We start from the raw sequence: 72,089 nt of genomic DNA on the forward strand, positions 1-72,089 counted from the left end.
AATATTCAACCTGAGACAAACGGTACAGACTTAATACGTATTTGCATATAAAATATTGAATAAATTTCGACATATTCGTCTTTTCTCGCACATTTTAAAAATCATCTCACGCCAAAGTAACAAAAATCCCGAACACCTTTTTGTCTAAATGACACAACACATGCGTCATTTCATATTTGATCGAGTGGTCTGGCAGAAGACAGATATTCAATTTTTTTTCCACATTTTGGGAGTTTCGTATCTCTAACAATAGTCAATCACTTCGCTAAAACCGAATCATAACAATATCCTTGATATGCTTGATGGATTGGCTTATTCGGACAATATAAATTTAATTTAATTCGTTTTATCGTTACTTCGTTCTTCCTGAGTTTTTAGGAATCGAAATTGGCTGTTAAAAAAAATCGGACACGCTAACCAATAATCATTAAAGCTATTACAGTTTTTTTTATTAATACCGCATCAACCACTGATGGTTATTAGCGGAAGGACAAAATACAATAATTAATTACAATTACAAAGTAAATGACAATTTCAGCTAGTATTTTAAATAAAAATTAAAGTTATATATTAAGTTCTATAAAACATTTATAATTTTTTAATTTTTTAGAATATATGGGACACATAATGAGGGGACAGCGATATTAAATGCTAAGACTGATAATAGATGGAAATGTAAGAGGCAGAAGGAGTATAAGAAGAAGGAGAGTATCATAGTTGAAGAATTAAGGGGCTAGTTTGAATGCAGTTACATAGAACTCTTCATATCAGCGGTAGATAGAGTAAAGATAGTGATGATGATATCCAACCTCCTATTGGGAGACAACACTTAAAGAAGAAGACAAATTCTTAAAGATATTAATTAATGTTCTGCTCAATTCCCGGCGGTTCCAATTTCTCTGACCAATGGAACAGAGTCTTGAGTCTTGAGCCCTGATCTGGTGGCCAGAACAAAGTTTGAGCAGAGGGTGAGAATCAACGGAAGAGATCAGGCCACCATAACAAACAACAAATGCATATAATTTGTGCTTAAAACATACAGCCTTTATCAACAACAACATCAATGATAGAACTGAAAGAACAACTAAAACAGATAAAATGGGATATAGTCCATAAAACAGATAAGTGAAGTTAGACGTCGAGGAAAAGACCAAATTAATAATATTTAAGTTTGGAAATATGTTCCATTTCAGAAGAGTCATCTGTCGGAGGAGTTGGTTTTATAATCCATAAAAAATGAGTACCAAACATAGTTACAATAAAAAGTGTATATACCAGAATCATTTATCTTATTCAATTAAATCCAATATACAAATTTAAAATTATAGAGACTCGCACCAACTACGAGCCACTCAGATGAGAAAGTTGATATATTTTACGAAGATATTAGAGTAGCTATACCAACATCAAAAACCTATTATACAATGATAATTAAAGATTTTAACGCCAAATTGGGATTCAAACAAAATGAGGCAAAAATTCGCTATGGGCAACTTTGGATTTGGTGAAAAAATGTGGGAGGTAACAAGCTTCTTAATTTCTTACATCAGGAGAATTTCATTGTGATAACTTATTCTTCAGAAAGAAATCCCAACGTAAGTGGACACGGAAGAGTCCGAACCAAAGAACAAAAAATTAATTTGATTTCAAAATTTCGGGAAGTAACAGTATTGAATATATTTTCGACAGGGAGTGACCATAGATTAATTAGAGTAAGAGCCACCTTTAATACTGAATTTGAAAGAACAAAAATGATCCTCAAAAAGGAGTGAAATATTGATGTTCCCAGAGGATGTAACACTTTATAAAGAAAACATTAATAGACCAGGGCGCATCTGTAAAAATATTAGTACATTTGGACGTTGAGAGGTGACTCAAATTTTTTTGCAGAAATTGCTTGAAAATGTCTCAAACAATAATATTTGAGTTACCCTCCCTCTCAAAAAGGTCCGGAACATTGTTTAAATAATCAAAATGTCAAAAAATGAAAGAACAATTCGATTTTTTTCTTCGTTTTTTGATTATACCTTTAAAAGTATTCATTTCCGAGAAAAGTTGTACTGACATAAAACTTGCGTAATTAAATTTTCTACAATATAGAATTGGTTAATAATTTAAAAAATAGTCACCCTTGTTGCAAAATAGCAATAATTGCGAGAAAACCATACAAAAACAAGTATTCGTATTTTACGTTTTTCAACCATTTATGCTACACCTACGACCTTCGTATTTCATTCAGAAAACATTATGATACAATAAAACAATGCTGTAAATTTCATTAAGATCGGTTTAACAGATTTTGCAAAATAAATTTTGCAATCCAGCTTTCGCAAAAAAAATTAATTTTTTCAAAATATTACAGGACTGAAAATAAAGCAGATAGCAAGTTAAATTCTTGTTTTGCTTATAGACGTATACTGTACCTTTCATTTGCAATTTGCAAAACTAAAATCGATTAACTACCACGGTGTCAGGAATTTTTTTAAATAAACATTAATTATTGGTACTACGCGCAGGACAGCGGATAGTTTGCTCTGATTGGGCATTCCAATGACCTTTGATAGTGATTGATACATTTTAATTTTTATTACATTTCGATATAAATAAATAAATTTGTTTATTGCAAAATAAAAACACATACTCTATCCTTTGAAATAACACTTTTTTTAGCAAAAACTTTCTTTGTTCATATATTTTAACTTAGAGAATAAAAGTTTATTATTTTTAAACATATGCAATTGTTTAAACAATATTTCACAAAAAATAATAAAATTAGTTCGATTTTTGTGGAATTAAAATATTAAAATACAACAAAATATAGAGTAAGAAAATAATATATTAGATAAAGATTGGAAGAAATTTTGGTGGAAATCAACTTGTGTGAATCGAACACCGCCGTCCTGCGCGTAGCACCAAAAATTAATGTTTATTTAAAAAATTTCTTGACACCGTGGTAATTAATCGATTTTAATTTTGCAAATTGAAAATGAAAGGTACAGTAAACTTCTATAAGCAAAAAAAATTGAGTTTGCTATCTGCTTTATTTTCAGTCATTCAGTTCTGCAACATTTTAAAAAAATGAATTTTTTTTGCGAAAGCTGGATTGCAAAATTTATTTTGCAAAATTTATTAAGCCCATCTTAATGAAATTTACAACGTTGTTTTACTATATCATAAAGTTTTTCTGGGTAAAATATGAAGGTCCTAAGTGTATCACAAATGGTTGAAAAACGTAAAAGGCAAATACTTGTTTTTGTATGGATTTTTTCGGAATTATTGCTATGTTGCGACAAGGGCGACTATTTTTTAATTTTTAACCAAGTCTATATTGTAGGAAATTTAATTACGCAACTTTTATATCAGTACAACTTTTCTCAGAAATGAATAGTTTTAAAGTTATAATCAAAAAACCAATAAAAAATCGAATTTTTCTTTCATATTTTGACATTTTGATTATTTAAACAATGTTCCGGACCATTTTGAGTGAGAGGATAACTCAAATATTATTATTTGAGTTATTTTCAAGCAATTTCTGCAAAAAAATTTTGAGTCACCTTTCAACGTCCATCTCAAAACAGATGCGCCCTGGACTATAAGACTACATATGACTTAAAGAATATCAGCATCAATGAAATGAATAATGATCAATAATATTATTCAAACATTGAAACAGTCTGAAAGGAAATAATGTCGTCGTGCTGAAAGCACAAACAAAAAAATTAAGCCACAGTACAAAACATCTTCTAGATAGGAAAGAAGAACACTTAGAGAAAATCTGGATCACAACAAAAATGAACTAAGAATTTTGAATAAGAAAATTAAAAATGAGGTTAGAAAATCTAAGACTATACAATACGATGGAAATAACTGGAGTAATAGAAGAAGTAATAGAAGAAAAAAAAAAGCTTGAAAGTACTCAGAACTTGTCCATTGGAGGAAAAAATGTCTACAAATTAAGAAATGAACAGGGGAAATCATTGAATACCGAGGTAAAATATGAATACCATAGGCATAGATAGTTTTCATAGACAGCTATACAAAGACTAGTAGATATTGTATCTGAATTGAAGATGATTAATCAAAAATCTGAAATTTTACCGGACATAACACGCAATGAAGTTCGAAGGTCAGTGCAAGAAATGAAAAACAATATCAGTCCCCGGAGGGGATGAAATCGTGGTAGATCCCTTGAAAGTGGCTGGAAACATATTAGGGCAGGTCCTTGTCAAACTATGAACTAAATAAATCAAAACGGGAACTGGTGTATGTTTTCAAAGACTGATAGTGTGTAAATAAATAAACCAGTTCCCGTTTTGATTTATATAGAAGTGTGTATAAGTCAAACAGTCTTTTTCTATTTATGAACTAAATGTCTGAAAGAAGCAGTAACACCAATGCAGTGGTATAACGCCGAAATTATACTTCTTCATAAAAAAGGCGATACTACCGACCTCAGAAGTCCGTAAGTAAACACAGAAGACATTCTTCGCGTGTCTTTTGTATTTTTAGCCTTTCTTTTATCATCATCATCAGTAGCTCGACAACCCTTTTTGGGCCCTGGCTTGTTCTAGGATTTTCCGCCATTCTGTTCTGTTCCTTGTTTTGTTCTTCCAGTGGGTAATCTCAAGTGTTTTCAGATCTTGTTCCACTTGTTCCATGTATCTAAGTTTGGGTCTTCCCTTTGACCTTCTCCCTACTGGGGTTTGCTTCATTATATGTGTTTCGGTCTCCAACATTCGTTCAACATGGCCCATCCAGCGCAGACGTCCGATCTTTAAGGCGCGTTTACATGTATCCAGTAACTGGCGCCAGTCGCACTGGAACGACAGTGCTGGCATCATGTAAACGCTTTTTTGTTCCAGTCCAGCGCTGTCTGCCAGCGCTGTCTCGAATAGAAGGCTGGTCTATTTTTCGTGCCAGTGGCACTCGTCCGCGTCCCCTCGAACCCCGTGCCAGTGGTTGTAGACACGTGTAAACACAGCGTTCCAGTCGCTGGCGCTGTCGTACCTGTGGTTTCAGTGGCCGTATTAGGATTTTAAAGAAGCGCTAAATCAAATCAAATAAATAAGACTATCACAAAGTCAATAAGAAAAGACATAAGAAACTACAATGTAGAAAAAACAAAACAAGCAATAGAGCAAAATAAGAACATGAAAGTTTTGAAGAACGTAAGCGTACAAAAAGGAAAAATAGAAATCAACAAACTAAGAAACAGAACTGGAAAAGAAACTACAAACAGAGATGAAATATTAACAATAGTCGAAGAGTTCTACACAGAGTTATACAAATCAAGAAAAAAAGATGACAATGCGCAACCTCCAATTACAGTAAAAACTGGAGTATTAAATCAAGGATCGGATTTAATGCCCGATATAACAAAATCAGAAATCAAAGAGGCTCTGAAGAAAATGAAAAATAATCGAACCCCAGGTGAAGATGGAATAGTATCAGAAGCACTAAAAATTGGAGGAAATATACTACTTGAAAAAATTAAACAACTTTTCAATATCTGCCTTCACAACGCCAATATTCCAACAGACTGGAACAACGCTACTATGATTCTATTACACAAAGCAGGAGACAAAGCCAATTTAGAGAATTACAGACCGATTAGCCTCCTCAGCCATTTATATAAGTTATTTACGCGAATAATAGTTAAGAGAATGGAAAGAAAGTTAGAGACTTATCAACCAAGAGAACAGGCAGGATTCCGAAAAAATTACGGAACAAATGACCATCTACAAAGTATAAAAACCCTGATAGAGAAAGTAGTGGAATACAATAAACCCCTAGTTCTAGTTTTTATCGATTTTCATAAAGCCTTTGATACAGTTGAACTTAGCAAAATATTACAGGCGCTTAAAGAATGCAGGCTAGATTATAGGTATACAAAATTATTACACAAAATATACTTACAGGCAACAACCACTGTCAAATTACATACTAACAGTAATCGCATAAAAATAGAACGGGGGGTTAGACAAGGAGACCCAATGTCACCTAAACTTTTTAATACGGTCTTAGAACATGCTTTCAAGAGTTTGGATTGGATGACAAAGGGAATAAAAATAGATGGAGAATACCTAAACAACTTACGTTTCGCCGATGATATAGTCATAGTAGCTGAGGATCTAGGTATGGCAAGAGAGATGGTACAAGAACTCGTTGTAGCTACAGAAAATGTTGGTTTAAATATAAACATCTCAAAAACAAAAATAATGACAAATTTGGTACCCAACCAGAACATCAGTATTGGTGGGAAGGAAATAGAACTCGTAGATAGATATAAATACCTGGGACATGAAATTACGATTGGCAGGGATAACCAGACTCATGAGCTGAAGAGAAGAATCGGTCTTGGGTGGGCAGCATTTGGAAAACTGAGAGAAACTTTTAAAAGTGAGTTACCCACATGTCTAAAGAGAAAGGTATTCGATCAGTGCGTCCTCCCAGTCTTGACGTACGGATCAGAAACACTTACCTTAACTAAAGCCTCGGCTACCAAACTAAGAGTCACGCAGAGAAGAATGGAGCGGTCAATGTTAGGAATAACTCTGCGAGACAAAATCAGAAACGAAGAAATCAGGAGAAGAACAAAGGTGACTGACGTCATCGAGAGGATAGCCAGGTTGAAGTGGAGATGGGCAGGACACGTAGCCAGAATGACAGATGGGCGATGGACGAAGAGGTTATTGGAATGGAGGCCAAGAGAAGACAAGAGAAGCGTCGGTCGACCGCCTACAAGATGGACTGACGACTTAAGAAAGGTAAATAAAAACTGGATGAGGGCGGCGCAGGATAGATGGGGTTGGAAACGAGGGGAGGAGGCCTATGTTCAGCAGTGGACTTTTGAGGCTGGATGATGATGATTAGGATTTTTAATAAGAGTGCCAGTGAGATTGGCGCCAGTTACTGGATACGTGTAAACGAACCTATCCAGCGCTGTCTTAGTCAAGCACTCGCATTCCAGTGAGACTGGCGCCAGTTACTGGATACGTGTAAACGTTACTTTATGGATGTAATGACGTCGGGTTCGTTGTATGCTGTGTATAGTTAAAAATTATATCTTCTGCGCCATACGTCATTTTCTTTCACCCCCTTATATATGTGTCTAAGGATTTTTTTAGCCTTTCTTTGTTCTGCAATATAAAATTGATCAGTAATTTAGTGATACGAAAATATCATAGCTGTTGTTTTTTATGTTTTAAAAAGTGTTGTAGGTATAATACTGTTATTTGAATAACTTCTTAAATATTATCATTTACTTTGCTCCCTCATATTTTATGTCTAATGTACCTAAACATACCGACAGATATAGTATACATGTCATACTAATCATTGACAAATTTTGATTGATATGGCAGTCGATGCACTCTTTCTTTATAAAAGTAAAGGTTTACCTTCATAGATCTACTAGATTTTTACCCTATCGATCACATTTAGTATCTATTTGTCAGTGTAAAAATGAACCTTTTAATCTTTTTTAATATACCGCACAGGCTATGAGAATTCAATGGTGATACATACAGCGCAAGAATATTCGATAAAAGAATTTAAAAAAGTACATATCTATACAGGGTGTCCCAAAAATATTGGTTACATGTTAGCTGTATTTTGGAAATATGGAAACTAAGACCCGCGACCAGGCGCAGAACTTAAATAAACGTGTGTTTGGATAAAAATCTTCGAAATACAAATCATTTTCCATTAAAAAGCTTTGCAGCACAGCTTTCTTTAAAAATATGTTTGGTATCTTAGTGAACTGTCGGAAATGATCAGAAGCGTTGTTAAGCATTTGCATCTTCTTACGATTTATTTTAATATTACGTTGATAGCGGATCCCTTCGTTTTAAACTTCTATTGACTGTGAACTGCCTTGAAAAGCTTTTTTCCAATAGGTTTGTTCCAACACGACTAATCGTCATGTAACGATCACTTTACTATATAATTAACCTTCTATGGGTTCCATGGTAACCAAATAATGCGTTCCATGTTACTGCGCAGGACGGTTATCGTTACATGGACGGTTTCTTGTTGTGTTGGAACAAACCTATTGTTACGCTATTTCTCGTATTTCTAAGCGCCAGGCTCACTAGCATTACATTGCTATGGTATTCTCCGATAACTTTGTTTTCATATTTAATTAAGTAATCTTTTCCAAATAATTTTTCCAGTATATTATAGACTATTTCTAATAGTGCTATAGCTCTATAGTTTTCGCACTGTTTTGTCGCCTTTTTGCAGATCGGACAAATAAGAGCATTATTCCATTGTTTCGTCATTTCTTCCTTTTGCCAAATACTAATGTCAAGCGGAATATTCTTTCCTTTAGTCTTTCTCCGCTTTCCTTAAACATCTCAGCTGGGTACCACTGTTTCCTGTGATTTGTTTATTTTTTTAGGCCTCTTATCATTTCTTTTACTTCATTCAGAGTTGGTTTATAGCACGTCCCCTCTTCATCTTCTGGCTAATTCTCTTCCCTCTAGTTCCTGTTGTTGGTCTGTATTTAACAGACCTTCAAAGCATTCCGCCCATCTGTTTAATTTGGCCTAGTTTTTCCTAGAAGTAAACTTTCTTTGTTTCTGCAATACTTTATATTATTCTTATACCTTTTTTAAATTTTTTTCGATAGAGAGGCAAAAGAAAATTTTTACCTCTTCCTTTACCTTCTTTAAGGTTTTTTATGTTTTTCAATTGCTTGTCTTGCTATTCTCTTTTCTTATTTCTGTAAATTCTTTTAACTTAGCCATAAATGTCGCTCCAAAATATCTCTTGAGTTATTTCTTAATTTCACACTGGTATTTTCTTTTAATTGCTGTTTTTCTTCATTTCATATTCATTTCTTCCCATTCGCAATCAACTTCTTATAGCCTTTGTCTATTTTCCTGTACTTTTTTCTGCTTTTGTTATTTTAACCATTTATTACTGTATTTCCTTTACTCTTTTATGTCAGATCATTGTATATGTAGATGCGATCTTTATGTTGCTTCAACTTAGATTTCTTTTAATAGGTATCTTAAGTTTGTCCGTTAACGTGAAGGATTCTGTTTCTATGGCGTAGATTGTTCCTCCTACATATTGTTGTTGCGTTCATCAATTTTATTTGCTCCTGCAGTTATTGCAGTATAAATGCTTTTATGCTTTATTTTAGTTTCTTATCATAATTTGTATCTATTTTTAACGATAATAAAATCATTTTTTTGGTAAAATTGTGGCTTATTTCCCATTGAAAATACAGTAATGTCTCGTTTTGTGCGGTGGATACGTTCTACAGAAAAGCGCATATAAAAAATCACATTAAAAAAAGACTTTACTTGCATTGAAAAAGTACGGATACGTTCCGTAGTTTTCTAAAATCACATAAAATGGTGGACGTTTGTCCACCAAAAATTGATTGTCTTTGATGTTTTTTTTCTCCATTGGGCCAAATAAAATCTTAACAGGTTGACGGACAGTGCGTCAAATTTTTGTATTTTGTAAAGTAGATTAGAGAAATTGCTGAATTTCTTTTAGCGCTTATAATTTATGAAAAAAATGAGTCTTTTTAGAAATTTTGTAAACATGTGGACGACGACCATGGACATCATGTCACATTTAATATGTATCTGTAGATGTAATGTGACATTTTTTGTCACAACTTGTTATTTTAAAAATGTCGATATTTAAACACTTTAACATTTTAATTTTATCTCAAAACAATTATAGGTTATACCTTTCAACGCAAAACTCAGATTGATGTAATAGCTACATGCTACATCATGTAACAAGGGGAATCTCCGATTTGCAAACCCTCAGGTTACTGACCTCTGGAGGTAAATAGTTAATATTAATTGTAACTAGTTAATAATTATTTGTAAATGGTTGTTAATAATAGAAATCTTTGGATGAAATACAAACCGCACAACTTCAAAATCGCATTAAAATAATCCGCATAAAAAGAGACCTTACTGTAGTTGACTATAAAAATGTCAGAAGGAAATAGCTTCAGAACAACATTCTTATAGAGTCTTATACAACGAACTTTATTACTAGATATTGTTGTTAGTTTGGTACTACTATACTATGCGGTCTACTTCAAAGATAAGCCAACTTTTTGGCTTATTTCCAACTAAAATAGTAAATTGATGTGACAAAGTATTAATTTGTAATTTTCTTTATTTAGCTTAATGTCTCGACAATTAAAGTCTATTGGCATGGTACAGTTGATTTTGCAATCAGATACCTAGTGTAGTGTGTAGTTTGTCTGCTGAGTAAATGTCTTGTTACACCGCAAAGTTGACTTTAATGTCTTTACAAAGAGACGCTAATGAAGTCGACTTTACTCAGCACGAAATTCAAATAATAATTCTTCTGGTTTATGCGTTTTATTCAATTTGTAAAATTTTTTTTAACAGTTAGTTTATTTTAAAATAATATAGAAGTTTATTTTAAAATTTTGAAGTATGGTGGTTATTCAAGCAAATAAAACAATAAGGAAAAGGGAAAACCCTATACAGATCTTCCCAAACAAATCACTCTGCATGATTGCGGCCACAGAACATGATATCGCTCAAATTCAATTTTCTTTCATCGCCACATACATCAACTTAACAACCCCACGTGCAGGGGCGAGTTTTATGCAAAGGAGGGCTGTTGTATCGAAAGTCAGGGCCAGCACTAAACCAATTATGATCCCTCCTTTGGACGCCCCAGATGCACCCTTGAATCATGGGAACATCGTACCATTTCCCCGCCTTTATATACCCATGTGTCACCCCAGACAACTATCAGTAGCCCTAGCCTCAAAAACAATCATATTACCAGGACTGTATTTAGCCAATAATTGTAAAATATACAAAATTATACAAATAAATATGTATAGATCTATCATCTTTTTATTTCAATCAAAAAATTTGAGTCTGAAAAAAATATTACTAGCACAACATTTCAGCGAACATCTAAATATAAACGATATTGACGGAGGTTACAACATAGGAAATCAACAAAATCTACATCATCAACTACACATTGAAGACCCAACAAGGCAACAAGAGAAGAAGTGTCAAATGCCATCCTAAAATTCAGAGACAATAAAGCCCCAGGAATCGACAAAATCTGTTCGGAAATGTTTAAAAAAGTGGTGATCAACTTTTTGCAGCAATCCATAAACTGATAGTTCTTATATGGCAGAATGAGTTGGTACCAGAAGAGTGGCTAAAGGGAGTAATATGTCCGTTGCATAAAAAAGGTGATCAACTGGATTGTAAGAACTATAGAGGCATTATTTTATTAGCGTCTGCATATAAAATCTTCGGCAATGTATTTTTTGAAAGACTTAAACATTTTACAAAGGATATTGTAGGTCAATACCAATGCGGATTTACTGATGGAACGTCAACTATACATAAAATTCAAGCACATAGGCAGATTCTAGAAAAGTCACTAGAATATAACATAGATACCCACCATCTCTTCGTTGACTTGAAAGCAGCCTATGACAGTGTTAAAAGAAGCGCATTATGTAATGCAATGCAACGATAGACTTTGGGATCCCACCTAAGTTAGTTACGTTGACCCAACTAACAATGCAAAACGTAAGCTCGTGCGTTAGAATTCAAGGAGAGAACTCTACGTTCTTTGACGTTAATAATGGCCAAGGACAGGGAGATGCGCTGGCGTGTCTCCTCTTTAATATTGCCTTGGAAGAGGCAGTCAGAAAATTAAATATTAGAATGAATGGAACTATTTTTAATAGATCGACGCAAATTCTCGCATTCGCTGACGATATAGTTATAGTGGGCAGAAGTTTGAGAGACATGGTGCAGTGTTTTACAAGGCTTGTGGACCCGGCAAATGAATTAGGACTTGTGGTAAACGAGGAAAAAAACCAAATATATGTTGGTTTCTAAAAACTCCCGAAATATCCAACAGAGAATTCAAATTAAAAATCACACCTTTGAGCAAGTCAAGGAATTCACATATCTTGGATCGCTAGTAAACTCAATAAACACGACAAGCGATGAAATAAAAAGACGCATAGCAATGTCAAATAGAAGTGTTCACGGTCTCCATAAACATTTAAAAAATAACAATATAAAACGTGCAGTAAAGTTCAATATAATATACAAGACCTTAATAAGACCGGTTTTGATATATGGAGCTGAAACGTGGACCCTATCTCAAAGTGATGAAAGACTTCTTGGTATTTTTTAGAGAATAATTCTTAGAAAGGTTTTTGGGGCAGTAAATGAAAATGGGCTATGGCGTCGAAGATACAACTTTGATCTGTATCAGTTATACACCGATCCAGATATTGTGAAATTCGTTAAAGTGCAGAGACTTAGATGGGCTGGACACATTGCTAGGATGTCAGACCACGAATACACTAAGAGATTAACATTTTCAAAACCAGAGGGCACAAGAAGTAGAGGACGACCAGGAAGAAGATGGATTGATGATGTTGAAGAAGACCTAAAAATCCTAGGGGTCAGAAGATGGAGGGAAGTTGCCAGAAATCGACAGGAGTGGCGACTTCTTTGTGAGCAGGCCAAGATCCACAACAGATTGTCGAGCCACTTATGATAATGAGTACAATAATTAACACACAATCCACAAGGGCAAAATCCACAAGGAAAAAAGAATTTCCTGTAGTCGGCTGTATACCATTAATCACAAAAAATTTTAAAATTCTTTATAAAAGGTATATTTATATTAAAAAAGACCCTTTTCGGCTACATCACAGAATGTTTTCAGAATAAAAATTCCATCATCAGTGCTGTTTAAAGCTAGTCATATATACCAGCCACCAAAATATATGGATGAAAACCCTTTAAGTTTATACAAAGTAGTAATAAATTTACATTATTATATAAAATAATGTCATTTTTAAACTATTCAAAGATTTTACATCTGGCAACCCACACATTGTCGTCCAAGGAAGAAATGGTTCGAATCAGTAAAGCAAGGCTTGTCAGAGATTGGCGTAAGAGATTAGAGAGAAAAGGCAGGCACCGGAAGAGTGGAGAGTGGAAAAGTTTTTGGAAGCCAAATTCTACAAGGCTTACAAGCCCATGAGCCCGATTGAGAGGAGCACTCATCTTCGTCCAGCCTTAAAAACGAGTCTTTTAAAAAACATTTTCCAAATGTGTATTGTTCTTCTTCTTCTTCCTGCTTCCTTAATAGGATCGCGCTTGTTCCATCTTCGGATGCCTCCTGATCGGATATCCAGGTTGTCACTCCATCTCTTCCTTGGCCTTCCTATACTCCTTCGGCCGTTTGGTGATCTATCTCGTGCTATCTTTACTCGTCTTCCTTCTCCCATAGTGTCCATTTACTTATATTCTCTATATTACAGCTTTGCCTGAGGTCTGTGCTACGTTGTCTGTCCCATATTGACTTTTCGGTGATATCTCGGACTATTTTCATTTCACACGTTTCCAACAGTCTTTTTGTCCTTGTGGTGTCAGCTCTTGTTTCCTCAGTGTAAGTCATAATTGGCCTAACTACTGTCCTATAAATCTTGCCTTTTTTCTAGCCGTAGATGTGTGTTGCGCCAGATATTGTGTTTACGACATCCTGCTATTCTGTTGGCTTTGTTTATTTGTTGGGCAACTTCCGCTTCTGTATCTCCATAACTGTGTAAGAACTCCCAGGTAGCTGATACTTCTTTCTTGCTGGATTATTTTGCTGTCCACTTCCAGCTTGCATCTCATTGGATCTTTGGAGATTACCAGACTTTTTGTTTTATTTGGTGATATTATTATGTTGAACTTTCTTACTGTTATATTAAATTGATACAAAAGTCTGTGAAGGTCATCTTCACTCTCTGCAATAAGTATGGCATCATCTGCATAGCATACTATAGAGATAATGTGTATTGTTTATTTACAAATTCCATATCGGAATGGTTAAGTAAACTGGTAAAATGGTAAAATGGTAAAATACAATGGTTTACTATAAGTACAGAAAAGAGAAGGACTTATAGGGTACTGTAAGTAAGCTGTAAGTTGATTGAAAATATGTTGTTCGCTTGGGTGAAAGCCAGGAGCCAGGTATTCATACCACTAGGCCATTATGGATGTAAGACACGGAGATAAATATTTATAAATCTACGACATATAAGTGTAGAGTTTTTCCATCTACTTTCATATTTTATCTTTTCTTTCCTAAAAGCTCCGGTTTTGGGCCAGCTGACACATCATTTGTTAATAAGCTTTGGAACACCCAACTAAATACAAAAAAACAGCCCTGCTAAAATGCTCCGGTCAAATTTGACACTACCTCCCGGGCTAGAAAAATTAAGTAATATTTACGGACTTTTTTTTTAAATATTTTAAGATGATTAGGTGTTCTACTGCTCAATGCATTTTAAAAAATTTTCACATAACTAAAAACTAAATGAAAATATTACAGAATGTTTTGAGAATCACAAACTCTTCAGCGTTTTAATGGAATAAATAACTTCGAATAAATGACATTTAATTTAATAAGAAATAGGGTTATTACAGTCTTTTAACAAAAAATAATAAGATTCAAAATAGTTAAAATTCGTCTCTAAAGATATAATTGACAATTTTAAATTATAGTTTTCCACTAACTGAAATGGGAAAACAGACACTGCATTTTAATATAATAGCCAATTATCTGACAAAGTCTGGTACACGATATACTTCTGTTGCGGATAACACTCTTTGCAGACTTTTATTTTTCCTATCACAGTAAAAATCTCGTTTTCCAGTTGTTAGTTTCAATTAAATATAAATCTCTAAACAAAATTAAAGCATTAGCTTTTACTTTTGAAGTGACTACATACTTCTTATTGCTCGGTATGTCTACAGTGGCGTACCGATCGATCAGCGGACCCTGGTTCCAGTTGAGATGCGGGCCGACCCGCCCAATAAAATCTCACATTTTATAACACGAGTATCGATCATCTAGCCTATTGTATTGGAATTATTTTTATGACCCATCGTATAAAACTTACATTGAATATCTCAGTTTCCGAATTTCTGCAACTTTATAGTTTACCTACAACTTATTCATGGATCGTGCTAATATAAAAAAAATACAAGTGTTTGAGATAGCACGTGTAAGCAGGCACCGGCGGTTAGTCTTTAAACAAGGACTTCGGCAAGCAGGTAAAACGAGCAAGGAATCTTACAAAGTGTTCCCTGTGTTTCTTAATAAATTTTGATTTTAAATTTTTTGATGAATAGTTATTCTTCGTTTTTATTAATAAGTACCTCCACAAAAATGAAAATTTATTAAGCATTTACATTTCGTAGTATCTACTTGTGTAGTTCAAAATGTCCCCATGAAATTAGAAACAAAAGAAGCAAAAAGCGCTTTAGAGGGGGCCCCTGCGGGGCTCGGGCCCTGGTTCCGAGGAACCCGCAGAACCATGCTCAGTACGTCACTGTCTGTATGTTTTTACACTGGCCCGAATCAATCTCACCTATCACGAGACGCTTGCAGTATAATATACATAAAGGACCCCGCAGAAACCTTATGGGAAATGGCTCTCTGTGAAATGCTCTGAAACTTTGGGTTCTGGTAGTCCTTGATGTGTAGAACAAAAGGCTCAATGGGTGCATAGCTCCAAAAATCATGGTTTTTTAGATATACGCCTCTGAAGTTATAGGTACAGTGAGGACGTTTGAGTTGGAATAAATTCATTTTCTCGAGAATGGGCGACTCTGGAGATAAATTACAAATCACGTCGATTTTTATTTTTAAATTATAATTTTTTGGCATATATATCATACTAGTGACGTTATCTATCTGGGCGTGTGATAGCTTTTTTAAACGGTTATACAAGTCTCTATTCAATAATATAAATATTAATTTAATTATTTATACAGGGTGCCCAAAAATTTTTTTTAATTAAATTAATTGAGACAAAAAGAAGAATGTATATAATTTATTTAATTCGAAATACTTTTTACTGTTGTCCAAAAACCAGAAAAAAAATGTCTATTTGATAAATAAATATTATTTTTTGCTTAAATTCAATATTAAAGCTGCCACCCACCTGCCTCTTAGCAGTTTGAACATTTAATTTAAGCGAAAGGGGTCGTGTGATACTTCATTTGAAAAGTCATTTAATTTATATTCACTAATATAAACACTAACATAATTATTTATACAGGGTACCCAAAATTTTTTTGAATTAAATTAATTGAGACAAAAAGAAGAATGTATATAATTTATTTAATTCGAAATACATTTTACTGCTGTTAGAAAACAGAAAAAATGTTAATTTGAAAAATAAACACTAACATAATTATTTATACAGGGTGCCCAAAATTTTTTTGAATTAAATTAATTGAGACAACAAGAAGAATGTATATAATTTATTTAATTCGAAATACATTTTACTGCTGTTAGAAAACAGAAAAAATGTTAATTTGAAAAATAAACACTAACATAATTATTTATACAGGGTGCCCAAAATTTTTTTGAATTAAATTAATTGAGACAACAAGAAGAATGTATATAATTTATTTAATTCGAAATACATTTTACTGCTGTTAGAAAACAGAAAAAATGTTAATTTGAAAAATAAACATTGATTTTCGCTTAAATTAAATGTTCAAACTGCTAAGAGGCAGGTGGGTGGCAGCTTTAATATTGAATTTAAGCGAAAAATAATACCAATTTATTAAATAAACATTTTTTCCTGTTTTCGAACAACAGTAAATGTATTTCGAATTAATAAATTCTATACATTCTTCTTTTTGTCTCAATTAATGTAATTCAAAAAAATTTTTTGGGTACCCTGTATAAATAATTATGTTAATATTTATATTATTGAATAGAAAATTGAATAACCTTTCAAGTGAGCTATCACACGACCCCTATTCTTATTTAAAAAAATCATCGATTGCGCCATCACGCCTAGATGGATGACGTCACTAGTATGATATATATGCCAAAAAACGTGATACGTGATTTGTAATTTATGTCCAGAGTCGGCCATTCTCGAAGAAATGAATTTATTCCAACTCAAACGTCATCACTGTACCTATAGTACTTCAGAGGCTTATATCTTAAAACCATGATTTTTTGGAGCTATGCGCCCATTGAGTCTTTTGTTCTACACATCAAGGACTACCAGAATCCAAAGTTTCAGAGCATTTGACAGAGAGCCATTTCCCATTAGATTTCTGCGGGGTCCTTTGTGTTTTCATTTTTTAGGAGTGTTTTCATTTTAGGAGAAGTGTAGAGATTAGTGTCTGGAGCCTCAGGAAACTAAGACCCCGGAAGCCCTGAAGATGACGTCAGAGAGTACGTCGAAAGCTCGGCCTAAAAATCAACGACGCGGTTTATCCCGGAAGCCTGGTGAGTTTAATTTTATATTAATTCTTTTATTGATATTGATTTTAGCTTCAAGTTACATATTTATACAGGGTGTCCCGAAAAGATTGGTCATAAATTATACCACAGATTCTGGGGTCAAAAATAGGTTGATTGAACCTCACTTACCTATATACAATAGTGCACAAAAAAAAAGTTACAGCCCTTTGAAGTTATAAAATGAAAATCGATTTTTTTTTCATATATCGAAAACTCTTAAAGATTTTTTATTGAAAATGGACATGTGGAATTTTTATGGCAGCAACATCTTAAAAAAAAAATTAAAGTGAAATTTGTGCACCCCATAAAAATTTTATGGGAGTTTTGTTCCCTTAAACCCACCCAAACTTTTGTGTACGTTCGAATTAAATTAAAATTGTACTACCATTAGTTAAAAACAATATTTTTAAAACTTTTTGGCCTCTTAGTACTTTTTCGATAAGCTAGTGTTTATCGAGATATTTTGAATATTTGTCGAATCCACCACATATTTGTATATGGTTAAGTACGATTATAGAGACCTGTTAATAATCTGAAAATTTATTTATAATTTACATTCTTATGCATATTTTGAAAAAGAAGCCACATCTCGATAAAAGGTGACTTATCAAAAAAAGACTAAGAGACAAAAAGGTTTTAAAAACACTGTGTTTAACTAATGGTAGCACAATAACAGTTTAATTGGAACGTACACAAACATTTGGGGTTGTGGGGTTTAGAGGAGCAAAACCCACAGAAAATGTTTATGTAAATGTATTAAAAAAGAAGCCGCATCTCGATAAAAACTGGCTTATCGAAAAAATACTAAGAGACAAAAAAGTTTTAAAAGCGTTGTGTTTAACTAATGGTAGCACAATAATGAATTAATTGGGACGTGCACAAAAGTTTGGGGGGTTTAAGGGAACAAAACCCCCATAAAATTTTTATGGGGTGGACAAATTTCACTATAATTTTGTTTTAAGATGTTTCTGACATAGGAATCATACATGTCTGTTTTCAATAAAAAGTCTCTAATAGTTTTCGATATATTGAAAAAAATCGATTTTCATTTTGTAACTTCAAAGGGCTGTAACTTTTTTTATGAGCACATTTGTACTAAAGTAAGTTAGGTTCAATCGAACTATTTTTGACCCCAGAATTTGCGGTATAATTTATGACCAATCTTTTCGGGACACCCTGAGAAACTCAGAACATTCATAGACTGTACTATTTTTTCTTCGTGTTTTAACTGTAAACTAACAATGAAGTACAAATAACAATGCTATTTAGAATTACTAAGCTTGCAGTCGAGATACTGAAACGTTGTTAAAACTTTTTAATGGGTAAGTTTTTTAGATCTATGAATAAAAACTAGCCATTTTTTATACCGTTCTAGAGTTGTTACTGGTAAATTTAAACTCTTAAATGAAAACTAAAGTCAGTAGATTGTTTTGATAGGATTTGGGATGCATACGGAATTTGTTTAATTTTATTTAATTATACTAATATAAATTTAATTACTTTATAATTGAAGACTTGTCAATGGAAGTTTTAAAACTTTCACAGGTCATTAAATGAACAATAGAGTACTACTTAAGTAATGATACAATATTATTCAACAATTAAATAAAAATAAATTAAAAGAACAATAATTCATCAATTATAATTTATAATAAACAAAAATAAAAAATGCTAAGGTCTACTGCCACCTCATTGAAAACTCAATGATGAAGCTCATAGTGCACAGATCAAATTATCGAACACAAATATTATGTCCAAAATAAAGATTCTCCTTTAACGTTTTGTTTACTGTTTGTTTTTTTTTTGGCTTCAATTTGAAATGTTAGGGTTTGAAGACAGCTAAATAGACGAGTATTATAACATTTTCTTAAAAATTAAAAATATATATTTTTTTAAATTATGCTATACTTTCTGTGATTAGTGTAATTATTAATACAAGGGTAAATAACATAAGTATGACATGTGTTTTTGCGAATATCTACATGATAGCGTGTCACAAGTATAATACATGTCACACGCTTGTAGTTCATTGTTTTATATAAACCGAAACGGAAGGGTATCAAAAAAGGTTGTCGATTCTACCGAAAAGTTTCGACATAATCCCTCCCTGTATGTATTTTTCCTAAACGGATTTAGAAATTAGTATTAAGTAAGCTCATGGTAGCGGAAAGAACGGCTGGCGGCCATTTTGGTATTATTTATTGCGGTTTATGTGATAGGGAAGGGTTCAAAAATAAGGGTGTAGGTCGCCGAACGTTTGGTAAAGAATTGTGCGATAATAAAATGCTGTAATGGTGTCGTTGTATGTTTAGCGCTGGCGTAGCTTGGATGTTGTTTGAAAAGGGATGTTAAGAAATATATTTACAAATATTGAAGATTTGGTATTGAGTTTTGCATGTAACATCGTCGTTCCATATAATCGAGTGTTGTGGTGTTATGGTTTTCCGTTCTTTATTTTATTTATTTATTTGTTAAGGGACCGTTCAAGTATTACGTAACGCAGGTTGGGGGGGGGGGGGTCAAAAATCTTCAAAAATTGCGTTACGCAATAGTTAAACGCTCATTAGAGTGCGTTACGTAATACTTGAACGCTCCCTAAAGTTACCCCCAAGTATCAGTAATACCATTTGTATTCATTTGTTTGTTTTATTGAGTTGTTATTCACCTCTACGTCTTCGGCGGTGTATCCAATGACCATGCATTGAGTTTTATCATAATTCATTTCCAAATCCCAACATCCAAACTATTCTTTCGACTTTCTGATCATGTAGGCGATGTCGCCTTTGCCTTCTGCCAAAATTATTTGATCATCGGCAAACAAAACGCTATATGCTATTTGTAGTTTTTTCGTATTTGGTCTATATAACGCTTAGGGCTTGTTTATATGCAGGCGGTTTTCCAACGTCGACTGCGCGGTTTACCTGTTTTACTTGATCTCACCATAATGCGTCCTTTGAAGTTTCACCCTAATACGAAGTAAAACAGGGGGAAAACAGGTAAACCGTGACGTCGACGTTGGCAAACCGCCTGCATATAAACGAGCTATTTCAATTAAACAAGCTTTCAATTTCGTTGCAAAATGAAAATACAGTCGCACCATATTCTAGTCCAATTAGAGAGTGCAGCAAGCACCTCTATATGAGAGCGGTTTGCCAACGTCGATGTCGCGGTTTACCTGAAAAAAATGTCATTCACACACATCCTCACCCGTCAATATACGTGGGGGACTACAACAGTCACCATGAACAGTGGAAATATAAACAATGCAACAACAATGGGAACGCACTAGTAAAATGGGCGGAGGACGAACATCTCTTACTTAAGTTTGATGCTAAAGACCGACCTACATTTATGTCAGCAGCATGGAAAAAGGGGTACAACCCTGATCTATGTTTTGTCTCTACTAATAGGAGCGGGCAACCTCTATCAGTCTCACGAAAAGTAATGGACGACTTTCCACACAGTCAACACCGCCCAGTAATCATAGAGGCAGGAACCCAAATTCCTATAATCACATCCATCCCTCGCCCACGGTGGAATCTGAAGAAAGCTAAGTGGAGTAGGTTTTCTACAGACCTGGACAAGACTCTAGGATGGATACCCCCTACCGGCAGAAATTACAAAAGATTCGCTGGAGCTGTAATAAGCACGCCAAAAAGCAAATACCAAGAGGCTATCGAAAAGAATACATTCCCGGTTGGTACCATAATAGTGAAGAACTGTACCAAAATTTCCTTGAAAGTGGCGATCAAGAAATAGCAGATGAACTGCTCCATAGCCTAGATGCAGCGAGACAACAAAAATGGACCGAAACTGTAGAAAGTCTTAATTTTCAAACATCAAGCAGGCAAGCATGGACACTATTAAGAAAATTAGGAAGCGGAACTCCTATAACAAGGAACAAAAGAACAGTTAACCCAAATACTATTGCCTCACATCTGGTATCAACATCTAGAGCACCGAAAGACAAGCCACATACAACCAAGGTAAAACGAGAGCTCAAAACTTTAAAATTCCAATCTACAGACACCGAATACTCCCGCCCTTTCACTTTCGAAGAAGTCACTATTGCTCTCAAGGATGTAAAGCCAGGTAAAGCCTCAGGTTTTGACAATATTCATCCCGAATTCTTAATTAACTACGGCAAATATGCGAGAGAATGGATAGCCCACTTTTTCACGGACATTATGAAGACCGGTATCATACCACAGGAACTCAAACGCTCGAAGGTCATTGCCATATTAAAACCAGGGAAACCAAATGATAACAACCCTAAGAATTACAGACCAATAGCCCTACTATTGGTTACGTTTAAGCTTCTAGAGCGCCTTATCTACAATAGAATTAGCACAAAGCTGCTTGAAACAATACCGGTTGATCAGGCAGGTTTCCGACCCAAAAGAATCTGCGCAGATCAGGTTCTTTCACTTACCACATTTATCGAGGCAGGGTTCCAGCGAAAACTTAAAACTGCAGCCGCATTCATATACCTAACAGCGGCCTACGATACAGTCTGGAGAGAAGGCATGATATACAAGCTCCTCCGTACAATCCCCTGTAAATCCACCGCTCGAATAATCAACAGCATGCTAGCCGACAGAACGATTCAAGTGGTCATGGTATCTGACATCAGCACCCCAAGAAAACTGAAAAATGGACTGCCTTAGGGATCTGTCCTGGCTCCTCTTCGCTTTAGCCTATACATCTCTGATATACCAGAAACTAGATCAAGGAAGTTTGGTTACGCCGATGACTGGGTCCTTGCAACAGGGCGTAAGTCATTTGAAGGAACAGAAGAAATCCTCACGGCGGACTTACACATAGTGGGAAAATATTTCCGTAAATGGAGGCTCCAACCAAACGCTACGAAAACACAGGTTTCCAGTTTCCACCTAAATAACAAGCTTGCAGGAAGAATACTCAATATTCAGTTCGAAAACACCACACTCGCCTACAATAAAACACCAAAGTACCTTGGGGTGACTCTTGACAGAACCCTATCATTCAAGGAACATCTGACAAAAACAGCGGAAAAACTTAAATCCAGAAACAACATCATCCAGAAGCTGTGCGGCACAACATGGGGAGCATCGGTTTCCACCTTGCGATCATCTGCCTTGGGCCTAGTCTTCTCAACTGCGGAATACTGCTCTTCAGCATGGCTTAACAGCCCACATATACACAAAGTAGATGTCCAATTGAATAATACAATGAGAATGATTGCTGGAGTTATCAAATCCACCCCTACGCAATGGCTCCCAGTACTGAGCCACATTCCACCACCCAAACTACGACGCATACACGCACTCACTAGTGAGTACAGAAATATAGTAGGTAACGAGTACCTGCCAATCCATCAAGATATAGATGCCGTCAACGGTAACCGTCTACGCTCCAGACGACCACCAATAAAAACAGCAAAGGTTGCTGTGGAGGGTGAGTTCAATTTAACGACAACATGGACTCGAGAATGGATGGAGCAACAAAATAGCAACTTACCCTGCATCACACAAAAACCACCAGGCTTTGACTTTCCACGCAACACATGGTGTATGCTGAACCGAATCAGAACCCAACACGGCAGATGTGGTTACATGATGCACAAAAGGGGTAAACGACCATCCCCATTCTGTGACTGTGGACAACCACAAACCAAAATCTATCACATCACAGAACAGTGTCCCACAAGATTATATCATGGCAGGTCAGAGGATTTCCTGATGGCGACTCCAGAGTCGATAGACTATGTAAATAAGTTAGATGTGCGTTTGTGAACCTATGTATTGTCTTATACAAAATATATGTAAATGTAAATGTGTCAGGTGCCATACGCTAAATAAAATAAAATAACCTGAAAAACCCAACCGCCCCCCTCCCGCAGAATTGGAAATGTGCCCCCTTTAAAAAATATACTAAATGCGACTTGCGTAACAAAAACTTATACCTATGTGTTATAGAGCAGTAAATGAACGTGAAACACGGCGATACCGTGTAACTTTCAGTGTCACCATCGAAGTGGCCAAGTCAATACTTTTCGAGTTATTTGCGAGTGAAAATCTTTATTGCCCAACAAAAAAAAACACGTTTCCAGGCGGTTCTTCGCAAATAACTCAAAAATAACTATTTGATCGAAAAAAATATTCTTAGCAAAAATGTAGCTATAAAAAAATTAAGTCTGTCGACACAGTAAAAGCAAAGTTGTAGCTCATGAAAAATTGTTCTTATTCGTCAAATTCCAAATCAAATATTTCAACGTGAAATAACCAAAATATGAAGCACTCTTCGTGGAAAACTCATTAAAACGAGTTACGCTCAAAATAAAGTTAACCCATTTTTTTAGTAAAAAAAATGTGAAAATCTCCCCCTATTTAGCACCCCAAATGAAACTAATCATTCCGCTTTACAAATTAATTAACTTTGATTTTAAGTGCTCATTTTTGAAAGGATTCTAGTTGAAAGCGCTTGAACGAGTCACTAATCACGAATGTATGCAAATTTTTAACAGCTATATCTTAACCAATTTTTTTCTTACAAAAAAAAAACAAAATAAACCAAAATAAAAGCAAAACCTACATTTCTTTACTCTTTAAGATTTTTCGTATCACTAATACTCTAAGTTATTTTGAAAAAGGACATTTTTTCAAAATAAAAAAGTTTTTTTACTATAAAACCAAATTTTTTCAAAAATAAGAAATTTTAAACCGGTCAAACTTACAGATCATACCTATAAACAATACATATATAAAGTAAATGATAAAGCCGTATAACGATTAATTTTATTTGGTATGCTAAATAGGGGGAGATTTTCACGATTTTTTTTTACCAAAAAAAGTTTTGATGCTAGACACTTTTATGAAAAATAAAAATAAAGCTGTTTTTAAACATTTAAGAAAAGTTTGAATGAGTTTTCTCCGAAAAGTGCTTCATTTTTTGGTTATTTCACGTTTAAATATTCGATTTGGAATTGGAAGAAGAACAAATTTTCAGTAACTTTTACCGTGTTGATAAACTTCATAAATATACCATTTTTCTGTTTTTTTATAAGCTACAGTTCTAAAAATATTTTTTCGATGATTTCTTGATAATATAATTCGATAAAATACTGAGTTATTTTTTGAGTTATTTGGGGAAAAACCGCCTGAAAACGTGTTTTTTTTGTTGTAAACTAAAAAAATTTCACTCGCAAATAACACGAAAAGTATTGACTTAGATAAAGAAACTCTATTGGACAAAAGTTGCTCATAATTGGTCAATTTATTTATTTCCGGACTTATTTTAAACATATGTTTTTCACCCCCAAGTAAAAACAACCATAGGTACAATACAACTTTGAAGTGGAGGGTAAGTAGAACCAAAATCCAAATTGTCAAGCAAATCCCTCGTGACGCTCATAATATCTCTCCAAAACGGTCATTTACTGGGCCTATTAGTGTATTTATGCACTGTTATGGCAACTCACATTTTTCATCTTTATTGTTATAGAATAAAATAGAACAAAAATTAATAAATGATTACATTCATATTTTTACATATATTAGACAAAATGGGGCCCCCGAAGCTTCATGCTGCGGGGGCCTTTGTTACGCACCTGCTGGTAAATCGCGGCGTAACCGCCTGCATTTGTACGAAGCCTAAGTTTACATAAAGATGGTGATAGGCAGCATTCTTGTCGAAGTCCTTTATCGACTTTAACCTTTAAGTAGTCGCGTGGCTACATTTGTCGCCAACATAAATTCAAGTGAGCGTTCTTTTTAACAAAAATTATTTGTATATCCAATGATCCAATTATTATTCCGCTAGTGATCTTTTAGAAATTATTTGCAAGTATCCAAATTTTGTTGTTTTCATATTTATCATTTTAACATGGTAATACTGATATCACGCTGTGAATTCTTTTCATTTTTGGTATTTTTTACTTTTAAATCTGTAATTTAAATAATAAATAATGTATTTTTAATTATTAGATTTAGTTTTTATTGCAGTTTTTTCAATTTTATTAAGTATTTTCATTTTATTTAACCAGTTACATTACTGTATTTATTGAACAATATTATAATAATGTAAAAGAAATAAATAATTACTAAAAATATGTAAACAATACCTTTTTATTACACTGGCGACAAATGTCGCCACGCGACTACTTACATAACATAAGCCACTCGACCACTTAAAGGTCAAAAGATTCTGAATCTGATGTATGACTTTTATTTATATATTCACTGTCTTCGTTAAGTGATGGGACAGTATTGGGATATTAATAATTAGCCTAGTTAATATCACAATGCAAAACATTTTTTCTAAATGACCTGGCTACTTAGATCAGGTCAGCAACAACTACGTTCCATAGTACTTCCCCTTCCCCAAGAAAATTAAGTTAATAATAAAAGTATAGAAGCGAGCTGACTGACTAAATTAAACCTGGTAATGGAATAAGACAGAAGAATTTCCTAAGTCATCTATTGTTCAACCTGATCAAGGATAAAATAAGAAAAAAAAATAAAAATAAAAAGAGGATACCAACTGAGAGAAAAACAACTTAGAATAATCTGCTATGCAGACTATTCACACTATCTAGCTACGGAAAGCTGGAGACCGAAGTGGAAGGTTAAGTGAATAGAGCAAACACAGCCGCAGAAAAAACGAAAGGTAGAATTTTCAAAAGAGTCATACATAGGTACGTGGCAGAAATACGACCAGGCACAGAGAGAACCAATATAATGCTAGAAACAGCCGAGATGAAAACCCTTTGAAAAATCGATGGCAAGATTCTATTAAATAGAGATAGAAGTACATGTATACCAGGGAGATGCGTCGAAGTGGAGAACATCAACGACCGGAACAGAATGAAAAGAGTCGAATGGTACGATCCCAAAAGCCTAATGACAACAAATAGAGTACCTAGTAAAGAAGGCGGCGAGGGACGGTTCTCCAATAGGAAGATGATCAGTGGATTGTAACGTTTCAATTAGAGTTGTAGAAGTTTGACTTGAATGTTTGAACTTGACTTGAGTTTGACTTAATTTTAAGTCAAACTCAAGTCAATCCTTCTGACAAATAATTCAAGTCAAGTCAAACTGGTCAATCGTACAGGTTTGAAAATTCAAACTGTTTGTCAAACTAGTTTGAAAGAGTTTGAAAAATAATTTATTTAGTAGATATACTTTTTTCTCGAGAATGTTAGTTGCCAATTAAGATAAAAAAATTAATAATACAATGAGTGCCATATAGAAGAAACTTGATACAGGGAGCGATTATAATCAAAATAGGGTCCTAAAACTCTTAAAAATGATTCCTGTACGCTTAGAATTGCTTGCAGGCAAGTTTCGTTTTATCGATATCACTTTTTTATATTTTTATTCTGTGTTACTAGATTAAAACAAAGAATTCGTTGGATGGTTTTTTTATCACACCAAGCGTAATCCACTTTAACAAAAATTTATGAAGGAACAACAAAATATTATATTTTTGATAGAGTAGGTTTAATGAATTTTTTGTGACTTTGCAATGTCGTTTTAAAGAATTAATTCACTACATATTTGTAATTTTATAAGGCTGTTCTTTATTTTTAAATAATACAAGTATCTATGCACTTTTAGAGTTGGTCGTATTTGTAATAGGTACATTGTATTTCAAATACTATTTAAAATACACTAATGTATTTTGTATTTGAAACACCAGAGGCGAAAGTATTTTGTATTTCAAATACTCGAAATAGTATTTTGAAAATACTATTTTCACCTTTTGAAGTCTTATAATGCTTATCTGTTAGGATGAATCACCTCTTTGCGGCGGTTATGAAAAAAAAAAATACCTGGAGTTAGAATTAGGGGAGTAGGGCTCATAAACCTGATCCCAGCAATTTACTTTATGGCTGTGTTTGTGGCAATTCAATTTGGATTATTTTATTCTTGTCTCTATAAAATACCAAATGTGTATTTACACCAAAGAATATTTTACACCACAAGTTGCGCATAACTAATTAGTCTAACAATATAGATATTTCATGAAGCAATAAAGCTATCAATCACAGCACGAACTAATAGTCCTATTATTCACTTCTTGCATTTTCTTCGTCAAGAAACATGTGGCTGGCCAGATGATCCGTCCCGCCCGGCACTACGAAAGAAAAAATTACAGTAACCGCAAATTTAAAATGTGGGTTTTTGTCTAAAAAAAACTAGAAAGATTGAAAAATCAATTGAAATTTATATATCGGAATATAATGAATCTAAGATTAAAAAAAAATTTAATAATTTTCGATAAAAAGTCGACGGCGATCAATGTGTTAGAATGTATGTGTAATGTATGTAATTTAAAATAACATTTTATTCAAAAAAATAAGTTTTTTATTTTCTGTTTTCTGTTTTTGAAAAAAAAAATTAGGTTAACCTCCAAAAAGTCTTGATAAAGAACACCAGATTGTAACCTCTTTGCAATAGAGACGGATCTACGGGGAGGGAAAAAGGGGAAATTTCCCCCTAACAAGGTTTAAAAATAAAGAAAAACAATGGTTGAAACATACAAATATATTATCTGACTGAAACTTAAACCACAGACAGACAAAGTCAACTCAATAAACACGCTAAGTTAGAAAAATTGAGGGAACTTAATACATATAAGTTATTATTTATGTCTTTTACGTAGTTTGGGTTTATCTTTCTTATGTCTTTTGGTTGGTGTTTCATTGGAAGTTCCCCACCTAAAGCAAATTTCCTCTCCCAAGGCAAATGTCTAGATCCGCAACTGCTTTGCATACAATACAGGAAGTAGGTATTTGTATTTTGAAAGTACATATTTCCAAAATTTTATTTTGTATTTTGTATTTAAAATACATCGATCGGAGCAAAGTATTTCGTATTTGAAATACAAGCGCAAGAGTATTTTTGTATTTTGTATTTCAAATACTCATATACAGTATTTTGCCCAACTCTGTGCACTTTGCAATTTCCATTGTTTTGAAAACATCTGCCGCAACATCAAATAAATCAGTATATTTATTTTTCTTAATTAATTCTGCTTCGACTAAAGATTTTTTCTTTTAATTTTTGCAGTGGGAATACCTTCAAAATCAGACTCAATTTGTTCTGGTATTTATTCTGTGCGGAAAAATATTCAGGTTGAGATATTATGTTTTCACAAAGCACACACTTCAAAACGAACGTAATAAACAAGCCAAGCATAGACTTCTTAGTATGAACTACAAACTAATTTGCGGAGTAGCAGAGTACAGATTCAGACCTACCCAAATAAGTCTAAACATAAGTCGGTACGCTCTTAATTAGAATTGGAAATATACACGTTGCGCAACATGATATTCAAACTTCAAACTGTTTGAAGAAGTTTGATTTCAAGTCAAACCTAAAGATATCAAATTCAAGTCAAGTCAAACTTTTTTGCGAAAAAAGTTTGGTTTTCAAGTCAAGTCAAGTTTGTTGAGTAAAATCAAACTAGTTTGACTTGATACATCTCTAGTTTCAATCAGCCGACTGAAACCTTGGCTACACCAAGCTCCGCTTGGTATTTGTCCCTCGTACTATATATTTCTACAAGCGACCCTACTATCGTCAAATTAATTTCTTCAATTCTTTTAAGGTATTTAAACAGATACAAATTTCTACCGGCTCATTTTCCATTACTACGTAAATGAGAGACAATATCTGATAAATTATTAGTGTGTTTGTGTGTACGCCGTTAGATAGACGGGTAAGTTTGACTATTTAGTTTTAAGCACAAGTTTTTTACTGATTTCTTTTGCACAGCAGATACCTACCTTCTCCTTGAAATAAAGCTTAAAAACTTTTTTAATTTTATTTCTTTTTCTCTGGTATATAATATATTACTTTATTATAATATTTTATTGATAGAATTCTTTCTGTTTCTTTTTATTTTTAATAATGCCACGCTGTGATCAGAGATTTTGATGAGATCGTGTTTCTTTCGATACTCAGCTTTATTTCTGATCAGGCTTTTCTTTTGGGAGAAAACTGATCTTTGTATGAATTTTTCTAGCTCCTACCTTGGGAATAAAGCTGCAGGCGAACACTACATGGGAAGCAAACTGTAGCTGGAGAAAACGCGACAGCGACATCACGCAACAGCCCACAGTATCCTGGATCCAACTACTGATCTACTAATGCATCAGAAGAACGGCTTCAACAAGATAGTTCTAGAATTCCCACGACTACCGACAGCCAGAAAGTTCTGCAGAGATCGGAGACCTCCCACAAGAACTGTGTGACTCATACAAGAGGACTTAAAGCTGAGTACCTTTTTTTAACTTTATAATTTTTATACCGGTGACCAGCAGGGTCTCGGTCACAGCTTCAGAAAATTAATTTGGTTGCCTGTACATAATAGTATGATTTTTGTTAATTTTTTTTATCTGAATAAATAGTGTATATAAAATGATTTGGTAAACTGTTTATTTCCTGTACCTTTCTGGGATGGGTGTGAAAGAAGAATGAGCAGGATACGAACCCAGGGCTGAGCAGTCGGGCAGAGCACCATTCTGATGGATGGAACGGTGGACTTTTTTCTTTTGAATATCCTAAGGGATGTTCGAAAAATTCCTCCCCTCGTTCCTCCCAGCAGTGTAGTGTTGCTTAATGCCCTGGTCTTGCTACGATCAGGACGTTACAGGATAGACCACCAAAACAATGAAACGGCATGACACTGGAGGCATATCGAAAGCAGACAGAGTCATCAGAATCTGGTTCTGTATCTTTCTGTTAAACTAACTAATTACACCAACGATCATTTTTTACATATCCAAAACGAAAGGTAAAATTTTTTATAAATTCAACTTTGCCTTTATTAAGGACCTCCACTAGTAGAATACGAGTAGTACGGATATGGTCATAAGCAACACGTTGAAAAAATGTTTCATTTTACGATAAATGCTTCGGTCTTAAAACAATTATAAAAGTGCCGAGAATGATGTTTACGATATCATTTCGGGGTTTCATTAGTATTAGACGTATTTAAGAGCCAATTTCTGTCTTGTTTAAGGACCTTTTTACCAAAAAAATGTAATGGAAAGGGTTTATGTGCCGTATAACATTAATCCAATATTTTTTATCATTTTCCAGCTATTATCTCTGTCAAATTTTGTTATAAAAGATTAAGACATGTAGTAAAATATACAATATATCAGGGGTGGCCCAGCTCCTTGATAGTCCGACCTATTTTTCAAAATTTGAAATTTTTCTCGAGCCGCAATTAAATTACGTTCTAAAAAAGTGTGCAAAAAGGTATTGTAAATTTCTTTTTTACATAAATTATATTTATTGAAAACATAAATACAAGTACAAACTATGTATTATCATTCTCTTTGCCTTATCCCTATGCGGAGTCGGCTTCCCTAATTGCATATCTCCATAAGTTTCTGGGTATCTTGTGTCATATTAATATTAATCAAAATGTTCTGCTTAAGCGTCTTCCCAGGTCTTCTTTTGATCTTGGGTGACTAACGTCTCGACATTGAACATGACCAAACCGTATTAACCTATGCTGCCTCATTTTGGCATCAATTGGTGCCAAACCTAGACTTTTCCTAATATACTCATTTTTAATTTTACCCTTTTTTGTCACTTCACTCATCCATGCATTCGTTGTTCTTCTTTTTTTTTTAACTGCCCAACTTTCAGTTCCATACATTATAGTCGGTCTTGTGGCTGTTGTATAGAATTTTGTCTCCAGCTTTATTGGAATTTTTCTGTCACACAACACACTACTCATTTCCATCTACTTCATCCATCCAGCCCTAATTCTACTGCAGGCATCTCCATATATTTCTCCATTACTCTGTAATACTGATCCTAGGTATTTAAAACTATCGCTTTTCACAATAATTATTTCACCATCCACATACCTATATCATTTTATCTGTAGTAACTCCGTCTTTAAATGAACATTCCAAATACCCTGTTTTTGTCCACTAAGTTTTAAACCTTTTTCCTCCAGAGCTTGTCTTCACTGTTCTAGTATTCGCTATTTCCTACTAACACTATATCATCAGCATAAATTAAGCACCATGGAATGTTTCCCTGTAGTTTCGCTGTTATTTGGTCCAAAACTAATGAGAAAAAATAAGGACTAAGCACCGAGCCTTGGTGCAATCACCCAGCTGTTCATTCACCCACCATTCATTTCATATGAAATTTATCAGTCTCTCCCACACCTGTCCTAATACTAGTAGTTACTCCCTCATACAGATTTCTCACAATCTTTACATATTTACCAGGCACTTCTTTCTTATTGAGTGCCCACCATAGAATCTTTCGAGGAACTCTATCATATGCTTTCTCAAGATCAACGAATACCATATGGGTGTTTGTTTCTTTATGCCTGTATGTTTCCATCATTTGCCTTATAATGAAATTTGCATATTCTGTTGATCTGTCCTGCATAAATAGACCAGGGTATTAAGCTAGAAATAGACCATGTTCGGGACACTCAAAGATCCAGGTAGCTGACTACTTTTTTAGTTATTGTATACCTATAGGATGAAAACTTACCTGTTTCCTGCCTAGAGTTCGCGTCCGTTTTTTATTCATTAACAATTTAGTGCAAAAATTGCGATTTTCTCGATTTTTTGCACCTCTTTCAAAAGCTAAATAGTTGACATAAAATTACAAAATTTAATTTTTTAGAACATTAAAAAAACCTTCAAAATGCCAATTTTTGAAAGCTAAAAAGTTAATTTGTTGCTACGCAAACTGCAAAATAAGTGAAAATCGTTATTTGTTAATACCTTTTACTAAAACTACCTTAGAACTTTAGTGTTTCACCCAAAGTTGGGTATTGGGGTAGATACTTAACAAACTCTCAAAATTTGAGACCGATCCATTAATTAGTTTAAGAGTTATTCTAATTGTTTATCCCAGAGACCTTTATTTTGCAATAACATAAGACAGAAAATAATGAAGATAGGGCAATTCTGAGTATGCCAAATGAAAGTAGAAAGTTGATACTATCAAAATGTACTAAAAAAAAGATAAAAAGATTATCTAATATAGCCAAAAATCCTAATTCCAAATTTTTGAAATTTTGTAGTTTAAAAATATTTAGAATAGCTTTAAAAATATTGTCTGTAGAAAAAGTCATTTTACATATTAGAGAAGCTGGTATTTTACACGAATTTTTAAAAATGTAGTTTATTGGTGACTAGTCGTGGTAAGTGAAGGGGGAGCTGGGAGCCGACAAATGCGCGAGTTCAAAAACTAAAAAACATCTTGAAACTATTATCATTTACTATATCTCGGGATCTACTGAATATATTTTAATCGTTCTTTTTTTAATTCGTATGTAATTTTTCTGTACATTACAAATATGTAATTTGTCTAGACATTTATTAATAAACAGTCTAATTTGTTTAAACAATTTTTGAAAAAATATTTTTTTTCCAAAAATCCATGATTTTAATCATACTATCCCTATTAATCATAGAAAAAGTTAAGGTATACTTTAATAAATAAATTATCTTCAATAAATAATTATCTAATAAAAATCATTTATTTATTAAAGTGTACTTTAACTTTTTCTGTGATCATTAATGATACTATGAATAAAAAAATAGATTTTTGTAAAAAAAATATTTTTTCAAGAATTGTTTAAACAAATTAGACTGTTTATTAATTAATAAATTTATAAACAAATTGCATATTTGTAATGTACGTTAAAATTACATACCAATTAAAAAAAGAAAGATTAATATCCATTGAGTTGATCCGGAGATACAGCACATTATATTGGTTTGAAATTGTTTTTTCGGTATTTTAACTCGCTGGATTTGTAGGTTCCCCCTAGTAATCGTTTGCACTACATTTTTGAAAAATCGTAGAGGGTGCTGTGAAGGTATAATGTTTGTGCAAATTAAAAAAAATACAAATCCCCTTCTTTAAAATGGCATTAATGAGATTCCTTAATTATTATAAACAAATTAGCTGTGAATTAAAAAAAACATATGGCTAAGTTTGTCCCAAATGAGCCCAGGCTAAATTTTTTTATTTGAAAATTCGTGTTAAAATACTATCTTTTCGAATATATAAAAATATTGTTTCTACGGATAACATTTTTAAAGTTATTCTAAATGATTATAAACTAAAAAATTTTAAAAATTTGGCATTAGGATTTTTGACTATGTTAATCATTTTTATCTTTTTTTTAATACATTTTGATACTATCACTCTTCTACTTTCATTTGGCATACTCAGATTTGATTAAATCTTTATTATTTTCTGTCTTATCTTATTGCAAAATAAAGGTCTCTGGGATAAACAAATAAAATAGCTCTTAAACTAATTAATGGATCAGTCTCAAATTTTGAGGATTTATTAACTACCCCAATATCCATTTTTAGGTGAAACACTAAAGTTCTAAGGTAGTTTTAGTAAAAGTTATTAACAAATAACGATTTTATCTTATTTTGCAGTTTGCGTAGAAACAAATTAACTTTTTAACTTTCAAAAATTGGCATTTTAAAGGTTTTTCAATGTTCTAAAAAATGAATTTTGTAATTTTATGTCAACTTTTTAGTTTTTGAATAGAGTGCAAAAAATCGAAAAGATCGCGATTTTTGCACTAAATTGTTAATAATTAAAAAACGGACGCGAACTCTAGGCAGGAAACAGGTAGGTTTTCTTCCTATAGGTCTACAATAACTAAAAAAGTAGTCAGCTACCTGGATCTTTGAGTGTCACGAGAAAATCCTTATTAGGTACCCTGGACTAAAAGCCAAATTGATTTTCGGATATTTTGGTTTTTTCACTTATCTCTCTATCAATAATTACTCTCTCCCATATTTCGATGGTGTGACTAATTAGTGTAGCTCTGTAGTTTGTACATTGTTGTATATCTCCATTGTTTTTGTAAACTGGTACAAACTATGTATGTATTAAATTTAAATATAAAAAATTAAAAATATTTATTATCTCTTTTTTTGATAATTCTTTAAAACGTACCTATAGCCTTTTGTACATCGTACTTTTTGGAAGATGATTAGCCTTAAAAATGGTTTTAACTGCTTCAGAGTCCAGGTTGGACGCGTTTCCTCCCGCCCCACGCCTAAACTTGTAGCTCTAGCGCGGTTAGGTTTTGTTCTTGTAAAACTATAAAAATTTTAATTTTAGTCAAAACCTTATACGTTAAAATAAAATAAATTATTTTTGTCGGATAAAAAAGAGGGCGCGATAGTAGAGTCCCACACCCGCAATATGTCACTCTAGTGCGGTAGTTTTGTTATTACAAAACTCTTAATTTCAATTGAAAATACCTATACTTACCCAATTAATAAATATTGTCGATCTCTTGTCCGACAAATGCCTCGTTTCGTTTCAGCCTCGCTTCGTTAGTCCGAAGTCCGACAATGTAACTATGGTAATGATGCGGGACGGGGAAATGCATCCAACATGCACTCTGAAATTTTTCAGAAAGTGGTAGACTCGCTCAAACGAAGCAGTTAAAACCATTTTTAAGACTTTTGTAATCATCTTCCAAAAAGGACTATCAGTGAATAGCACTTCTCAGGAATTCTGTTTCTATTTTTTAGTTTTTAATTTTTATTTATCTTTCATTCACACAGAGCTTCCTTAGCTGAGTCTAAGATGTTTGCTTTAATTTTGGCCCAGCTTTAGAAGCCCAGGATTTAGTTTTGTATACAATACATTTGACATAACCACTTAAGAAATCTAATAATGTCAGATCAGGAGATCATGCTGGTCACGCTATTGATCCTCACTTCACTATAAATATATTGTTTTGAAAATTAAGGGTTGACTTACTGCCATATATTGATTTGATAGTAGGGCGGTTCTTATTAAACCATGTTTTATTAGCTGCAAAATGTGGTTTTGTTAAATAAAAATATAAGTTTTTTTTTCTTCTTTTTTGGCCTTTGAGAACTGCGCCCATTTAGCCAGCAATACTTCTTAAAATCAAATCCAATCGAACAGTGAAGGGTAGGGAAGGGAAAAAAACTTTTCGCACCCATGTCGTTCAGGGTGACTAACCACAGACTAAGTAGGGATACGGGGTATTATTAATTTACACGACTAATTTTATAATCTAAAGTTTCAATTTACACGACTTAACATAATCTGGCAGAATCCTAAAGATTGACGGTTTGTTCAAAGCTAGTAAGTTCATCAGATTATATGGGGGATAAACGTTTTCTTGCAATAGCTGCATATTCAATAGATTTTTTGTGTCACATATTTGTCACATGCAAAAATATATATCCACGTCACTTATTGTATTGCAATTTTCGCACAAATTCGACTGTATTACATTGATTTTATATAGATGTGCGGGATAACTTGAGTACTTGGGACATGTGATGAGAGGGCAAAACTACTCATTATTACAACTTATTATGCAAGGCAAAATCCAAGGAAAGCGAAATGTGGAAAGACGAAGAACATCCTGGCTTAAGAACTTACAGGAATGGTTTTAATGCAGTAGTGCAGAGCTATTTAGAGCGGCGGTCAACAGGGTCCGCATTGTCATGATGATTTCCAACCTTCGATAGAAGATGGAACTTAAAGAAGAAGAAGCGGGATAACAGGCATTGCCAAATTTTAGTCGAGAGATAGTAACATTATCGTGTCTTTTGAAAAATCTAAATTTTTATGCCAATAAACTGTCGGGACTTTCGGATGTAAAAGAGTATTACCTTGTCGGACAATTTATACAGTACTGATTCTATTGTTTCTAAGTTTCCAGTTATCATGTAGTCTGGTTTTACTTATGGTTCTACATTCTTCAAGTCCAATATCATCAATGTTTCCTCGCCACTGAAAATGCTGTCTTTTGCCAATTGATCTACTTTTTCATTATTTTCAAGACCAATATGAGATTTTATCCACGTGAATACTATATTAAACTGCATAGTAGTTATAGTCCTGTCGCCAGGGGGGTACAACGGCCTTCTTAATTCAGATGGACTTACCCAAGTTCTTTTTATGTATTTTGGCCCGTAGAATACGAATTTTTGGGGTAAAAGGTGATCCGGATGTCGATAAGATTGTTATAAACCAAGAAGTTGAGGAATTACATAACAGCGATTTCTCGCAAAGCAAAATATTTTTTTGTATTTTTTGGGTCATTCTAACCAAAAAATGGTCCTACAAGTTTTTTCGTAGGATGCATAGTTTTCGAGATAAACGTGGTTAAACTTTCAAAAAATCGAAAAATTGCAATTTTTGAACCTTAATAACCTTTGAATAAAAAATAAAACAGCAATTCTCCTTACCGCCTTTAAAAAGTTTAAGTCAAATTATATCTGTTTTGAATATTTGCATTGCTAAAAATTTATTTTTTGATTGTTAAAAAAAGCTATAAACACATAGTGTTTCCCGTGCATAATACATGCGTTTTAATGCATGCTACGTAGAAACAGCAACGCTTGCACTTTCACCTTTTCTACCTACTCGTTCGATTTTAAATGAGAAATCATTGAAAACATCACTCAAGCACTAGGTGTTTATAGCGTTTTTTAACAATAAAATAATAAATTTTTAGCAATACAAATAATTAAAACCGATATAATTTGACTTGAACTTTCAAATGCGGTAAGCAGAATTGCTATTTTATTTTTTAATCAAAAGTTATTCGGGTTCAAAAATTGCAATTTTTCGATTTTTTGAAAGTTCAACTGCGTTTATATCGAAAACTATGCATCCTACGGAAAAATTTATAGGAACATTTTTTGGTTAGAATGGCCCAAAAAATACAAAAAAATATTTTGTTTTGCGAGAAATCGCTGATATGTGATTCCTCAACTTCTTGGTTTATAACAATTTTATCGACATCCGGATCAACTGTTACCCAAAAAATTCGTGTTCTACAGGTCAAAATACATAAAAAAAACTTGGCTAAGTCCATCTGAATACAGGAGGCCGTTGTACCCCCCCTGGCGACAGGACTATTAGATTCGGTACTAGTACTTTTAATTCTTTGATGTAGGGATTCACGTTAACAGGATTTTCGTCTAGTTGACTAGAGAAAGTTTTTAAAACTTTGTGTTTATTTGTTTGAGATTTTTATTTTCGACGTATTGGCATGCTTTTATGATAGCTATGGTTTCTGCTGAAAATATTGATGCATTGGAATTAAGTTTAAATTAAATATTGGGATAAGTTTGTTAAAGAATATCCTACATTCCTTTGGATAAGTATCAAATAATTATCTGTTAAGGGGCACATAAGAAAAAATGAACCTATAATAATGATCTCCAACAATTTCTGTCGAAACATTAAACTTATCAACATTTTCAGTGTACTGCGTATGTTCTTCTGTTATCCAATGAGGATTTTCGCTATATATTTTCAATAATATTGAAATAGGCAACAGAAACAAATGATTAAATAATTAATTAATCTCTTTTCATTAGTATTGCTATCATCAAATTTACTGTGAATTCTTGTAACAGGAAGCCAAATTTTCTTTTTCAATTTTAACGTTACAATCACGAAATACCATTTATATTTCGTTTTTATTTGGAATCTATTGTTATTTTGCTCCATTCTTTATTAAAATTATCTTTTTTATCTTTCTCCTTATCTCAAAATAAATAACATAACCAGATTATTACAGCGATGATATAAATAATACCCCTCCGTAAATTCAAACCAATAATCCAAATTCTTTCCCGAAAGAGATACTATTATGCTAATCAGCAAAAACCGTCTCGACAAAAAAACCAGAATATTATACTTTTATTCTTATACTACTGTTATTAGGATTATGTAAATCTCGAAAAAGTTGTCGCTAAAGTGGTTACCCTACCTTGAAAAACTTTTCTCTAAAAATTGACTTAAATTGCTTTTTCTATTCAACGCTTTGCTTCCCACTCGAACGTTTGAATACAATTGTTCTTTAGAACTGTTTTTGAACGTATACGAGAAAAGTAGTCATAAATTATGGTTTTTAGTCAAAGTAACGTGTGATCCAAAATTATTGTCATCATAGGTGGCTCTGAACGACAGAAATAGCTATACAGTGCATGTCTATTATTAATTCAGATATACTTTCCAGTTTACGTCAACTTTGACAGTGACAGATACTTGTTAGTGTACGTACATCAACATTGACTTTTCAAGTTTTAATAAACAAAATTATTATTAATAAATATGGTTTTCACGCATGAACAAAAGCGTGTAACTTTTCAACGTGTTTTCAATCTTTACTATTTGTTTGGAAAGACATCATAACAACACTGAAGATAGCCGCAGTTGGGCGTGACGTCACACTGCGGCGGATTTTCAGATTAAAGTAAGACATACGTAAATTTTTGCACAGATAGCTTTGATCCCAATAATTGTGGATCGCTCGTTATTAGAGATGAATAAAATGTTTTAGTATTAATAGTCCAAGTAATGAAGCTTAAAATAGGAGAAAACCTCGCAATTTTTACAGAATAGATCGATTTGCTTGACAATTTAAGAATAAGTAGTGGATAGTCCAAGGATCAAAATCTATATGAGGCCGAAAGGCGCTTTTACCATGGGGGTGGTTGCCACCCCATCTCGGGGGTGGAAATTTTTTATTTTATTTTGACCGCAAAAGTCGGTAAAAACATTCATTCTAAGCAAAAAACTTTCTATACATTTTTTTGATAAAATTAATGGTTTTCGATTTATTCGCTATCGAAAGTGTTTATATCGAAAAAATCAATGTTTTTAATCAGTTTTTTGCTAATAACACAAAAAGTTTTCGTTTTATGAAAATAACTTCGCTTAACAAAAATGTACCTTCTGAAAAAATAAACAAAACAGCTTTTTTCATTTTCTTTAAGATCAATAGTAATCGAGCTATACTTTATTATATGTTAGCTCTTCTTCGTCAAATGCTAAATATTGTAGTTTCAAACTGAAAAGACGGGAAAACGGTGCATTTTTCGAGGATAACTTGTTCAAACTAATTTAAAGTATTTAAAAATATCTATCCACAGAAATAAAAAAAGTCTCTAGCTCAAAAATTAAGTGAATTATTATGAAAATAATGTCAGTCCCTATTTTTTTTTTCAGCGAAAAAGTGATCGGAAACTTCCCACTAATTACTACTCTGATTAAAATTAGGTTTTGTTGCTTATTTGGTTTTCTATATACAATATATTTTTTATAGCCTTTTTTTTATTCGAAATTTCGAATAAAGGCCTCTCCCATTTCTCGCCATTCATCTCTGTTGTGAGGCGTTTCCACATTGATCCTGCGACTCTTTTGATGTCATCGCTCCAGCGCATTTGAGGTCTTCCTCTTGGTCTCTTCGCTTCGTACGGTCGCCAGTTTCCAACTTCTTTGCTCCATTTAACATTTTCGAGACGTTCGTTGTGTCCAGCCTATTTCCATTTTAATTTCGCCGCTTGTTTCTATATTTATGTATTATTAATAGGTTCTAGAGGTTTGACCGGCTTAGAATGATTAGTTAAAAAAAACGGAGTTAAATGCGAATAACGAATTTTTGTAGTTTGGTAAAAAATGCCCATTTTCTTCAGAATAGAAAGATTAGCATCAGAGGTACGAAAAAATATGTAAATCTAAAATTGTCGCTTATTTAATTCCCATGAACGGGGTTAGCAAAAATTTTTTCTATGGCAAAAACTGAGTGAGCTATTGACAATTAAAACTTGTAATAACATGCAAAAACCACCTATACCAACCCTTTTACAGTGACCTCTTTTTGCGACTGAGCATTTTAAAAGGATTTAATATTAATAACCTTATAGATCTTCTAGAAACCTACAAAATTCTTTTTTACCAAACTTTCTAGAATAAAAAATAAAACAGTTACGGTTAAAAAATCAATATATTTTTTTGAAAAAAAAAGAGCAATTCATTTGGAAGCTCAATAATGTAAGTTAGCGATGTTTTTAGTCATTGCCCTAATTCATACTTCTTTACTTATGTATTAGTAATAGATTACAGAAGTTTGACTGGCTTAGGATGATTAGTTTTTCAAAAACTGTAGTGTAGGAAACAGAGGTTGAACCTTGCAAAATGGACACAAGTCCGGTTTTATTTTTTTTTTCGTTATATCAAGGAGTGCTTATTATAAGACTAACTTTTCTGAAAAAATTTCGCCCCGGAACCCCCCTTTCCACCCCTTTAAAGGGGGTAATCTGTGGTTTTTCCGGATCGTAGCCCTTCCTGTACCTTTTACAAAAATTTTTTTTATAGAAATATGAAAGGACTATATTTTCTACGATTTATTTCCCGACAGCATATGTCTATCATCCACCGTTTAGTGGGGGTGGCGCCCCAAAGTTGACAAGTTTTTAAAAAAGATGTTTTAAAAAAATATATATTTTTCCCTAACTGTAACGGACATTAACAAGAAATCCAGCGGAAATTATTCACAAATAAGTGACTGATTTTTTAATATAGGTTTCACTTAAGGGTATTTGCCCTATTTTTAATTACAGGGTGTTACATTTTAAAAAACCTCTTTTTATACGATCTGAACCGTTTATGCTAGAGTAAAAAGACTTTTAGTTGTTACCCATGTACTGGTGCTATTTACAAATTTGTATAATGCACCCCCATTTTTTCCCCGGAACCACCCCAAAAAAGAGAAGAATTAATAAATAAAGTGATTTTCTTGGAATCCTTCACACACAATGCCCTTTATTAATATGCTTCATATACCATTTTGTGCACGTTATTATTACCCATGCATGGACACTAATAGCGATTTCCTAGTGCAACCCCTGTAACCAAAAAAAAAAAAAATAAAATGGGGTGTTGAAATTTTTTTTTGTTTTTTGCTTTTTGATCCATATAGGCATATGCTTCATCAATAGAGCTTTTCAAAAATATATATGGTTATTGCAACATCCCTGCGGAAACCACAGCTATCCTTGAAAATATACTGCAGAAACTACCCCTATCCCTTGGCGATGATGTTTTTACGATTTTCTCATTACCTATGCATTCTTTTTAAACAAAAATTATACAAGGTTAAAGACCACTATTTACTCTAAAAATTAGGTCCTATTCATTTTTTTCATATGAGCAACCGTTACGGCACAGTGGCGCCGTAAACCTCATATATGCTTTGGCGGGCTCCAGTTTTTGTTTTTTTTTCGTCATCTGTTCGTTTTATTGATAAAGTACTTATGTAAAATAAAACAACAAAGTGTAACCTACAAATTATGACCTATGCACATTTTACAATCTTTACGCCCCAAAGCCACAGTGGTGGCCCAAAATCAATTTTTTCATATTTTCGCTACCTACACGTATTTTATTGCATTAATGCTACCTTAATAGCCCAATATTTACCCTAAAGTGGTCGCTAAGCAGTGGCGGATCCAGGGAGGGGTGATGGAGGTGATCACCTTCCCCCCCTCTCAAACCAAGTGATATTATATTCAAAGATTATAAAACTATTCATTTATTTTTATAGAAATACTTATATTATTATTTTTATAAGAATGGCGTACTTTTTATGCTTTACCGACAGTGGAGGATCCAGCATCGTTAAGAGGGGGGTGCCAAATGGCTAAATTTCTATAAAAATAAAAGAATATTTTGTCTGAGTATTTAGATATGTCTGTTCAAACTTTGCTACACTGATTAGTGACTCGTGTAACCCCATTTGACTACAGCCTTTTCAAAAATAAGCACTTTGAACCAACGAATCGTACATATCCTATAAACCATAAGTAAAGTAATTTGTGAAGCTGTAACGATTAATATCATTTCGGATGCTAATTAGAAGATGATTTTCACGACTTTTTTTACCAAATAAAAAAAAGATACTAACATTATTTTGATCGAAATTTACTTACTTTTGATGTTAGAAACTTAAAAAAACAACAATAGACTATTAAAACAGCAAATTAATATTAATCCTATTGTTCTTCATAATTACATGATTAATCACTTTACGCCAGCCGTTTTTATAAATAATGAAACTCAAAAATTGTCTAATGTTGTTCTGAAGCTATTTCCTTGTGGCAGTTTTAACTATTTATATGGGAAATAAGCCACAACTCAATTGAAAAAAAGTAATTTTATTAACGTTTCGACGCCCAAATCGGGTGTCGTTGTCAAATCAGTAGTATTTTGTATTTTGACAACGACACCCGATTTGGGCGTCGCGCGTCAAACGTTAATAAAATTACTTTTTCAATTTAATTTTGGCTTATTTCCCATATAAATAGTTAATCAACAATTTTCTACATCCAAAATTCCAGTCATAATTAAAAACCTTAATATCGGAAAACTAACACAGCTTTTAAAAAATGAACATTGGAATAAAATTTATATGAACAAAATAGATTCTCAAATTGCATAATTTATAAATAAGTTAAATAATTTCATACAAACCTCTAGGGCAGGGAGATAAAACGCTTAAATAAAAAAATATCAAGAAAAAACCTTGGATAACGGTAGGGCTGATATCTTTTATCAAACGACGAGATTTTCTTAAAAAGAAATTAGTGTCTAATATAGTGTCTAGTTATCCTTACCACTATTGTCTATATTTATAATTTAAGTTCAATTTTTAAGAATCACCTACCTATATAAAAGTACAGGCTGAATGATGACGGTTCTATAAACACCAGTATCGACTCTTATCTATTGTATTGGGATTATTGCAATAAAATTTGCAATGCATATTTACAACTTTGTAGTTTACCTACATCTTATTCATGAATCGTGCTAATATACAAGTGTTTGAGTTATCACGTGTAGTTAGGCCCTGGCGGTTAGTCTTTATAAGTTGAAACATGGGCTTTGGAGAACAAAAGCAGGTAAAATGTGTATGGAACCTTACAACAGCATTCCCTGTATTTCAATATATTTTGTTTTCAAATTTTTTGAGGAATAGTAGTTATTCTTCGTTTTACCTACACAAAAATTAAAATCTACATTACATTTCTTATGTGTGTAGGTACTTGTGTAGTTCAAAATGCCCCCATCAAATCAGAAACTAAAGAAGCAAAAAGCGCATTAAAGCGGGCCCCTTCGGGGCCCGGGCCCTGGTTCCGCTGAACCCGCTGAACCATGCTCAGTACGCCACTGATTAAATATTTGATAATGATCAGTTGATTCCATTTCTGATTAGCGTTCGAACAACCGGCCCTTTAATCTACTGGATTCTCTATTTCACGGTTTAAAAATTTTCGTTTATCGATTAAAATCTCGTATCCTAGCTGATTATTACCTAATTCATGTATGTAAATACTATTTACTTACTATTATTATATTATTCGTATTTTGTATTATCGTAAGTGTTAAATTCTAAATAAATAAATAAATCTAAATATTTCATTATTTGGATCGTTATATTAATTTATTATAATTATTTAAGTAAAAAAACACTTTCAAATATTATTTTATTAAAACGTCATAACTACCTAAAACTAGGTACTGGAAAAATAAATAATAAATAAATCAATACAAAAGAAACTACAGCTACATTAAAAGCATAGGCGCAAAATTTCTGGTCAACGCTTTTAAAATGTATTATTTTTATCGAGTCATGAGTTACTTAAGAGCTGCACTACATAAAATGAAAATAAAACTAAATCGTGCGTGAATTAGCTTTCATAAGTTTTAAGACTAAAAACTAAAAACTCATCGGACGGCAATAAACTCGTACTCATCGAACTAATATTCATCAAAACAATAACATCGGACGGCAGACGGTTTTTGAAATTTGAATTGTATTAGTATGCCTTAAGTGGATGCACTTGTGCATTTAAATTCTAAACAAAAGAATCGGCACATGTCCCTTTTGTCAAAAGATGAAAAGTATCGGATGTCACTAACATTCATCCAGTATAGACTATTTATAAAAATTTTGTTCGGAACCAAACAAAATTAATGTGTTGTTGGTGTTGGGAATATATGGATGAGAAAGTTTTAGTCGATGGTAGATACACTGAAAAATATCCGCAAATATCCGATTTATTTAAAGATACGAAGAAGATACGACAACTCTCAAAAAGGTACGCAAATCGGATAATTATCCGCCGATTGGCAACACTGAGTAAATATACAGAAAATTCATTCAAGCTCATTCTTATGTTCATTCAAGGTTACTTTCTGATGAGATCCAGAGAAACCTTTAAAAAGTCAAACCGAAATGATTTGACTAACAACTTAACTGACCCAAATCCTATTGATTACCGATGAACTGAAAAATGTCTCTGTCATGTCATCACCGGACCCACTTAAGACTTCAATCCAATAACTAGCAAACCTACAAAAACACCGCCACTCCGACACATGAATGCCCTTTATTCACGTTAAGCCGTAATCTAGCCAAACTAACAAACATACAAACAATAAACAATGACTTGTGACTGCGGAATCAGTGTGAAAGTGACATTGTGTCTTTTTGCAAAGTGTGAAGCACCTTTGACAAGCGGACAATGGACGTACCCCGATGCGGTACTTCAGAGCCACCGCATAAAATGGCCCGGTCCGATTATATCGACAGACAATCGTCAATGGAGGCAGTCAACTAGATGTAATTTACTTGAATCATTGCGCCGACAAAGCTTCAGCCGCAAGGATCAAGCCGAACGTATTGAGGCGAAAAAGAGATAGTACAGTCAGTCAGTGAAGGTTTTCACCTAGTCCATGTTGTGACTTGTGAGGTTGCTCCCATCTGAAAGAATTTCTGATTGAAATAACTCATATTTAATTTATTATTTTTGAGGTTGCCAAAAGCTTAAATTGAAGTTTAAAATTTCAAGGTTCTGTAGAGTATAAATTTAGACCGTTGTTTTTTAATTGTTAATTATGCGCGTCCATCCGATCTTTATGCCGGTGCACATAATTAACAATTAAAAAACAAAGATTCAAGGAAAAAGAAGCATAGAGAGACAGAATATTGTGGCTGCGCAACCTGAGAGAACGGTACGAGAGCAGCCGTCTTTAAAGTCCGGATAGCTACGAAGATTGCCGACCTCCGTCGCGGAGATGGCACTTAAAGAAGAAGAAGAAACTTGGATGCTTCTCAAGTATAGAAATTCAAATACTATACTTGAATATTCATCTCAAGTAGTAAAAAATTTATGTAAATATAAGTACAGAAAATTCATTCAAGCTAATTCTTATGTTCATTCAAGGGTAATTTCTTGTAAGTTCCAGAGAAACCTTTAAAAACCGAAATGATTTGCCTAACAACTTAACGAAGTAACTTAATTAACAATTAAAAAACAAAGGTCTAAATTGAAGTTAGACACGATTACTCTCCAGAATCTTCAAAATTGATGTTTAACCTTCAATTCAAGCACTTGGTAACCTCAAAAGTAACAAATATGAATATAAATATGAATTTTTAAGCCTCGAAAATGCGCATTTTCGCATTTTTCAGATACTAAATCGCCTTAACTGCAAAACTATAAACTTTTGAGAAAAATTAAGAGATACAATTTTTTAGAACGGCCTAAAAAACCTAGAAATATATTTTCTGTAGAAAAACAGGTGATATATTGAATATGTTAAAAAAAAATATTTAAACAATTTCTGCCTTAAAATTTCGCCCGGCACCCCTTTATATTTTTGTTAAAAGGGATATTTTTGAATAGAAATCTCCAAAGAAACCGAATCAGAATTTTTTCAGGCGGGAGCGGCCTCAGATTCTCAGAACATGGACTAACCTCCGATTTCTTTGAACCTCCATCGATTTTAACAAAAATTGGTGAGTAGTTAGACTATGCCTCTAGTATCAAAAGTGAAATGGTGCCAACTTGCGCTTTTACCTTGGGGATGTATGCCATCCCTTCTCGGAGGTGGAAATAATAATTTTAATTAAAAATAACACCAGGAATTGATAGACGGATAAATTTAAGCGAAATATTTTTGTTAAATAAACTTATTAAAATAAATTAATACCTACTTTTTTATTTATTTAAGATCAAAGATTTTGATTTTTCGTAAAAAAATATATCTTTTAAGCGCTTTCTCATAATCAACTCCAAAATTATAAGTTTCTACAAAAAAGTGTTGTCATTACCAAAATTGAAGCTAATAAAAAATCAAATAAAGTCCTGTTTACATGAAAAACCCTTTAATATTAATTCAAAGTAAGTTATAGGAAATTGAATGTATATTTTTTTCGGTGAATATTCAGATCTCAAAATTCAAATACATACAATACAAAAGATTCATATTGAATCTTTTTCAAAATGTTCAGGAATACCTATCAAATCAGCTGTAAGAGAAGTTGATAACATCAAAACCAAGCAAGTTATAACGAAAATAAAAGGATTTTTTTCGGAAAAAGTGAAAAATAAAACATTTTGTGGAAACAGCTATTTCCACAAAAAATTAAATCTATAGATCGCTATAAATAGATATAGTCCCAGCAAGACTTTCTTTGTTTTAGCATAAGTAATGACCTCAAGAATTTTAAGCGGATGAAAATCCATATTTTTGAAAAAAAAATGTGATTTAAGCGAAATATTTTTGTTAAATTCCATTTTGTTTTGATAATAACTTCAAAAATACTCGATACACGTAAAAAATGATTTGCAAAATTTGAGTTTGTTTGTTATTAAAGATTTTGCTTTCTTTATTTTTTTGGGATAAAAATAACCGATATACAAACGTTTAAAGTCTTAATTGTACTGCGAGAACTATGTGAACGGGTCCCTTTAACCTTTTTGTCTTTAAAAAATAAGGCATTTAAAAGATTTAATACGATATTTAAGCACTTGAGTTATTGTAAAAAACCAATAACATTGTTTTGGAAAAATTTTTGGAGCAAATATTTTGTATATAATATTAAAGAAAAAAAGATAGATAGTAAGAATTAGACGTGTCGATAGATATGCTCACAAAATTTAAACTGTCGAAATATACTAACCTATTACAGAATGATAATTGTAATTTTACGACTTGACATTGTGAATGTAGGTATGCAACGAGCAGTCAACGAATACATAATTTTCTAAGTTCTATGTACTTATATATGTATAAAAATCTCGATAGAGAAAATTCACCACTATAATGCAAAAATCGCAAGTGGAGCACATCTCACTTTTGAAGTTGAGGTTAAAATATACTCAATCCCAAATTCTCATGAAAATCGATTTAGGTTCACCGAAATTGTGACAAGTTTCTACTGGCATCAGACAGCCAGGGTAAAAGTTGGCAATTCATCCACAAGGAGCATTGATATCAGAAAGGGTATGTGACAGGGGTGTGTTTTCTCCTTTCTCTTTTTTAATATTTACTCCGAACAAATTTTTAAAAATGCACTAGATGAAGCAAACGAAGCAAACTTCAGCATCTTATGGACATGGTACAAATAGCGAGTGAAGAAAGAGGACTTAACCTCAATATAAATCAAACAAAATGGAAGCAGCATAACTCAAAAACCTGCCAGAATATTGACAATAAAAACCAAATAATTCAACACGTTGACTCGTATATATACCTTGGAACAGTCGTCAACTCGAAATGGGATCAAACAACCGAAATACGATCTAGAATTGAAAAGGCCAGAGCAACATTTAACAACATGAGAAATATATTCACCCATTGCGACATATTAGCTCTTCCACTAAAAATACGGATGCTAAAATTGTAGCAGATGGATTTCCGCTACAATGTTTTGTAAATAGTATCCATTAATTTTATATCCTATCCCAAGAAAAATATCTATTTTTCTAATTTATTTTGTGAGTTTATATATCATTAAAATTTCTAACCCGCCCCTGAACTGTTTCACAATATTAAATACCCTGTTATATTCTAAGAAGAAATGCGTGTTTTGGAAATAGAGGTAATTTTCCATGCGTTCTTCTTGTAGCGAAGATTGCGTTTTTGTCATTAGAATATTCTAGTGTGAAAGAATCAGAAAGCAGTCATTGGCCTATTCAAATGTCAAGTAAAAATCGTTAGTCATGATTGGCTACGACGAACGAAAACCCGAAGTTGGTACGACTTGGTACGACATGGATAGGAAGATTTAGAAAGAAAAATAGTTAGTTCTAAAAGTATGTTTAAAGGTTAAACATATTTTTCCCGTAGAACTCAACAGACTCTCAGAAAATCGCACTTGCCGGCTTATATTGGCTTTTTTCGTTATGATAAACGAAGTGAAGGACTTGCAATTTGTCCAGTAAATATTAAGGAATATTGGTGCAAAGTTTCTCAGCATTACGTTGGATATATTCATGTGAAACAGTATTATTGTGATACAGTTTGGTATGCCGGTAAATAAGTGCGCGGTTCCTGTCTTTTGTGTAGCTGTTGCTATTTTTATGATATTATGGTCATGTTCCTGTATTCATTTCCTGATTCCCAGATGAGATTTTTGATTTAGTATCAACGTATCCTGTTTCCTGTTTGGTTAGAATTGAATGCTTCCCCAATCTTGGATGGAAAATTTTGGTTAAGTTCCAAGTGTGACGTGTTACGATGGATTTTGTTTTTAAAAAAGGTATGAAATAATATTTGCTTTAATTAAATTCACAAGTGGATATTAATTTGGTAAAGGTTTTAAATATTTTAATAGTTTGTTTTCAACATGGACTCTCGGAAAGTTTTATGTAAATTAGTAGATAAAATGGCAGTGACGTTTGACTTGACAGCATAAGTCAAACTTTGTTTTGATACACTGCTCTAAAAAGTTATTATGTATGTAAAAATAATGTGTAATAATAAATTTTGTGTATTTTTGGAAATAGAAAAGATTGTAAAATCTTTATTGTCCATGGTAAAGTCTTGTTAAAAATATATAGTTATTTTTCTTATTCATTTCCTGTTTGAGAACATGTTTATTCTCAGAATAGAAATAAAGTCTAAAGGGAAAAGTTTTTATTTCTGTAACCTTTTTTTTGGAAAATTATTAACCAGATGTCTTATACAAACGAAATAAGTTTTAGAGTAAAGAAAAATAAATGGCATAGAAGCCATAGGATGGTAAATAATTGCCCAGTTTGACCCAACGAGGAATCTAAGAAGAATGTCCCCCAATTGGTTCCCATAAGTACGAAATATGTCCAGTAAGTACTCCATATGTGAATTTGAGGATTTTTCAAACGGCGTCCAAATTTCTTTAAATAGTAGGAAAGTCTTCAAGTCTGTGTAAGTATCCTTTGCTTATTTGGTTATGGTAGTTAGTCTTCTTTAAACCCTCTTACCCCCCCCCAACGATTCCACGACCTGCCACCGCACAAAAAATGAGCTGCCGTATGCATGAAGCTGTATGTGCCTGTTCCTTCTACTAGCCCCATTTCGACCCAAAGTATCTATATAGTTAGTTCTATCCCTATTCCCATTAGAGCAGACATGTAAAACGCTTCAAAATGCTATGTGTTTCCAGTCTTGCTGTATGACGCAGCCTGGTCAATAACGGAAACATTAATGAGGAAGCTGAAGGCATTCGAAATCTGGGTGTACCGACGTATCCTCAAAACATTCTGGACGACTCACATCACCAACGTAGAGGTATTGCGCCGAATGGGAAAACAAAAAGAAATCTTTCACAATAATTAAGAAACGGAAACTTGAATACCTCGGTAATATTATGAGACATAATAAGTATCATATACTCCAACTGATAATACAGGGTAAAATAGAGAGCAAATGACGACCCGGAAGAAGAAGACACTCATGGCTTCAAAACTTACACCAATGGTTTGGACTAACATCAATCGAGTTATTTAGAAACGCTGCAAACAAAATTAAAATTGCTATGACGATAGCCAACGTCCGCAACGGACAAGGCACATGAAGCAGAAATCAGAGGTATAGGCCAGGGTAATAAGACAAAAATATTCCCTGTTCGTGACACTTCAACAGCCAGGGTACTGAAGCGTTTTTTCGACAGGTAATACCTATAAGAACAAATTGTAACTATTTCCTGCGTAGGATCTGGTGGCCATTTTTATTTATAACCATTTAGTGTCAAAAAACGGCCTTTTCCCCTTTTTTTTTTTCAAATTAATGGAAAACAGTAAGACTTATGGTTTTCTTAGTACATACATCTTCGAGATAATGGAAAAATCTTTAAAATGGGGTATTACAAAGTTTAATACACTCATTTATTGTTAATATAATTGCGAAAAAAGTCGAAATTTCAAAAATAGTTATTTTCCTAACAAGTGCAGAAAGTCATTCTTTTCCGCACGCGACTGCAGTTTGCCGAACGACGCGAAGCGGGAGTTCGGCAAGCAGTCGAGTGCGGAAAAGAGACTTTCTGCAAGAGTTAGGAACAATATTTTTCTAAGAGTTTTTAAAAAATTACCAAGTCTTAATCAATTAATTAATTTAATATGAAAATACATACACAAATTAATTCTTTGACACGGTTGTCAAAACCAAACTTTCAATATAATTAGTTAGCATGACGACGATCTTGGTTTCCATGACGATGATTCAAAACGACTGTTATTGTCTACCGATTTGACTTTCGAATATTATGTCAAAATAATTTTATTTCATCGAATTGTCGCGTTAATTTCATTAAAACAGGAACACAATAAGATATATTTGAAATAAATTAGTAAATAATATCTAAATATTAGTTTATTGCATGTATTATAATTATTTTAAGGCCATATTAACATATCTAAATTAACACGCGTGAGGAAAAGTAAAAACCGCGTGCGGAAAAGTAACACGCGTGCGGAAAAGTAACACGCGTGCGGAAAAGTGAAACTTTCTAAACTAAAATGCGTGCGCGAAAGTAGACATTTTTGCACGCTCGTAGAAAAAATTAATTTCCCAATAACTATTGTAAAAATAAGTATGTATAGAGCTTTGAAATTTTTGTCAAATGAGGGTTCTTTGGCGCTTAATATGTGACAAAAATTTTAAAGCGATTCATTCAATTGTTTAAATTTTATTCAAATTGTTTTTCCCAGAGAGCTTTTTTCTGCAATAACATACGTCAGGAAAAAAATAATGTTAGAACCATTCTACAGGTGTCAAATGAAAGAGCATGAACTAAACTTTCAAATTGGTTAAAAAAAATGAATAAAAAATGCATTAATTAGTAATAAATAATTACGCAAAAGTATCGTCAATTTTTCGTTTTTTGAATTCTTTAAACTTTTTGAATAACTTTTTTCAAAAAAATCTATTGTTTACCGTTTTTTAGGTGTATAACTACCAAGTAATGTTATTATAAAATATGATAATTGATGAAAAATTGTAATAAATATATATTAGTATATTATGCAACGAGCATTTAATGATGGTCATTACGAAGCGAGTATGAGGGTTACGAAACGAGTTTCGTATAGAGTACGAGCTTCATAATGATAATTAAATGCAAGTTGTATACAGTATTTTTTCTATGATCATTCACAACAAAAAATATATTCAAATTTATTAATTTTGTAACACAAATAAATTCAGTAGTTTGTCAGTTTGACGGTATGTTTACATATTGAGAACTGTCAAAGCGTATGTATTTGACTCGCCATTGGTCACTGCGCGTGTACCACCTTTACCGCGAATGCCATATCGCGATTCTATTGGTTAAAAATCTGTATCTTAATGAAAATCTGTATCATAATGAAGTTCATTATGATACAGGTAGTGACATCATAATTGATATATTATAGTATGAGAATAGAAAAAATTTATTATTTAAGAAAACAAAAAGTTTTTAAGGAAAAATGTTAACATACTGTTGCATAATTATTTATTACTAATAAATCCATTTTTTATTCACTTTTTTAAGCCAATTTGAAAGTTTAGCTCATGCTCTTTCATTTAACATCTGTAGAACGGTTCTAGCATTATTTTTTTCTGACTTATGTTATTTCAAAAAAAAAGCTCTCTGGGAAAAACAATTTGAATAAAATTTAAACAATTGAATGAATCGCTTTGAAATTTTTGTCACGTATTAAGCACCAAATAACCCTCATTTGACAAAAACTCTAAAGCTCTATACTTATTTTTACAATAGTTATTGCGAAATTAATTTTTTTGAAATGTCGACCTTTTTTCGCAATTATATGAACAATAAATTAGTGTATTAAACTTTGTAATAAGCCATTTTAAAGCTTTTTCCATTCTCTCGAAGATGTTTGCACTAAGAAAACCATAAGTTTTACTGTTTTCTATTAATTTGCAAAAAAAAAGAAAAAAGACCGTTTTTTGACAGTAAATTGTTTATAAATAAAAATGGCCGCCAGATCCTACGCAGGAAATAGTTACAATTTGTTCTTAAAGGTATTACCTGTCGAAGAAACGCTTCAGTACCCTGGCTGCTGAAGTGTCATGGAAAAAACCTTTTTATACCCTGTAAAGTCCTTTATACCCTGTAAACCTTATACCCTGTAAAGTCGGGTCCATAGATATTTCGCCCGTCGGCAAATTCAAACAGATAACAACAAATTCGAGTAAACCGATGTCCTTTTGTTAAGGCACATGCCGGTATTTTTACAACCGGGTTACTCATCGTAAATCAATCAGTTTAACACTTGAAAATGTATACTTGGGCATTAGTACAGTTAAAATTGGTAGACGATTATATTTAGATGAAATATTAAGCAATAGAATTGAAACTTTTTTCTACTTTTAAAAACAAAAAAGCAAGTTCATTAGCGGAACGTGATTCAAAATTATTCTGCAGATTATAATTGAAGCAATATTTGATTAAAACATCTCATTTTTGGTGGTAAAAATATATTAAATACATATATTAAATTGGATTAAAGGTGGTAAAAGATGGTCTGGAGTTATATATATCTGGAGTTTTTGTTTGAATTTGCCGAACGGACGATAGATAGATGGTGTCAACTTTACCAGTAGTAGTAGTAGTTAGTAGTAGTTGATTTTTACCTTCATTCACTGTGCTAAAACGGGGAAGCAGAATGGCAAGACGGGCAGCTTTTGACTGTGTAAGTGCGAAAGTTTATGATGATCGTGATTTCTTAAGTGGCTGGAATTCGGCCAGGTGTTAAGGGCGGAGTAGTGTAATGATTTAGGAATTTTGTGTTTCTAAATTTGAAATAAGCCGCGATCAATGGGATCTATTCACTAAATACTTTATGCCTTAATACAAACTAGCGTCCTTTAGTTTATAGGGATGGTGTTCTGCAATAATAGTCTAACAACGCACATATCTATTGTTCAGAGTAAATGGTCATAATGTATCTACCTACTTTAAAAAAATCGTTGACAGAAAATAAGGCTTTATTGTCACATTTTTATATTTCAATAATTAACGGCTACCTTAAAAAATGTATAGGCATTCCGCGTACAAAAAAAAGTTTATTAATAGCATGCTGAAAATTTGTTAATACCCTAACAGGTTGTTTTGAAGTTTACGCAATAGCAAACTTTATAATATAATATACAGTGCGCTGGAATAAGTGTTACCTCCCCTTATTAACTTATTTATTTTTAGCACATAAGCAAAACGCTCGACAGGTGATTTTTAAAATAAACATAGTATATTATAGCATCAATGTGTCGAACTTTACGCGATCCCTTTTCAGGTGACAGGCCTAACTTTAATTTTTCTAAATGGGAAAGTGCATCATGTACCTAACATCTCATTTAAAAGCTTTTGAAATACTGATTACAAAAATGTATACTTTAATCCGGTTTGAGAGTGTAGGCGCAAAATTTCGGTCGAATTCTTTCTAAATGCAATCATTTTTTTCGAATCCTGAAAGAACTAATAAATATTCTTGAAAAATTGAAACGCACAATGAAATATTACAGTATTCTCGATGGTCGAAAGTCCCTGAGAACTTCTATAATGTTTATTTTAATATAAAGTCACAGGGGCGAAAAAAGAGAAAATTTAGTTTGAATTTTGATTTCAAATATATCATTCAAAAGAAACTTTTTGTTTATTCTAAGGGACTATAAGCCCGCGCTAATACTGTAATCTTTCATTCTGCGATTAAATTTTTTAAAAATACTTATTAGTTTTCTCAGGATTCGAAAAAAATGAATGCGTTTAAAAAAAATTCGACCGAAATTTTGCGCCTACGCTCTCAAAAAGGATTAAAGTATTATACATTTTTGTAATCAGTATTTCAAAAGCTTTTAAATGAGGTGTCACATGATGTACTTTCTCATTAAAAAAAAATCAAAGTTATGCCTGTCTCCTGAAAAAGGATCGCGTAAAGTCTAAACATTGATGCTATAATATACTTTGATTATGTGCTAAAAATAAATAAGTTAATAAGGGGGGGGGGGGTAACACTTACTCCAGCGCAATGTATCAAAAATTTTTGTACGATTTAATAAGTCCGACACGTAGAACATGTCAAATGACAGGAATTACGTTGGTGGTAATAGTCCTGTCGCCAGGGGGGGTACAACGGCCTCGTTAATTCAGATGGACTTACTCAAATTTTTTTTTATGTATTTTGACCCGTAGAACACGAATTTTTTGGGTAACAGTTGATCCGGATGTCGATAAGATTGTTATAGACCAAGAACTTGAGGAATCAAATAACAGCGATTTTTGGCAAAACAAAACAATATTTTGTATTTTTTGGGCCATTTTAAGTAAAAAATATTTCTACAAGTTTTTTCGTAGGATGCACAGTTTTCGAGATAAACGCGGTTGAACTTTAAAAAAATCGAAAAATTGCAATTTTTGAACCCGAATAACTTTTGATTAAAAAATAAAATAGCAAGTCTGCTTACCGCATTTGAAAGTTTAAGTCAAATTATATCGGTTTTGATTATTTGCATTGGTAAAAATTTATTTTTTTATTGTTTAACAAAGCTATAAACACGTAGGGTTTCCCGTGCTTTTACATGCGTTTTAACGCATGTAACGTAGAAATAGTCTTGATTGCACTAGTACCTATTCTACCTACTCGTTCGATTTTAAATGAGAAATCATAGAAACATCACTCACGCACTAGTTGTTTGTAGCTTTGTTTAACAATAACACAATAAATTTTTAGCAATGCAAATAATCAAAACCGACATAATTTGACTTGAACTTTCAAAGGCGCTAAGCAGAATTGCTATTTTATTTTTTAATCAAAAGTTATTCGGGTTTAAAAATTGCAGTTTTTCGATTTTTTGAAAGTTCAACCGCGTTTATCTCGAAAACTGTGCATCCTACTAAAAAACTTGTAGAAATATTTTTTGCTTAAAATGACCCAAAAAATACAAAATATTGTTTTGTTTTGCCAAAAATCGCTGTTATTTGATTCCTCAAGTTCTTGGTCTATAACAATCTTATCGACATCCGGATCAACTGTTACCCAAAAAATTCGTGTTCTACGGGTCAAAATACATAAAAAAAACTTGGGTAAGTCCATCTGAATTAACGAGGCCGTTGTACCCCCCCTGGCGACAGGACTATAAGTAGTAGTCTGATTTCTTGCATCAGGCTTTATTGAAAGGGTAACAAATCAATCAGAAGTTCTGTCCGACAAAATACATGGGATGTTTTTGTAGTCTGAAATTCGAATTCTGTAACCTGTTCTGCAATTAAAACTTGCCCTGTTCCAAAGTTCCCATATATCAAAGTTTGTCCGACAAGACACCGTTAGACTATTAACAAATTTTCAGCTTGATATTTACAAACTTTTTTTGGTACGCGGAATCCAGGCCTAGTACAAAAGCCAAATAAATAGAAACATTTTATTGCAAAAATAAGTCAAGCGGCTTAGACGGTTTTTGCAAATTTTTTAAAATACATACAGTGGAACCTCGTTAACTCGGATTAGGGGCCGTTCAAGTATTACATAACGCAGGTTGGGGGGAGGGGGTCAAAAATCTTCAAAAATTGCGTTACGTAATAGTTAAACGCCCATTACAGTGCGTTATTGCAAAAAAAACGTCAATGGGCTTAGAGGGTTTTTGCAAATTTTTTAAAATACATACAGTGGAACCTCGTTAACTCGGATTAGGGGCCGTTCAAGTATTACGTAACTCAGGATGGGGGGGGGGGGGAGTCAAAAATCTTTCAAAAATTGCGTTACGTAATAGTTAAACGCCCATAACAATGCGTTACGTAGGGAGGGAGTGGGGTCAAAAATTGCGTTACGTAATACTTGAACGCTCCCTTAATCGGGACCGCGACCGATCCGGGTTATCAAAAATCCGGACTAGCCGGAGAAAATGGTAAAAATTAATAAAATACGGTATATTTATAGATAGTTGGCGTATTCCATGACGTTTTTTCCATCTATCCAGCCAACCTTGACTCGTAGTGAAATTTGGTTCACCAAATTCAGGCAAGATTTTATTCAGCTTAAGTGCTGATTCTTGAATAATTGGTCCGGAAACTGGTAAACCACATTCGCGTTCCGCACAAAACCACACATACAAAGCGTCGTCGAGGGTCTCATTTTTAGCTTTATTAACTTTGCACCGATTGTCCAAACTGTCCTTTGTTATCATTTTGAAACAAAATTCTTTGATTTTAGTTCTATTTTTCTTCCAATCCGATACTGAAAATGTACCGACACCATATGATGCTGCAATTGTTTTTAAATATTCACCTTTATCAATTCTACCTAATGCTTCTAGTTTCTTTTCCATTGTCACTACAACATTTTTACGTTTTGTTGTCATTACGTGGACAAAAAACACGCAAACACAAAATCTGAATAGATTTACAAACGATTACAGAACGGAAGCGAACAATACGACTGTACTACACACAATACGGTCTCAATCGCAACGATGTTATGTTATTTAATAACAGTGAAGACTAAGATCATTGTTTAAAAAAGAATTTTTCAATAGTCTTTCAGTCTTTTTTAAACAATGCTAAGACAGTTTGAAATAAATGCAGGATACTACAGGCGTCTGTTATTTCCGATAACACGACAATGAACGTCGTGTGCCATGAGTCATTTTTACTATCCTGTATGTAGTTCAAATTACACAAATACCCATTATCTCTCAAATATTATATTACATACATTTTTATTCTTGAAATGTTTGTCTGATAAAAATCGGTCCGGGTTAGCCGGACTTCCGGGTTATCGGGGGCCAACTTATCGGGGTTCCACTGTATATCTAAGTTTGTCATTTTGCAATAAAAGACTGTCCCTCCGAAATGATAAATACAAAGAGAAAACCGGTGAATTCAACTTCTATAGGTACTAATATTAAGTAAACGTTAGACATTAATTGCTCGATTTGATCTTGATCAATCTCGAAATCTGGATTTAACCCAATTCCGTACGATTTTAACTTGTATTTGTTTTACGATTTATTATTGATTGTTACAATGGACTAAATGAAACCATTTCTTTAATTTTAAGTCAAAATAAGTTTATTGGTACCTTGACTAACAAAAATAATAGTTCCTGAAGTAAGAACAATTACTAACTTTGTGATTTTTTGCCTTAAAATATTACAAAACTGTAAATAACGACCTGCCGCACCTTTAAAACAATGAAAACACTCGTACAAAGATTTGCAACAAGCGTCTAACCCACATATACCTAATGAAAATGTGGGTTAGACGATTTTTACAAATTTTTGTTTTCATATTATTTGAGGAATGTGGTTTAGAAGTTAGTTCACACGTGTCGCCATGAGCGTAGATGTGGCTTATATCATTTTTGCTTGCCGTAGTATGCGTTAAGATGAACAGTTTGGCACTTTTAACCTCTACAAATTTGGGTTAGACTGTTGTTGCAAATCAACATCCAGATAGTAAAGCAAATTTTCTTGATGCTTAAAATTTATTAACTGATTTAACCGCTTAGTTAAGAAAATTTAACAGCGATACCTACAGAGTATTTACTCTTTAAAAAAAATCTTTATATTCTGCAATGGTCGGGAAAAGGAGTTACTTAATCTTTTAAACAATTAGATGTTTTTCACTCATCATCATCATCATCATCATTCTCTTTGCCTTATCCCTATGCGGGGTCGGCTTCCCTAATTGCATTTCTCCACACAATTCTATCTTGGGTCATATCAATGTTAATCCCCTTTACCAACATGGCCTGCCTTGTCGTCTCCCGCCAGGTCTTCTTTGGTCTTCCTCTCCTACTCCTTCCAGGAATCTGCACTTCAGTTATTCTTCGTATTGGGTGATTAACGTCTCGATGTTGAACATGACCAAACCATCTTAACCTATGCTCTCTCATTTTGGCATCAATTGGTGCCACACCTAGACTTCCCTAATATACTCATTTCTAATTTTATCCTTCTTTGTCACTCCACTCATCCATCTAAGCATTCTCATTTGCGCCACATGCATTCGTTGTTCCTCTTTCTTTTCCACTGCCCAACATTCAGTTCCGTACATTATAGCCGGTCTTATGGCTGTTTTATAGAATTTTCCCTTCAGCTTCATTCGAATTTTTCTGTCACACAACACACCACTCGCTTCTTTCCACTTCATCCATCCAGCCCTAATTCTACTGCATGCATCTCCATCTATTTCTCCATTACTCTGTAATACCGATCCTAGGTATTTAAAACTATTGCTTTTCACAATCATTTCACCATCCAAAGATACCATTTTATTTGTAGTAACTCCATCTTTAAATAAACATTCCAAATAGTCTGTTTTTGTCCTACTAAGTTTTAAAACTTTTTCCTCCAGAGCTTGTCTCCACTGTTCCAGTTTTTGTTCTCTTTCACTATTTCCTATTAACACTACATCATCATACATTAGGCACCATGGAATGCTACCCTGTAGTTTCGCTGTTATCTGGTCCAAAACTAATAAGAATAAATAAGGACTAAGCACGGAGCCTTGGGGCAATCCTACTTTCACCGGAAATTTATCAGTCTTTTCCACACCTGTCCTAACACTAGTCGTTACTTCCTCATACATATCTCTCACAATCTTTACATATTCGCCAGGGACTACTTTCTTATTGAGTGTTCACCACAGAATCTCTCAAGGAACTCTATATGAATACCATATGAGCGTTGGTCTCTTTATTCCTGTATTTTTCCATCAGTTGCCTTACAATGAAAATTGCATCTGTTGTTGATCTGCCCTGCATAAAGCCAAATTAATTATCGGATATTTCGGTTTCTTCACGTATCCGTCTATCAATCACTCTCTCCCATATTTTCGTGGTGTGGCTAAGTAGTTTTATAACCCTGTAGTATCTACATTGTTGTATGTCTCCCTTGTTTTTGTAGACAGGTACTAATATACTGCTTCTCCATTCGTCTGGCATTTGTCCAACTTCCATAATTCTATTAAATATACCTGCTAGCCAACTTATTCCTGTCTCTCCCAATGCTCTCCATACTTCCCCAGGAATATCATCTGGTCCGACTGCTTTTCCATTCTTTATTTTTTGAAGCGCTTGAGCCACTTCCCCGTTTGTTATTCTGGAAACCATTGCTGTTACTGTCTCCGTTAACTCCACAGGCTGTCTGCCAAATTCTTCATTTAATAAACTGTCAAAATACTTTTTAGATGTTTTTCACTATTTATTATTATTTAAATTAAACGAATTTCCGGCTTTGCTATTGAGGTTTTCATACTTGAGATACTATAGTATTGTTGTCTATGGCCTGCCTACGCGACAAACCATAAGCTGTAAAAGGTATCTGACAATTCTACTACGGAAACCGTTTTCAAAAAATTATGTTTTAAAAATGTATAATCAGGTTGTTATTACGTTATGTCTATTCCAGGAGCTGACATCAGATACATAAGCATAAGGCATCCTATCCTATGAGCTGTCGTACTGGATAATTATTATGTACTAACATTATCTTGATCTGTCAAAATCTTAAGTTTTGGATCTATCGGGATAAGTTATGAATTACACTTTTCAAAATTTTATAATTGAATTATTCCTCTTAAGTATCTCCTTTGGTTTATCTTTAAAATGCAAGTTCCCTATCATAAGCTATTTGTGACTCTAGAAATTTTTCTTCTTCTAATTTATCACTAATTTTAAATTCTTTATTCAACGTTTTTTTGACTACCTCAATTCTGCCCAAAGGTGCTCCTGTTATTATCTACAGACATTAAAAAATACATTGTCTGTCCATCTTCAAAAACTTTTTCATAAGTATTAATTTATTTTGAGGTTTAACATTTTGATCCCATAAACTGATTTATCTAGCTTCAAAATTTTATTTGGTCTACAATTTAGTCTTTCTGGTGGATAAGATATTCTCCCCACGTCTGCCATATATTATTTTTCTCAATTGATTATGTTTCTCCATTGTTTTTATCCATTAATTGATATCTTCTCTACCTTCTAACTCTTCTACTGTCTTTGGAACCCTTTCTACAAAAGACATGGCATCACAAGCCATACAAATATAACTCATAGTCACTTGTTTCTCTGGTATTTCTACCTTTATTTTGAGCTCTTCAGATAAAATTATATTTTCTCCGCCTTGCTCACTTATCTTCTAATATTCTTCTGATTCATTATCACTAATATCTTTGTAACAATAAAACACTGAAAACGTTTGTTTTCTATACTTCCACAAAATTTATTACAACTATGTGACTACAGCTGTTTCGGCAAAGTGCTTTTCTCAAGTGATTTAGTTTACTATGTGTTTGCCTTTTTAAAGTCTTTAACTGAAGAGGTTGAGGAGTAAGGAGCTGTTTGTCTCAAATTGGTCATTCAGAATTATATCTTTATTTTTCAATTTATTAATTTCCATAGATTCTAATAAAGATAGCTTAAGGCATTTATTTTGAATATGCAGAATTTGAAACTGTTCATTAAAAGAATGATTATGATCTAGAAGGTGAAGTGCGTATGTAGAAGTGTTTGTTTTTCTATTGTTGAATGCCCTTTTGTGTTCTGCTATTCGTTTGTCAAAAGTTCTGCCAGTTTGACCGATGTAAGTTTTCGGACAGTCACCACAAGTTAGTTTGTAAACACCACTCTGTAGTTATTTTCTCTTTCGGCTCTTATTGTTCTTGATATATTTGCTTAAGTTGTTGTTAGTTCTGAAAGCTGGTGTTATTCCTTTCTTTTTATGTATCTGGCTATTTTTGTTGTTACCTTGCCAGTATATGTGATAGAGCAGAAGGTACTGGGTTCTTTCTGTGGTGGTGGATAGACTAATTTCAGGGCATTCTCATGGAGTTTTTGGTTTAAAATTTTTTTGATTGTTTGTTCGTTATAGCCATTGTTTACTGCTATTTGTTTAATGATGTTCAGTTCTATCTCGAAGTTATTTTTTGACATGGGAATTTCTGTCAGTCTATGTATCATGCTATGGTAGGCTGCTAATTTGTGTTGTGTAGGATGGGATGTTGAATTGTGTATAGTTGTATCGGTATGGGTAGGTTTATGATATACGGAGAACTCATGTTTGTTGTGTAGTCTGGTAATTGTTACATCTAGAAAGTTTATGGACTTATTCAGTTCTGTTTCTATTGTAAAGTCAATATTACTATGAAGTGAATTAATGTAAGATAGAAATTGGTCAAGTTGCCTGTTAGTTCCTGTAAAGCATACTAGTATATCATCCACGTATCTCCACCAATATAAGAACTGTTTAAATATGGGATGTTTAGAAATTGTTGTTTCAAGCTGGTTCATGAATATATCTGATAGCAATGGGATAGCAATATCGAATCCATCAATTACTAATATCTTTGTTTACACTTCCACAATCCCTTTTAAATTCATCGTTTGGCTCTTCATTAATTTGTATCTGTGCCTTATTTTTATTATAACCAAAATTGTTTTCCTTAAAACTACCTATCTGGCGATTACCTAATTTTGTCCATTCAAATTTCTATTTGCTATTATGGTTAGTGATCGTTTTTATCAGGAGCGTCATTTGAAATATTTCAGTCATTTTCCGGGCCGGGGGGGGGGGCAAATGCCCCCCTGGCGCCCAAATGACGCCCCTGGTTTTTATGGATAGAGATAATGGTTGATCCGCACCACTTCAGGCCATTCACCTGTGCCATATCATGCTGCACGTATCCAATAGTACAGCTATACTCATCTCGCACATTACTTATAGAGCCTCAGTTGGTATGCCATCTATGCCTGGTATTTTTTAGTTCTTAATTTTTTATTGAGAGCTTTCTCTACTTCTGCTCGTAAATGATTGGTTTTGCCTCCCTAACTGCATGTTTCTTGTTTTCTCAGACTGATACATCTTTTGAAATGTCTTTCTATTGTTTGTATAATATAAAAATCACAATGGATGGTAGAGCTATAATAACATAATAAACCACACACTCACACGTTGTTTATTGACCATAAGTACGTACTCATACTACATTAATCGAAGCAGTAACTATTACTATTCCTGAAGCTATTTGCTTGAGATATCTCAGTTTTTTAATGTTTATTTCCTATAACCATTAGGATTTACATTGGCCATTACCAGTTAATAGAATGATCTATATAAAAGAATTATACAACTTTTTTATGATAATTTATTTTATCCAATAAAGTGTTCAAAATAAACTCACGTAAAATATTTTTATCTTGTTGCTGAATATTGATCTTGTTATCTTACCTTGTTGATATCTATATAAGATATTTTCTGTTCATACACTTCGTTTTTCCGTTTCAATAAGGAAGCAATTTTCAATAAGGAATTTTCAATATTCGTATTATCATTTAATAACAGCGTGCTTTTTCTCATAAAAGGTGACGGCAAAACATTTCAGTTAATTCGTCAAAATAGGTCAGAAAAACATCTCCTAAAACGACTTTTTACTTGAGCATGTTAATCGTAATGTTTTATTATGTGTTCTTCTCATCTTATTTTTTCACGTATAAGTTTTTTAAGTCGTTTTTGATTTACTGAAATATTTCTTTGACCGTTAGTTTTTCGTCAGTTAATGCGATTCTTTCAACTGCATGTAGTATATATCTTTCCAAGTCTGCTACTTTCTTTTCAAGTTAGTTGGTAAAGTTGATTGTTGGAATTATGCTAATGTTTTCACTGACCATTGATCTTGATTATAATACAGGGTGATTGCTTAGTGGGGTAAAGCTCAATAGATCCGCTATAGTAATAGATAGCAATAAAAGTTAATAACAAGAATTTTAGCCATCTTTGAGCTTCACATTACAAAATTAGTTAGAATGTTACAGGGTGTTCGATAACACAGTGGCAAATCAAACTTATGTTTTTTTAAATAGAACACCCTATATTTTATTTTCAATTCGAAATCCTTCTAACTTCTCCATCACAAAAATATAACGGTTTGTTATGTTATACAGGGTATTTACAAAGTTATAACCAATTTTAAATGAAAATCGTAACAAGTTCAACTCCCTGTATAAATAAAAATAAGCAAAACAGCAATGGTTTATTAATGCCATATTTTTTTACGTATTGTCAAAGTTTTCAAGAATGATTGATATTGCTAATTTTCTTTATATCAAATACAGGGTGAGTCAAAATGCAAGTACACTATTTTCTCAGTAATTTTAAATGGAACACCCTGTATTTTATATCACTATTGAAAAGTACCATTACCGTACTTTAATTTTTAGATAACATTCCCTATGTCTAAATCTATTAGTTTTCGAGATATTTTCATTTTTCAATGGAACAGTAGCGTGGCCACCCAAATCACCACAATTTAATAAACTGGACTGATATTTTTGGGGCTACGTTAATAATGAAGTTCATAAAATACCTCCAACAACAAGGAACGAGATGAAAAATAGAATACAAAGTGTATTTCGATGTGTTAATTTACAAATGCTTCGTAGAGTAAGTAGCTCATTCAATGATCGCTTTTAGGCGTGCATAAATGTGTTAGGAGGTAATTTTGAACACCTTATGTAATTAAATATTAAAAATATTTCATTAAAAGTAGCTTCTAATTTTTTAAATATGTTTTTTGCAAAATTTATTACTGATAAATTATTTTTCGTTCTTTATTTGTTACATTGTTACATTTACATCCAAAAGTAGTTTTTAATTGTCTTCACAAAACATTGTATTTTGTGTTTGTGTGTTTTTTTGTAAAATTTATTACTAATTTTCTTTCTTTATTTGTTGCATTTACAGATTTACATAAAAAAGTAGTTTATAATTGTTTAAAAAATGTTGAATGTTGTGGTTGTGTAAAATTGTTACATTGATTACCGGATTGATAATCAGTAATCGTCAATTGTCAATTCAGTCATGGCTTACTTAAAAGTTAGATAAATTTAGACACCTAAAATAATTTGCTCGGAATAATGAAAATATCTCGAAAACTAATAAATTTGGAGATAGGGAATGTTATATAAAAATTAAAGTACTATAAGGTCACTGCTCAATAATGATATAAAATACAAGGTGATCCATTTAACATTACTGAGAAATTAATGTATTTGCGTTTTGACTCACCCTGTATTTGATATAAAGAAAATTAGCAATGTCAATAATTCTTAAAAATTTTGACAATAAACAAAAAAATATGGCATGAATAAATCGTTGCTGTTGTGCTTATTTTTATTTATACAGGGAGTTGAACTTGTTACGATTTTCATACAAAATTGGTTATAACTTTGTAAATACCCTGTATAATATAACAAACCTTTATATTTTTGTGATGGAAAAGTTAAGAAGATTTCGAATTTAAAATAAAATATAGGGTGTTCCATTTAAAAACACATAAGTTTGGTCTGCCTCTATGTTATCCTAACATTCTAACTAATTTTGTAATGTGAAGCTCAAAGGTGGCTAAAATTTTTGGTGTTAACTTTTATTGCTATCTATTACTATAGCGGATCTATTGAGCTTTACCCCACTAATCAATCACCCTGTATAGATGTTGTAAAACTCTCAGAACTTTGTCATCTATTCCAGTCATTTCTAGATACTCAAACAACCTATTATGTGGAACCCTATCAAACGCCTTTTCAAAATCTATAAAGCAGACCTAAATTGGTTTATGTACTTGATATGATCTTTGAGGTAATGCTGGCATTGAGAACAAAACTTCCCTTGGTTCCAATCCTTCCCTGAAACCGAATTGTTTATTTAGTACGGGATCCGAATATAGGTCGATCTGTACTCATCTGCTTACCGGATGAAACATTTTTTTTATTAAATTTCATACATAGATAAATATTTCTAACATGGGTTGCCTATAAAAATCGTGTCATAGCTATCCGTAAGGGGGGCCGAACGGGTTGAAATCAATATTCGAAACACATTTTTCTTAAAGTATGATAGAATTATTTTATTTTTAAATTAAATAGGCATATTTAGGACAATTCATAGATTCTTCAAGAAAACATTCAAGGAAAAATATTGAAAAATAAGCCAACGGTGGCAAATTTTTAAAAACACCTCAAAAAACAATGAATTTTGCGGTGGGCATCAGAATTCACCTTTGAATAATGGTAAACAAAAAATTCAAAAAGATTTTATCAGCTTATGAGTTTTTAGAGCTAACGCTGTCGAGTTTTTTAGTTTTATCGAATTTTGACTTTTTGCTATCACCCAGAATTCAAAATAACGAATTTTTTTGCAAAAAGGGTGAAAATCAACATATTTATTATTGTTACACAAAAAATAAGCATAAAACAAAAAATATCTCGACAGCGTTACCGCAATGAATGTCTAAAGATAATATATAAACAATTCCAGGTGAGTTGGTCAAGTAGTTTTTGAGTTATGGTCGAAGCGAAGATCGGTGGGATATGTGCATTTTATCAATGAAATTCGATATTTTTAAGATATTCCAGAAGCCGTTACAGATAATATGTTTTAACAGAATATTAATCATTCAGAATTACTCGACAGATATTAGTACAGTTAAAATAATTAAGAAGATAACCGGACAATAATGATTTAATGAGTGAAATTTAGTTTTTTTTTACTTTAATAACAACAAAGAGGCAAGCCCATTAGCAGAACCCAATTAAAAATTATTTTGCACATCACATTTGAAACATTATTTGGTTGAAAAATCTCATTTTTGTTGGCAAAAAACTATATATTAATTTAAAAGACTAAGTTTTTCAACCTAATAAAAATATTTGTAAATTAAATATTTTTAAAAGATTTTTAATTGAAAAACTTTATTGGCCCATTTCCTGGTGACAACCTCCAAGGCTTCTACAATATGCAAGCCAAATGGATGCTGCAGTGAAGACTAAAGGGAAGGAATTCTACACTATGCAATTCACAACCCCCGTCTGCAGCGTGGTAAAGTTCCAACGGAAAATGGACCTAGTTACTCTATAGGAGTAATACTAATATAAAAATAAAAATGTATACCATTTTTATTCATTCAGTTGCGGTGCGAAACCAAAACTGTCTTAATTTTTACTCAGATCAGAGAGTGCAGCCAGCACCCTTATCGACGATTTCACCTCTTGTTAGAGGTTCATCAGAGACTGCATAGGCTGCTTTTCTCTGGCCCAGGTAAAAATCTTCGACATATCCATCTCCCACCGCAACTGACGAGATGGTAGTAGGTGCCTAGCGGCATCTGCTGAATAAAAGACTAAGTTTTTCAACCTAATAAAAATATTTGTAAATTAAATATTTTTAAAAATTTTCCGTTGGAACTTTACCACGCTGCAGACGGGGGTTGTGAATTGCATAGTGTAGAATTCCTTCCCTTTAGTCTTCACTGCAGCATCCATTTGGCTTGCATATTGTAGAAGCCTTGGAGGTTGTCACCAGGAAATTGGCCAATAAAGTTTTTCAATTAAAAATCTTTTAAAAATATTTAATTTACAAATATTTTTATTAGGTTGAAAAACTTAGTCTTTTATTCAGCAGATGCCGCTAGGCACATACTACCATCTCGTCAGTTGCGGTGGGAGATGGATATGTCGAAGATTTTTACCTGGGCCAGAGAAAAGCAGCCTATGCAGTCTCTGATGAACCTCTAACAAGAGGTGAAATCGTCGATAAGGGTGCTGGCTGCACTCTCTGATCTGAGTAAAAATTAAGACAGTTTTGGTTTCGCACCGCAACTGAATGAATAAAAATGGTATACATTTTTATATTTATATATTAATTTGTTTGAACTAAATTACGGTTGTGCCTATCTTAAAAAGGATATGTTACTATCAACTTTCACACAGTGTTGCCAAACTGAATTTTGTTATTTTGGGTGTAAATTTTTTCGACGGATCTCCGAGAGTACAAGTTTAACGTCTTAAAAAAAAAGCAGTTTTGAGAAAAGTATTGTCAACTTTTATTTTAGATTTCTTTTTTGTCTGTCAACTCGTAAAATGATGCACACCGGAATATGTTTTTTAATCGAGGGGTAATTTACAAAAGAAAATGAGAACACTGTTGACCGTTCCTCACTACGCTCAAGCGCGCTGGCGCGAAGTTGGTGCAAAGCGAGTCGAAGCTAGGGAGGTAGGGAGATAGTGTTGAATAGCCCTAGCTTCGACTCGCTTTGCAGCAGGTTTGCGCCAGCACGCTTGAACGTAGTGAACAACGGTCAACAGCTGTTCTCATTTTCTTTTGTAAATTACTCCCCGATTCAGAAAGATATTCCGGTGTGCATCATTTTACGATGTGACAGACAAAAAAGAAATTTAAAATAAAATTTGACCATACTTTAAACGTTTTTTCCTCAAAACTGCTTTTTTCAAAGGCTGTAAACATTGTAACTCAAAAACTGCTTGATCGAGCCACCTAGAATTTTGTACATATTTTCTTTAGACATTCATTGAGATAACGCTACTGAGATCTTTTTCGTTTTATGCTTATTTTATGTTTAAAAATAATAAATATGTTGATTTTCACCCTTTTTGACAAAAAAAATTCGTTGTTTTGATTTCTGAGTGATATCAAAAAGTCAAAAGTCTATAAAACTAAAAAAACTCAACAGCGTTACCACGAAAAGCTCATAAGCCAATAAAATCTGTTTGCATTTTGGTTTACCATGATCCAATGATGAGTTCTGATCAGTGGCGACGCGTGACTTTTTCTAAAGTGTTACCAAAACCAGATGTAAAAAAATCTTATTTAAAAAAATTATTTTGAACCTCCCAAATATAAGCTTTTGCTTTCAATCCTGTGGGATAAAAATAAACAAATCACTATTCCCAAATTATATGTATGTAATTACGTATATGTAGTAGGTATAACAATAAATAATAAACAAACTAAACTACCATAAAATTAACATGAAAAAATGAACAAGTAGGAAAAAGAACAGATTTTGAAAACTATTGTTTATACTTCTTCCATTTTCAATAATCTCATTTTTTTCTTCAAAATTATATATGTACAGAAATATACAAGAAGAATGGCTTATCAAGTAGTTGATCAATTACGCAATACGCAGCAACACTCTTCCATGTTTAAATGCACGCACACTGTAATCTGTAATAGGTACTAAACCAACGTTACCAATCTAAAAAATGGTTACAAAACTGATATACACAGCGTGCCCACGCGCCGTCTCTAGAGCCGTCGCTCCTTCAAAATTTTCAGAAACGAGCCAGTCCCGAGCGATAGCTAGGTTCTTCCTGTGTTACCCCTGCCAGAAGTGGTAACAGCATATATAACGTATAACGGTTCACATAATCTCGCCAATATTTTCGTGCATCTAGTTGGCTATTTACTGAATTAGGTACTATTAATAAATATTTCTGTTGGTAAAAAATATAAATGGAATTATTTCATAGCAGTCATAAAATATTTATTTGCAAGATTTTTTACTGTTAGCAATGGTAACAGTGGTTACATGGACGCTTCGCCAGTGGTTCTGAGGTCTACCGCAAAATTTTGTCTTCAAAAATTTGTCACAGTTGGCTGATTTTTCAATATTTTTTCTTGAATTTTTTCTTGAATAGTCTTTGAATTATAATGAATATGTTTATTTGATTTGAAAATAAAATAATTCTACCATACTTTCATAAAAAAATGTACTTGAAATATTGATTTCAACCCCTACGGCCCCCCTTAAGGAGAGCTATGACACGGTATTGATAGGTAACCCATGCTAGGTCGACCTATATTCGGATCCCGTACTTAATAAACAATTCGGTTTCAAGGAAGGATTGGAAACAAGGGAATCTTTGTTCTCAATGCTAACATTACTTAAAAGATCATAGCAAGTACATAAACCAATTTATGTGTGCTTTATAGATTTTGAAAAGGCGTTTACAGATCGACCTATATTCTGATCGGTAGACTACATTGTCTGTTCATAATATAATATAAGCACTGCTAAAATATCAGTGAGACAAAATGTCAGTTTACTTTGTTTTCTTCTTGATATGTTAAAAAATTTGTGTGCGGAATAAGCCAATAACTGGAATTCAATTGGAAACAACGTTCGGTAAAATAAAACAAATTGCATGATTGTACATCATGCTGGAAGGGTTGTTTACGTGAAAAATAGGATTGTCCTTCCTCGATCTGTCCGTCGTCCCTTTTTTCCCGGCGTTACACCAACAGAAAAATGCCGTAAATTTATAAGAACGAACGATCGCAGCAAAAGGCAATGTTAGCTTTTCTTACGGCGCGTTTCAAATACGATAAGTTAACAATTTTAGCTCAGCTTATTCGCGAAAATGATTAGAAATTTATAGGTTTGAATATATCAACTTTATATATACATAAATAACTTTAGTATTGCCGTAAAGGGATTCTAAACTTAGCTACTTTTATACGTTCTTAAAACATCATTTAAATATGTACACTAACGTTGGAGGCTAGTTAAGTTTATGGAATTCCTCATTGTACTGGCGATAAAGTTCTGGAAGTTTTATACTTAACCATACAGAAGTAAAAACTTCTTTTGTATATTGGTATAAAAAGTTTTATTAAAAAAAACATAAAAGTCCTCCAAAAGGATTTGCAAAACATTTTCAATCTGAATCAGATCATCCTCAGTGCCTAGAACGAAGTATTTCCACGTTAAAATGAATGCAAAAGGTTAAAATTGTGACTAGGTTAAAGAAAAATGTGGCAATACTTACGTTCTGCTTCGTACAAGAAACTAGCAATTTTTGAAAAAGGTTACATCGATATTTATGGTTTACATAATAATTAAGTGGTATTTATAGCGACTCAAAGTCCATGTTACAAGATGAAATGTGTTAGGAGTGCTCAAAGGGCAACATGGTTCCCTGCTCGTTAAGAACTTGTGGTTCTTGCCAGTTCAATGAACACAGACCAACAAAAGTGAAGGAGATGACAATCCAATTATCAGACCGAAGTGACATGACAAGATAGGTAGTCAATTTTTGGTTATGAATTTCAAATTATTATTGTTGTTTAAAAAATTTGGATTATATATTAGTAACTGTATAAAATTGAAATTTAAATTATAATAATTAGATTTTATTGTAAAAGTATATCAGGCAACTCTCTACTCTCTGTTACAGAAAGAACTGTTGTTAGTGTTAGGTAGATAAAATGCTAGTCAGTGACGTCATCGGTGATTAAATTTGAGAAAGAAGGCAAACATTTGTATTTAGTTTGAAAGAAAAGAAAATTAGTTATATGTGCACCACCTATATAGGTACCAAGATAAAGTGTATATTAATGTTGTAAAAATAGCTAAGTGATGTTGGTTGCCTATGTATATGGTTGTAATGGTTATTGACAAATTGAAAATATTATAATTTAATTGGTGGTCTGAATTAGTGAACTAAAAACTAGAAAAGATAATGGAGCAAACAGACTGATGTGAAAGTAATGTATATTATTGTAAAGCTTCCCACATAGGCGAGAAGATTGTTTAGCAAAATCAAGTTGAGAACGAGTGATGGTGGTTGCCTGATATTATAGGTTGAAATTTGATGTTTTGCAGAATTGCGTGGATGTTAATTAAACACCGAAGTACTTCTAGTCAGTTTTATTTTAAAAGAAAACTCAATAATTCTACAAATAACTTAAACATCAAAATCAACATTTATTTTTCTTTTGACACTTATTTTTGCTTACAGTTGACATCTGACACTTATATAACATTGTTTCCAACTACATCATACAATAACAAAAATCCCCTAGATTTGCCGTTGCTTATTTTTACTGGGTATTCAACACCCCCCCTCAACGGTAAATCTCCTAGATCTAAATTAATTTTTTATTCTAAACCTAGCAACTCTCTAAATTTTTTAAACAGAGTTAAACCTAATGGTTTTGTACATATGTCAGCCTGTTGGTCACTTGTATTAAGATATTTTAATACAACAATATTTTCCTTAATTTTATCTCGTACAAAATGAAATCTAATATCAACATGTTTTAGTCTCTTATGAAATTCCGGATTTCTACTAACCCTTATAGCGCTTTGATTGTCTGCATGAATTAGAACCGCTACATAATCAGGTTTTATTTTTAAATCATACATTAAGTATCTTAGCCAACATGCTTCACTCACACATACACTTAGTGCAACATATTCAGCTTCAGTAGAGGACAAACTGACTGTAGACTGTTTCCGTGATGCCCATGACACCGTGCAATTAAAAACTTTGAATACATATCCTGATGTAGATTTTCTATCAGTACGGTCACCTGCCCAATCTGAATCTGAGTACCCTACTATCAAATTTTCCTGTTTATATTTATGTTTATAGTATATCAAACTCATAGTAACTGTGCTTTGAATATATCTCAATACTCTTTTTATTGCTACCCACAAATCGTTACTTGCACATGTTTGATACCTGCTTAATATACCTATAGCTATACACAAATCTGGTCTTGAGCATAACATTGCATACATCAAACATCCTATAGCAACTCTACATTTCTTTTCTATCTCTATGCTCTCAGATTTTTTTCGTTTGAGAAAATCGTGGTGAAAATTATTATCCATTGGTGTTGTTGATGGTTTGCAGCTTGACATGTCAAATTTCTTCAAAACATTTTTTAAGTAAACAGTTTGATTAATTTTTATTTTGCCTTCAGACAAATTTTGAGTTATGCACATACCCAAAAAATGTTTTATTTGACCTAAGTCGTTCATTTTGA

The 72,089-nt window shown here is 33.0% G+C and overlaps 1 protein-coding gene across 1 annotated transcript; it reads right to left on the reverse strand.

The window, feature by feature from the left end:
* Window positions 1-44,903: 44,903 nt before the first annotated feature.
* On the reverse strand, window positions 44,904-56,816 carry LOC126882730 (jerky protein homolog-like). Its single transcript, XM_050647718.1, has 2 exons — window positions 56,383-56,816; window positions 44,904-44,955 (listed from the first exon to the last, which is right to left on the reverse strand). The coding sequence occupies exons 1-2, from the start codon at window positions 56,814-56,816 to the stop codon at window positions 44,904-44,906; spliced, it is 486 nt and encodes a 161-aa protein (XP_050503675.1).
* Between the last annotated feature and the right edge of the window lie 15,273 nt (window positions 56,817-72,089).

Source organism: Diabrotica virgifera, chromosome 3 (genome assembly GCF_917563875.1).
Source record: "Diabrotica virgifera virgifera chromosome 3, PGI_DIABVI_V3a".
Classification (NCBI taxonomy): Eukaryota; Metazoa; Arthropoda; class Insecta; order Coleoptera; family Chrysomelidae; genus Diabrotica; species Diabrotica virgifera.

What these genes read in the sequence shown, in the direction of transcription:
- LOC126882730 (XM_050647718.1), bottom strand. Translation starts at nt 56,816, where the DNA reads ATGACAACAAAACGTAAAAATGTTGTAGTGACAATGGAAAAGAAACTA. An exon ending in CAACTATCTATAAATATACC is followed by an intron (nt 44,956 to 56,382) that starts GTATTTTATTAA and finishes AAATTCTTTCAG; the next exon opens with ATGGGAGCAACCTCACAAGT.